The sequence below is a fragment of the Salvelinus fontinalis genome, chromosome 33, assembly GCF_029448725.1.
Source record: "Salvelinus fontinalis isolate EN_2023a chromosome 33, ASM2944872v1, whole genome shotgun sequence".
NCBI classification, from domain to species: domain Eukaryota; kingdom Metazoa; phylum Chordata; class Actinopteri; order Salmoniformes; family Salmonidae; genus Salvelinus; species Salvelinus fontinalis.
In genome coordinates, this window is record NC_074697.1 from 45,887,286 (window position 1) to 45,954,504 (window position 67,219).

The 67,219-nt window shown below is 43.3% G+C and overlaps 3 protein-coding genes across 3 annotated transcripts in view; 1 reads left to right on the forward strand and 2 right to left on the reverse strand.

Moving 5' to 3' along the window:
- Positions 1 to 8,878, reverse strand: part of LOC129832381 (rho GTPase-activating protein 35-like) — a 104,121-nt gene extending 95,243 nt beyond the window's left edge. Inside the window, exon 1 of the mRNA XM_055896403.1 lies at positions 8,207 to 8,878. The gene's annotated coding sequence lies outside the window, so the exon portion shown is untranslated. The remainder of the gene's footprint in view (positions 1 to 8,206) is intronic.
- Positions 8,879 to 16,719: 7,841 nt separating this feature from the next.
- On the forward strand, positions 16,720 to 23,219 carry LOC129832383 (AP-2 complex subunit sigma). Its single transcript, XM_055896405.1, has 5 exons — positions 16,720 to 16,888; positions 17,860 to 18,009; positions 18,378 to 18,491; positions 20,972 to 21,031; positions 21,696 to 23,219. Exons 1-5 carry the CDS (start codon positions 16,886 to 16,888, stop codon positions 21,795 to 21,797), a joined length of 429 nt encoding a protein of 142 aa, XP_055752380.1. The 5' UTR covers positions 16,720 to 16,885; the 3' UTR covers positions 21,798 to 23,219.
- A 377-nt stretch (positions 23,220 to 23,596) lies between these two features.
- Positions 23,597 to 36,929, reverse strand: LOC129832382 (ras-related protein Rab-4B-like). Its single transcript, XM_055896404.1, has 8 exons — positions 36,712 to 36,929; positions 29,099 to 29,179; positions 28,120 to 28,234; positions 27,935 to 27,997; positions 26,668 to 26,822; positions 26,367 to 26,462; positions 26,023 to 26,194; positions 23,597 to 25,933 (listed from the first exon to the last, which is right to left on the reverse strand). Exons 1-7 carry the CDS (start codon positions 36,725 to 36,727, stop codon positions 26,079 to 26,081), a joined length of 642 nt encoding a protein of 213 aa, XP_055752379.1. The 5' UTR covers positions 36,728 to 36,929; the 3' UTR covers positions 23,597 to 25,933; positions 26,023 to 26,078.
- Positions 36,930 to 67,219: the final 30,290 nt, after the last annotated feature.

Sequence of the window (67,219 nt, forward strand, 5' to 3'; positions counted from 1 at the left end):
CCGGGCCGGGTTTTGTGAAGTCAATGAGTGAGGTGAAAATGAACAACTAGGGAAGAATTTCTCTAAATCTAAAGGCACAATCTAGATTCAAGCCAATATTTTTAAGTAGTTGAGCATGTTATTACTCCAACCTCATGAAAGTGACAAGCCATGACGTCGCCTACAACTGTGATCTGGATTTCTATTGGAGAAACCGTTTCTGCCCATCTTCACATGTACGGTCTTTGTTTAAGTGCAGTGTGCATTGTGCTGCACTTACCAGCCCATTCGTTTCATATGAAGTGTGTGTGTGACTGCCTTGTTCAGTTAACAAGCTAACGTTATGACAATATTTCTTCAACTAAGCAACGTTTCTTAACTTGCATAAGGGCCTCCCGAGTGGTAGCGCACTGCATCGCAATGCTAGAGGCGTCACTACAGACCCGGGTTTGATCCCAGGCTGTGTCACATCTGGCCGTGATCGGGAGTCCCACAGGGCGACTCAATTTTTACTAGTATGTTTTAAGACACCCCCCCCCCACCCACACACACACACATTTACATTACATTTAAGTCATTTAGCAGACGCTCTTATCCAGAGCGACTTACAAGTACATACATTCATACTCTTTTTGTACTGGCCCCCCGTGGGGTCACATCTGTGTGACCAGAAATCAAAGCCGTTGCTTATTCCACATTTTTGGGATGGAAAAACATATCTAGGCCTTTATTTCCCCAAAAAGATTGCTTTCATTTGACATGCTCCTATAAAACTTCACATTGGTGCTCATGGGTCATTTTACATGGAAATGACCTTAGGAAACCTTCGTGTTTTATGTCTATCACACTTTGTTTGATAGGAAACCTGTGTGTGCCCCTCTCCTCCCAGTCTGCCTGGGCCAATGGGGAAGTGGTAAAGGGCAACTTACTGGTCACGAGAAATCCCGAAATGGCATCCCACACTAACGCCTTGTGACAAGGTGGTGCCCTTCCACTGTCTTGAACCACTGCTGACACTAATGTAGCACCACGATTCTACGAAGAGATGCGGAGTGCTGGAGGGAGACAGATGGGGGCAGGAGAGAGAGATCGAAAGAAAGAGCTAAGCTCAGAAGAGTGGCTGTTTAAGGCCTCTAGTCATCTGTGGGCTCTTTTCCCTCCTCTCCTGGCAGCTTATCAGTCGGTGATTAAACCTGTCACCTTTAATTAGAATATGGTGGAAGTGGAACAGCGCGCTCTCTCTGTGCTGCAGGTGTAGCGACGTACCAGACAGTTAGAATAAAAGAACGCTTCCAGCAGTGACAGTACATAAGAGAACCTGGAATCCCTCAGATGCTGGGAACAGATAATACAAATTAAACATCAGTTAAGGTCATGTTCTAGAAGGGTCTATGGATTTCTAATGACTCGGGATCTACTATAAAGCAGGTCTCCCCAAACTCAGAAAGCACATGGGACCGTTCCCCTGTTGATTCTACTAAATCTCAGAAAAGGAGGCCCAATTCTACACCCAAAAGTCCTATTCCAGTGTTTCCCCTTTATTCATTTTGCAGCAGTGGGATAGTTAAATGTTCAGTGTAAACATAAACGACTCAAACCAGATTTAAAATATGTAGAATATATTGGAGCTATATTTTTTTTTTTTTAAGATCTTTTATGCACATGCATGTACACAAACGTGCTCCGGGTTAGCCTGCTAACTCCGTGTGGGTGGAATGTGCGAGTTCCTCTCGCTGAGAGCTCTTCCCATGATCTCGCACTCCACTGTGCTCCTGTGGGTCTCTAGCCTCTCAGAAACAAAGTGCCCCAGATAAAACAGCTGGCTCAGTCACTCACAACCACAGATGGAGGCTCCTGAGCCCCACTAAGACATACTGGAACTGTACTGATATACTCAGAGATATACTTTAGGCCGAATTTGCTGTCAATCAGGCCAAAGAATGCTTCGGAAAAGAGACATTAGAGAACTCCCATTGGATGTCTGGATCTCTGCTCCTGCCCATTGTAGTTCAGAGCCCTCATCTTATTCGCCAGCATTACTCATAGCCTCGGCTGAATGTGCTGAGTAATCCCCTGTGGCCAATAGCCAGACAGCAGGGTTACTGACGGTTGCCATTGATTGCTGATCCCTTAGCACAGAACTGAGGGGGCACATACCAGGAACACAGCCTAAAGGGCCAACTGTGCCTTACATCATTGAACAGCTCACTAAATGTGCATTTCTCTCTGTCAGTCACTTTTTCCCCCTCACTCCAAGTCTCATTCCCTCACTTTTTACTCCTTTCGATTCTCTTTCCTTGTTGACTAAATCCTGCATTCTTCCCTCGTTCCATCACTCCTTTTTTCTCTCTCGCTCTCGTTTCTAATCTCCTTCATTCCCCTTTCTCCCTCTTGCAATTGTATCTTGTCTCGAGGAGCACTGCAGCGAACAGTGGCCCACATCCTGGGCCTCCATCTCCATGGTCACCATTCATCTAAACATCATGGCCCCCTTTTGTCACCCAGGACATGGCGGGCAATTCAAACTGCCCTCACAAAGGCTGATAACCCCTATTCACACAACAGCTCACCCATACCTTTCACTGGAGCGTTCCATTCGCAGTGTTTGTAACGTGGGCATATACGATCTTGGAAATTCAGGGAGGGATGGGGATTTGTGATCGATAAGAGACATTGCATCCTCTTTCTTATTGGATATCCTGTGAAATATTTTACACGCTTATGGGTGTACAAGGATTTCTAGGAAACATTGGGTATATAGGCTTCTGCAGGACAGGACTAGTTATTGATCAACCCCATGAAACCTTGGGATATGTTCCCCTATGCTGCAATGGAATCAGTTTTTCCTCCCCCAACTCTGGCCTTGACCACTCAAAGACAACAGATCAAACTGACTTTGGACCAGCACAAGAACCTGGAGTCCTTTGTAACAAGCTATCGTCATCCATCAAATCAGCAAGTCAACACATGCACACTTTCTAATGGTTCAGATAAAAACCGGCTCTTATTGCCGTTCCCCTGCTTTATACTCTGGTCTCAAACAAGGCAGCCATTCAGAAGCGAGCCACTGTAATCTGGCCAACAAATTCTATAGCTGCTGCCTATAATTAGCTCTCGCTCTATCAAAACACTGGCTTCCACTTTCAATCAAACTTTTCAACATCACTTTTCCTAGTAAGACACGGACGATTTAACAGCTCCCGCTCTGTGAAACATTCCCACGAAATATGGCGTCTCCCTAGGCTGGCGGCAATGTGTGATCTGTGAATGAACAGGTGACAATTTCATTCAGAGGCAAGGTGGTTTGAGAAACCAGAGTGTGTCATCATCACTTAATGAGACGTGGCATGGTTAATGCTGGATAGATTTAAGGGTTTAGTGGCCAATATTTGTATTTATTATGCATTCCCATACATTGGCAGCAGCTAATCTTCCTGGGGTCCAGCCAAAATTAAGGCAGTAATATAGATTTTACAACAGATTTCACAATACATGAATTGTGTGCATTGATTCTGCTGATAGCTGAATTGTGATCAGAACACTACATGATGTTAGTCTTTACCGAAGGCTGGACAATAGATGTTAGACCCATTGATTGGTCATTGTCAGAATCAAAGGGACTGAACGTGCATGGCTGTGTGGGCTAGTAGATGGGGAAATGAGGCTTCAGAACTAGTGGACCTCGTTATTTACAGCATGTATAGTATAAGCCTTGAACATCTTTTACAGGTGTATTGTGATGGTCAGGAGCTGCTAATAAACAGGACAATGGCGAAAGGTGGAGAGGTGCTCTTGCTCCTAGAGAAGCTGAAGACCTCTGGTGCTCCTCTCCCGTAAAACATGTGATGAGGCCTCGTATAAAAAAAACATCACTATCGACCCAAATCAGTACGTCCTGGGACTTGATGTCTATGACATGGCCTGGGCCCTCCGCTGTGTGTGGATGAGGAGGCGGACCAAGGACTCTCGGCACAACCTGCGGCCCAGGGAGGGGCAAGCGCGAGCGGGTACAGGAGAGCGGAGGGCCTGCTGCTCGAGCAAACGGTACAGCTGTTTGTGAGGGACGCGGCTTCCTGGTGAGGTGTGACTGCGCCGCAAAGGGCCCAATCAGGCTGAGACCAGGAAGTCCTGGCTGCTAATACGTTACCCGGGAGCAGAGAGGCAGGCTAGCTGAGCGACGAAACCAAAAGTGGGTTTGTGACCGGTTCAGTGGAAGAGCAACTAGCCAAAAGAGTGCAGTTGAATTCACGGGGATAATGTAGCCTGTGACCCTTCCTCAGAAGAGTAGATCAATAACTGGAAAGAATGTAGAATTTAAATACTGGTAAAGTATTTAGAGTAGTACCATATAGCAGCTCCATGCTATTGGTGGTGTTTGCATACGTCTGACACATGGGTTTGCTGCAGTGTCCAGTGAGAAAGGTCTTTCCTATGAGGTTGATTGAGATCGAAGAAAATGTTCAGTCATCCATTTTCCGATATAGCAGGCCATCATAGAACAACACAGCAGAAGATTATTCTACACGTCCACATTTACTCTATCTGGAGCAGGTTTTGGAATTTGCCTCAAGGAGGAAGTGAAATCCACATACACAACTCTGGCATGAACAATGATCCAGTATTGAGAGCCTGCTACAGTACCTTCTGAAAGTATTCATACACCTTGACATATTCCACTTTTTGTTGTTACAGCCTGAATTCAAAATGGATTCAATTATTTTTTTCCCCCTCACCCATCTACACACAATACCCAATAACAAAGTAAAAACATGTTTTTACACATTTTTACTAAATTATTGAAAATGAAATACACAAATATCTCATTTGCAAAAGTATTCACACCCCTGAGTCAATACATGTTAGAATCCCCTTTGGCAGCGATTACAGCTGCGAGTCTTCCTGGGTAAGTCTCTTAGAGCTGTCCACACCTGGATTGTACCATTTTCCAAGCTCTGTCAAATTGGTTGTTGATCATTGCTAGACAACCATTTTTTATTCTGTACAGGCTTCCTTCTTTTCACTCTGTCATTTAGGTTAGTATTGTGGAGTAACTACAATGTTTGTTGATCCATCCTCAGTTGTCTCCTATCACAGCCATTAAACTCTGTAACTGTTTTACAGTCAGCATTGGAGTCATGGTGAAAACTCTGAGCATTTTCCTTCGGCAACCGAGTTAGAATGGACGCCTGTATCTTTGTAGTGACTGGGTGTACGCATATACCATCCAAAGTGTAATTAATAACGTCACCATGCTCAAAGGGACATTCAATGTCAGCTTTTTTACCCATCTACCAATAGGCGCCCTTCTTTGTGAGTCATTGGAAAATCTCCCTGGTCTTTTTGGTTGAATCTTTGTTTGAAATTGACAAATGTTTTATTTAACTAGGCAAGGACCTAACAGATAATTATATGTGTGAGGTACAGAGACGAGGTAGTCATTCAAAAATCCTGTTAAACACTATTATTGCACAAAGAGCGAGTTCATGCAACTTATGTGACTTGTTAAGGACATTTTCACTCCTGAACGTATTCAGGCTTGCCATAACAAAGGGGTTGAATACTTATTGACTCATAATTACACTTTGACATTAGGGGGTATTTTGTTTTGGACAGTGACAAAATCTAAATTTTATCCATTTTAAATGTAGGCTGTAACAACAAAATGTAGAAAAAGTCAATGAGTGTGAATACTGTCTGAAGGCACTGTAGCTCCTCTGTAGTTCCTCATCCTTTGCAAAACTTTCTCTCCCTCAAATAAAACCTGAACACAGAGGGAGGAATGAGAGCTCAATCCCACTAGCCATCCATCCATCCTTGTGTTCGGAGACTGAGATTCTTGTTTGTAATGAAAAGCACTATATAAAATAAATCTGTTATAATTATTATTCCTGCCCTGGCTCCTCTCCGGGACCCCAGCACAGAGCAGGTCAAACCTTTCCTGCATTCCTTTCTTAGCAGGCACTCCATATCACAGACCCTGGGTGGCGGGAGGTCTACTCAGATCATACTATCTGCAGAAGCAGGGCTGAGAGACAAGGGAGCCTACCAATTCATTACTCAAACGGCCTGGAAGTACTAGGAAGTTGAGAGGCTATAGTGTAAATATGTGTGTGTGTGTGTGTGGGGGGGGGGGGGGGGGGGGGGGTGATCATGTTAGGAAAGTTCTTGACACCCAAGCCAACAGCTTCAGATGGTCTTCATCTGATGCAGCAAGTAATACGTAGGCTGCAGAGGAGGCTGGTGGGAGGAGCTATAGGAGGATGGGCTCATTGTAATGGCTGGAACGGAACAAGTCAAACACGTGGTTCCCATGTTTGATATGTGCTATGTAATCCATTCATTACAATGAGCACATCCTCCTATAGCTCCCCCCATCAGCCTTCACTGGTAGGCTGTGGTTAACAAATCACTCTTTTGATCAGCATTTGTTTTTGTTTTATAGCTGTGAAAATAACTCTCCAAAAGGACAAACTCACCAAACGCACACGTTGTGGTTTGATAAACTTTTGACTACTTGACCTTAGCCGAGGAACGGGCTAATTTCAACTCAATTATCTGTGCTCACCAAATTCCTCTTTTGCGCAGGCCTGTAGAGTGTTACATAGCCATTTGACTAATCCTCGAAACGAAACAAACGAAATCCCATATTAACAAACATTGCTGAAGAACTACAAAAACAGTCAGACTTAACTCGACCTCTGAATGCAAAGAGATTGGTTACAAAACGACAGAAAATCTATAGGTCCTAATAGCCGACAATTCACCAAAATGTGTAAAACTAGACGTGTGTCTAACTACAAGACCGTCTCGAACTTGATAACTGGCAGACATAAATACAACAGTGACAATTGACAGAGTGGAGAACAGAGAAGGCAAACAAACCGTGGCTGTTTGTCAATATGTCAGAGCCTTTACACCGGTAGAGGAAACCGTTCACAAATTCACTGCTCTATGCGCTGAGCGATATTGGATAGCGTAGTACACGATACCACACGCACTCCAACATAGGAGTGGCCACAATGCGGACTTCACTCATTCTCAGCGAAAGCGCAAATGAATGCCTATTTATTAAGGGACATGTCATCCTATCTGTGTAATTACATTATTGGACGAAATACTTGCTTTTTGTAAGACACTTAGGATATCCAATGTTGCATCACAAACAATGATAGGTATGGTGCGCAGTCTGTATGAACATTCCATTTTGAAGTTCAAAATTAATGTTCACTGAAAACAGAAAACGCACGAACTCGAGACATGCAACTTCATAGGATTGGAAATTGTAGACTAAATTAAAATAGGTCATAACACTTCGATGGGTAGGCCATAAAAACGTCCTCCCGAAACCGTTCGGTTTCTGTAGGAAACAAATATCAAAACATGGTGACGGATTAAAAACGTGCCTTGCACTCCAGCTGCCCCTAACTAGTGGGATACTATGGGCCTATTGGCATTGTGCCGTAAGCTTTGAAATAAGACTAACTGCCATATAAATAAAATGTCTATAGGATAGTGTCGCCTATAACCTATTACGCAGTAACTAACGAATATTATGCGTCCATAACTCTTTGACATGGGGCCTTGACCGACACTAGTGCAAAATTATCCCTGAATAGAGGGGAAATGACAGATGATGCAACGTAGCCAACAATAAGACCTGATTTTATTTGTTATTCGTCAAAAAACATTTACACTTTCTCGGCCCATAACATAGGGCTATTGCGCATGGCATGGGGACACTATTTCCAAATTGCTTAAGACATTTTCGCCAATGAATGCTACCTTCTGTCCATTCACATGTAATTGTGAACAAATGAATGAAAAACAATAGAACACTGCCAGTAATTGACATAGATGAAAAACGCGTTGACAATTATATATTCTAAAAGTACACTTATTGTTGAATTGGGCACATTGATTAAGATTAGAAATGTATTTTACGCAAGAGGGTTATTTCTCCCAGAAGAGCTTGGCCTGGCCTGACCAAGCCCCAGTCCACACAGAAAGATTGCAAACCCGTTTGCTACACATTTTTTTCTTGTCTGATCGAGATTCACTTATTACCCCCACTTCACTCCCAACTACCCATTTAAACCTGGAAAATGACTGTTATACGGAACATTGTTTTCCTTGCCACACCACACCATCATAGTCAATTAACGTAAATTGTTTTCATGTTTGAACCGTTTAACATAATAAAAGATTGGCTAAATGAATTGGTACATACCATAGCATTCCTCCCTCTTCTCTCGTTCACTCCTTTCTCTCCAATGTTCTCCTTCGCAACTCGCAAAAACAGCACTCCCAACGCCTCGAGAATTTAACAAAGAGGAAATTCTACTCCACGAACAGTCACATAAATATCTATATTCCCCTTTTGAACACTTGGTATATTTTTTAACCTGAAATCAAGACTCCATTTTCACAAGTAGCCTATTAACTTTTCGGTACCATCTGCATGTGGAGTTCCTCTTCTTGCCTTTGGACACAAAACACCAAAATTATCTCGGAAAATGCAGTAGAACTTCAATTTCTTGTCCCCTGGATGTTCGCTTTAGGAAAGAGGGGCGTTGAAAAGACTTGATTCGTTGTGTTTTCCTCTTGGTTCACCACGTTGTTTTGACCAATTGTTATTTCCTTTGTTGTGTCCAATATACAGATATGCCCATACGCGTACACATTATATGCGGTGTTAGTTGATGCGCAGTGCTTAATTGATAATTACAACCCTAAATGTTGTGTTTCCTACGAGTATCGCTTCACAGACTGCCCAAATGTATGACCGTGTGTAAGTGTATTTTTTTCAGCTTCCCAATAATGGCGGCCCGGCCCTTCTCCCGAATATAGCCTCTCCTCCTCCGTCCTATTCCGAGAGAATAGATAGAGAGCTGTAGTCTCGCCCAGTGGCGCATGGACACAATTACAACACGCACATTATGTTTCTAAATACAATAATTGCTTATATTCTCCTAATAATTAGTGAGTCATCGTAATTCGTTTATATTTTTTGCTGTATTAATAATATACTTAAATAAAAATAAAAAAATTAAAGGGGTCAATCTGCATTTTCTACATACATTTTTGGATTTTTACATTTTTGGATATACCCATTGGTTCTTGAAGAATTTCGCTTATATATATATATAAATGCTTCAGGAGCTCAGTTTAACTGTCAGACCCCATCAGGACGCAAAATATAAGCTTGTTTTACTACAATGTTTGTAAACAAAGTGAATGTTAAACACTATAACTCAAAACGTGGTCAAATTACACCAAGTATACAAAACATTAAGAATACCTGCTCTTTCCTTGACATGATCAGGTGAAAGTGATGATCCTGTATTGATGTCACTTGTTAAATCCACTTCAAACCAGTGTAGATGAAGGGGAGGAGACAGGTTAAAGAAGGATATTTAAACCCTTGAAACGATTGAGGCCTGGATTGTGTATGTGTGCCATTCAGAGGGTGGAAATATTTAAGTGCCTTTGAATGGGGTACAGTAGTAGGTGCCAGGCACACCAGTTTGTGTCAAGAACTGCAATGCTTCTGGGTTTTTCACGCTCAACAGTTTCCCGTGTGTATCAAAAATGGTCCACGACCCAAAGGACATCCAGCCAACTTGACACAACTGTGGGAAGCATTGAAGTCAACAAAGACCAGCCTCCCTGTGGAATGCTTTCGACACCTTGTAGAGTCCATTCCCGATGAATGAAGGCTGTTCTTTGGAGAAACTGGGAGGGAGGGAGGGGGGGTGAAACTCAATATTAGGAAGGTGTTCCTAGTGTTGGCTATACTCTGTGTATAATTTTGATATCATGGACAGTCAGTCCTTGCATCCATAGCTCTGTCTATGAATTGTAGAGTGGTTACATTTCTCCAGCCACATCCCACAGCTTTGGCTCAAAACAGGGTATTGGAAAAAAGCTTTGTTATTGTTTCAACTGCTGATTGCCCCTTTAACTGCACATGCCTTTAATTGGTAGAATAATTAGGAAATTAGGTCAATGCAATTTAGGACAAGAAATTAGATGCAACTTGCAAGAACTGGAAAAACACTTCCAGCAAATTTGTATAAAAAAAATGCATTTTAATAACTCTCCAGGAATTTACCCCAACTCTTGCAGGAGACCACATGTATCCATGTTTGGCAATTATAGATATAAACCATTTTCACAATATCATGTCAGTTATGCATTCCCCACAAAAGTAAACTCTGTTAAACAGCATACTTGTATTGCATTTGATGTATTTGATATAAAATGCAACCGATGTCTAACTTACTAGCTTCACTGACTTCCGTGCATAAATCATGTATGTACGACACTCACAAATCTTACTTCCCAACATGAACTAATCATATATCTGATCCAGCACACAGGGAGAATGGGAAAGAGAATATTATGATTTAGCCATTCAGAAGTTCTATAAACTCAAAAAGGTTATTCCCAGTCCTCTAGACTTACTCATGAACTGGCTGTTCACTGAATTGTTGGAAATAACTTTTTTCACCTGAGAAGAATTCAGTAGTCCTGATTATAACATGTCAGCTTAAATGCTATTGCCTTCACCAAGAGTATACGACTTGACAATATAAAACCACAAACACATGGAAGTTAAAGATCGAGATTCCACAGAGAGAGAAATGATGCACTGCGATACTAAATATGATTGTTGTTCTACAATGCCTGACGAAGACCTAAGGGTGGAAACGTTGTAAATAAATATCACCTGGGAGCATGAGCAGCAGTGCACGACATTTCCCTCTCTGTTCTCCATGAGTTGGCCTACAACTCCAGCACCTGAGGAAAGTACCTGGATGTGCTTATGTTCTTCAGCTTTTGTTCTACAACTCAGATGTTTGGTGGCTTGGGGACTTTGTTACGCATTGAATCTCTCCCTGTGTCTCACACAAACACAGGTGTATTGCAGTTTCACAGGGACCCCCGCAAGATCTGAGAAAGCCCCCCCAACACCTTACAACCTGCAGTCCGAATCAGGCTGTGACTAACTGCTCCTTATGTATTCTTTTGGGTGTTGGATAACTCTCTTTATTGGCAGAACATTGTATAATAATTACTTTGCTAAATAGTCTAAAACACTCCACATACTAACAGATACTCTTGATCTGCGTATTTTAAATGTTTTAGGTGAACATCCTCCATTTAAACAAAGTTGAAAGTACAGCATGCCGAGTCAACAAGCTGCTTGCTGTCCAATCATATTAGTCAGTGAGTTCACGGAAATATTTGCATGACCCCAGTCACACCGAGCAAGACTAGCAGGGGTCAAAGTTGTATTCATAATTTGTCCCCGTTTTTCATTTTCTCCTTCACTACTGAACTACTACTGGGATACTCACTGCGACAAGCTGGCCCAGCTATACCGATCTCTCTGACCAAGACCTTTCTGAACATTGTTTGGTTTTTAACCAGAGTATAAATTGAGGAAATGCTCTGAACTGTTTCATACACTCCTATTCATTTAAAGCCACAACAGCCTTGGAAAACCCCATTGGAAAACAAGACAGCAAAGCAGTCTAACGAGAGAAAGAAGCTGCCTTGCTTCTACTTGGTTTCCCCCTTTACTCGCTCTATCCCATCTCAACTCGCTCTGCAGCTGAAATATTTCTGGGTCCCAGGGGCACACACATTCCTCCCACTCACAGTTGTGCAATCCCTGACAATCACCACCCTCCCCCTTCGGCCTCCCCGGCCTAACGCACAGCACAGAGGAGCTGTCCAAGCTGTCTGGACAATGTTCTGCAGCGGATCGGCTACCCACCAGACCAGTTAACAAACCCAGGGGCCATGATTTTGCAGAAAACAGCCAAAGGGATGTAACATAAATGTCGGACTCTCCTTTCTGTTATTGCTTGGTGTGGGATTGGGAACAAAAGTGTATTCCTTGCCTTTGGTGTGAAAGTCACAGGCTGTGAAAGACAACGTGTGTTTTGTTGTTTTTGCTGAGATTTAGGGTTGTGCCCCAGTCTTCCTGTATAATGGCCTATGTTACACCCTGCAAATAGGCCTTGTGGTTGAAGGCATGATGTCCGAGTGTTTGTAATGTACGTTTCATTTGGGCTGTGGAAAAATGTAAAAGTAGCATGGTTTCTTTCCTCTGGGGTTTAATACGGTGAACAGAAATCAATGATAATGGAATAGGTCAAAATTCTATGAGACATCTTGATTATGGGAGTATGGCTAGACGGTACACTGTCCTGCTCTCAGCACACATATAAGCTGCAGGCTAAAGTCAAATCTAGACTTGGTTTCGTCTTTTGTAAATCGCTCTTCTTTCTCCCCAATGGCCAAACTAACCCTTATTCAGATGACCATCCTAACCATTCTAGATTACGGAGACATCATTTATAGATCGACAGGTGAGGGTGCTCTCGAGCGGATTGATGTTCTTTACCATTCTGCCATCAGAATTGCCACTAATCTTCCTCATAGGACACATCACTGCACTCCTCTGTAAACTGGTCATCTCTGTATACCTGTCACAAGACCCACTGGTTGATGCTTATTTATAAAACCCTCTTAAGCCTCACTCCCCTTATCTGAGACATCTACTGCAACCCTCATCCCCCCACATACAACACCCGTTGTCCTAGTCACATTCTGTTAAAAGATCCCCAAAGCACACACATCCCTGGGTCGCTCATCTTTTCAGTTTGCTGCAGCCAGCAACTGAAACGAGCTGCAACAAACACTCAAACTGGACAGTTTTATCTCAATCTCTTAATTCAAAGACTCAGTCATGGACACTCTTACTGACAGTTGTGGCTGCTTTGCGTGATGTATTGTTGTCTCTACCTTCTTGCCCTTTGTGCTGTTGTCAGTGCCCAATAATGTTTGTTCCATATTTTGTGCTGCTACCATGTTGTTGTCATGTTGTGTTGCGCTCATGCTGTGTTGTCATGTGTTGCTGCCTTGTTATGTTGTGGTCTTAGGTATCTTTATGTAGTGTTGTCTCTCGTCGTGATGTGTGTTTTGCCCTTATCTACAGTTGAAGTCGGAAGTTTACATACGACTTAGCCAAATACATTTAAACTCAGTTTCACAATTTCTGACATTTAATCCTAGTAAAAATTCCCTGTATTCAGTCAGTTAGGATCGCCACTTTATTTTAAGAATGTGAAATGTCAGAATAATAGTAGAGAATGATTTATTTCAGCTTTTATTTCTTTCATCACATTCCCAGTGGGTCAGAAGTTTACATACAATCAATTAGTATTTGGTAGCATTGCCTTTAAATTGTTTAACTTCGGTCAAATGTTTCGGGTAGCCTTCCACAAGTTTCCCACAAAAAGTTGGCTGAATTTTGTCTCATTCCTCCTGACAGAGCTGGTGTAACGGAGTCAGGTTTGTAGGCCTCCTTGCTCGCACACGCTTTTTCAGTTCTGCCCACGAATTTTCTTTAGAATTGAGGTCAGGGCTTTGTGATGGCCACTCCAATACCTTGACTTTGTTATCCTTAAGCCATTTTGCAACAACTTGGGAAATATGCTTGGGGTCATTGTCCATTTGGAAAAACCATTTGCGACCAAGCTTTAACTTCCTGACTGATGTCTTGAGACGTTGCTTCAATATAAACACAATTTTCCTACCTCATGATGCCATCTATTTTGTGAAGTGCACAAGTTCCTCCTGCAGAAATGCATCCCCACAACATGATGCTGCCACACCCGTGCTTCACGGGTGGGATGGTGTTGTTCGGCTTGCAAGCATCCCCCTTTTTCCTTCAAACATAACAATGGTCATTATGGCCAAACAGTTCTATTTTTGTTTCATCAGACCAGAGGACATTTCTCCAAAAAGTCTGATCTTTGTCCGTATGTGCAGTTGCAAACTGTAGTCTGGCTTTTTTATGGCGGTTTTGGATCAGTGGCTTCTCCTTGCAGAGCGGCCTTTCAGGTTATGTCTATATAGGACTCATTTTACTGTGGATATAGATTATTTTGTACTTTTTTCCTCCAGCATCTTCACAAGGTCCTTTGCACTTGTTCTGGGATTGATTTGCACTTTTCGGCACCAAAGTACGTTCGTCTCCTTCCTGAGCGGTATGCCGGCTGTGTGGTCCCATGGTGTTTATACTTGCATACTATTGTTTGTACAGATGAACGTGGTACCTTCAGGCATTTGGAAATTGCTCCCAAGGATGAACGAGACTTGTGGGGGTCTACAATCTTTTTTCAGAGGTCTTGGCTGATTTCTTTTGATTTTCCCATGATGTCAAGCAAAGCGGCACTGAGTTTGAAGGTAGGCCTTGAAATACATCCACAGGTACACCTCCAATTGACTCAAATGATGTCAATTAGCCTATCAGAAGCTTCTAAAGCAATGACATGATTTTCTGGAATTTTCCAAGCTGTTTAAAGGCACAGTCAACATAGTGTATGTAAACTTCTGACCCACTGGATTTGTGATACAGTGAATTATAAGTGAAATAATCTGTCTGTAAACAATTGTTGGAAAAATGACTTGTGTCATGCACAAAGTAGATGTCCTAACCGACTTGCCAAAACTATAGTTTGTTTACAAGAAATTTGTGGAGTGGTTGAAAAATGAGTTTTAATGACTCTAACCTAAGTATATGTAAACTTCATATATACAATTATTTTATTATATATATATTTTATTTATTTATCCCAGACCTTTTGGTAGGCCGTCAGTGTAAATAAGAATTTGTTTTTAGGTAAAATATCTGGCTCTTTTTTTCCTTTTCATAATCAAGCACAGTTGTGTGTTGTAGCCTATGTTTATTTTAGATAATTGGATTCCTCATAGCAACTCACAAAAACCATAGCACTTTACTTAACTAGGCAAGTCAGTTAAGAACAAATTCTTATTTACCCTGGGCCAATGGTGTGTCCCAATCAGCCTGGATTCGAACCAGTGACGCCTCTTGCACTGAGATGCAGTGCCTTAGACAGCTGCGCCACTCGGGAGCCCCTACTTAGCTTTAAGTGATACTTTATCAACATACTTGAAGTGATGTCAACAAAATGTATTAAGCGTGCATTCGTAAATTCACTCTGGCTATCTACTCTCATTTCAGAGCGCTCTCGTCTGTGTGCCAGAACGCAGAATTATTGATGAATTTAGGAACGCTCAACACCAGTTGAACAACCAGTTGAACATGGCCGGTGTCAGTAAACGTCAGCCAATAAAAAGCGTAATTAAATTGTTGCCAGCAGCAGTTAGTCACCAACGCTCTGGATAACATGAAAACAGCCTAACCAGCTCTGTTGGGGCGAATAAAATGGTCACAGTGAGGTGTTCTCTCATTTGTGTCTGGAAGTAGCTAGCCAACGTTAGCCAGTTAGCTTGGGTGCCGTTGTGAGGTCAGAACGCTCTGATCAACCCTACTCCTCGACCAGTTCGTCCAGTGTGCGCTCTGAACACCCCGAATTTACGAACGCCCAGAACACACTCTGGCACTCCAGATTGAATTTAGGAACACATCCTAAGTGATCATGCCAGAGAAGCCGGTATTTGGAGGATATATTGGCAAGGGTGTTGTTAGGCCCGAGACGAAGAAACGTGCCAATATATCTTCCAAACACTGGCTTCGAGGGCATTATTACTTTTACACAAAGGGGTTACCAACATAATACAAAAGGGTTACCAACATATTCAAATAATGATTGCAATATTTCCATTAAAAACGTTATTTTGACGAATTTATTAATACTATTTAATCCTTCCACAATATATAGTCCCGACACAAATCAAAGGTTGCTACCCAAGCCAGCTGGTCGTTCGTTCTGTTGGTTCGGTTGCCAGAGAAGTCTCTTTGTTCTGCATCTATGGATACGACCCAGTCGTTCATTCTGAATGTTCCATTGCAATACTGTCTGGCAACGTTAACCCTTGCTTGTTAGCTAGCCAACTAAGGCTAATTTACGGTCACGGCAAAAAGTGCAGCAAAGTAGCCACATTTGTTTAAGCTCTTTTTTTAGTGACATTTATTTGGATACATCCATAACAATGAGCGAATGAGGCGTGATTTCGCCTGGCATAGAAAATGTGCTCAATCGTCAGGATACTATTGTTCAGAGGAGCACGCCAACAACACAGCTAACACAATCACTTCAAACTGAAGCTTGAACGACTGCAAAGGACCTGCACTTCGTTTAGTTGTACCTTTTTTCAATGTATATTTATTTGTTTATATCCATAAAAACGATGCCAGCTGAGAAACGCTGCCTGCTTAAATCCCGAAACGTCATTACTGTGTTGCAAATGTCGGAGACAGACTGCAAGGTTTATACAAATCTCCCCTGTTGAAAACGAATGTTAGTCTAAAAGGAATGTGAGATCATGTCTAGATGCTTTTAATAGTGGAGATCAAGTTCATAAATAACCTGGCTGGGCTGATGAGACAGTGGATTGCACAGTCAAATGGAACAGAGTAAATAGGCAATTTAAATGTCAGTTTTAGCCGGCGCTAACTTGTGGAATAGACCGGCGGGAATGCGGTTGTAACCTATCAGAATTCAGGAACTGATTTACCCGTTATATAATGTGCACTTGCACTTTCCCCTTCTGACTTTTTTTTTTGTTGACATGTTTGGCCAAACCTGAGCCAAATATTCATGTGACTGGACCTCACGAATCTGCAGTTGACACAAGAAGCCGGAGAGGGGTGCATGCTGGTTCTTGTAGGGATATATAATTATCTTAACTTTTAAGTCTGACGATTTTACTGGTCAAATAAAACTAAATTTCCCGCAATGCCTTGCGCCTTTAGCTTTTCCTGTACTTCCTGCTCGGTAAGATAGCGGGCAATCGGTCGTCAAAACAATCCTGTCATTTGGAGAATTTATGTAAAATCAAATATAAGTCACCAGGCTAAGGGAATTCCTATTTGTTTTAAAACAACTGACTCAAAGAAAAGACAATGGTATGTTTGCAATTGGGTACATTTTGTGGCCAATTACTTTGCTCTAACGTTAGCATAGCCGCTAGCTAGCCAATGTCGTTCGCCAATCTCCTGTGAAATGTATGAGAAGCCTATAAAGATAACGTTATATATTCGAATTAAACAAACCTAACTAAATTAATCGATTAACTACATCAGACTCCCGACTTTTTTTTTTACGAATAACTGCCTGGCTTGCATTTGTCAGTAACGTTAGACTAGTTAGCCACCTAGCTAGTTAACATAGCTAGCTATATATCTTGACCTGAAAGGGTGTGGCTAGCTAACGTTAGATTACTAACTAACGTTAGGTGTTGTAAAGGAATGCGAATCTGTCTGCACACTTAACCAATCCATGCTCAGAAATGCACTGTTATTGGTGTTTGTTATAGTTATAGGTGAAACTGATGATGCATGGGTGGTGAGAACATCCAGTGAATCAATCAAATAAAATATTATGTCACATGCCCCGAATGCAACAGGTGTAGTAGACCTTACCGTGAAATGCTTAACGTTACTTACCCATAGTTAGATCAGAGAAGCCATATTCAAGACAAGGCTAGCGAGCGTTCAATGTTTCTTAATGTTCAACTGGAAATGAAGTGTGTAGAACTTTGACTCTCTGACAAGAAGAACGGGAAAATCAAGTTCTATTAGCTACATTACATTCAGGCCTAGTCTAGCTTGGCTATATGCTGAGTTCCGAATGTTGTGATGTAGCTAGTTAAGTTACTATAGCAGGGCTCTATAACCCTGTTCTTGGAGAACTACAGTCCTGTAGGTTTTCACTCAACCCTAATCTAGCACACTGGTTGATAAGCGGAACAAAGTTAGTTACAACTGGGGTTGGAGCAAAAACCTTACAGGAGGGTAGCTCTCCAGGAACAGGGTTGGAGACCCCTGTACTAGACTGCATTCTTCATTTTCTCTCCTCCCTTGCTCCTGTCATACAGATCCGCTTCATCCTGATTCAGAACCGAGCAGGGAAGACCCGACTGGCCAAGTGGTACATGCAGTTTGATGACGACGAGAAACAGAAGCTGATTGAGGAAGTGCACGCTGTGGTGACTGTCCGTGATGCCAAGCACACCAACTTTGTGGAGGTATGGCAGAAGGATTTACTCGATGCCATGTCTGTGCGTTGGAGTCTGTGTGTGCCCTAATGTAGGCTATTTGTTTTCTGGCAATTGTATTCATTGTCACTATCTGGCCATTCTAGCAAGGCTGGAAGCTACCTGGTACTGTAACTCAAGGTCTACAGCTGCATTTGGCGTACTGTTTACTTGGCTTTACAATGACATGGGCCTAAATTGTAGCATACATTGTGACACTGAAGAGGCGGTGGATAATAGGCTATATTTTCCACTGATATACTGTAACTCTAATTGGTTAACCAAGTTGAATTCGATATGCTATTAATTATTCTTAAATGAAAAGCACATATTGAGACAATTGTCTGTCTTGTCTTCAGTTCAGGAACTTCAAGATCATCTATAGGCGCTATGCTGGTCTGTACTTCTGTATCTGTGTGGATGTGACAGACAACAACCTGGCATACCTGGAGGGCATTCACAACTTTGTGGAGGTATGATAAGACATTAACTCACACGTATACTGTTTATTATGATGACACACAATGCGGAGCTGTTTCATGTCAATGACATTTGGCTGGTTATGTGAAGGAATGTGGGCTAATCAAATCTCCACATTCATAGCTGAATGATTAGGCATGCTTTATTGGTGAATTATTGTATCGATGTGCTCCTACAGCTCTTTAGAATATAGGGTGTGTTCATAAATTCAATCTGGAGTACGCTTTAGGCGTTTGTAAATTCTGAGCGTTTTGTCAGATTGTCTGTTTGTAAATTCTGAGCGTTTTGTCAGATTGTCTGTTTGTAAATTCTGAGCGTTTCGCTCTTGGAGTGTTCAGGAAGCACAGTGGCCGAGGAGTAGGGTTGATCTGAGCCTTCTGACCTCACAACAGCAGTCAAGCACCCAAGCTAACTGGCTATCGTTGGCTAGCATGCTAGCTACTTCCGATCATAAATGCGAGAACACCTCACTCTGACCATTTTACTCACCCTAGCCGAGCTGGTTATCCAGAGCGTTGGTGACTGTAACTGTGCTGCTGGCAACAATTATTTAATTACGCTTTTTTTGCCAACGTTTACTGACACTGGCCACATTCAACGGGTGTTGAGTGTTCCTATATTCATCAGTTATACTGCACTCTTGTACACTCAGACGTGAGTGCTCTGAAATCGGTGTAGATAGCCAGAGCAAATGTACGAACACACCTATAGAGTACCACAGTATGAGTCATAATACCCATAAAACCTAGCGGTCCAACAGGGCAATAGTTCCAATCGTTTTCCCACCATTTTTCCCATAGTGGATTTTAGAAACGCAGTATTGTTTTTCCTTGGGAATAGTGTTTAATACACAGGTTGACAATAAATGTGGCTCAATTCAGTTTTTTTAGAGTCCCTGCAATAAGAGCTACGATGCTAATGTTCTCTGGGTGTCACTGAGTAGACTGATACCCCATGTCATTGATCAACAATCCATAGGTAAGGCTGTACAGTGAAATAAGTATGTCCCAATGCAATTCTAAAGTATAATACATCCAGTGTGATTAACAGATTTTTGTCAAATTAACATAGTCTTTTGTTGATTTTATATAACATACCAACCTTGTTTAGCATGATCTATTCAATTATGGCATAATTCTACTATTTGTATTAATTTGCATCACTGTCAATGACATACTTTTATTTTGAACGCTAACCAAAGTCCACTATTGTGGCTAATCCTTGTGGCTAGCTTCACATAGATGGGTCCGACCACCATTAATCAAATAACCCTCGTTTATAAGACCGATCTTATTTTAGATGATGATACCTAGCTGTATAGTTAGCTAGTTAGTGAATCAGATTATGTTGTTTTGCATCCATGAGCTAGCTAGCTTTTTTTATGACCAGCACTGTAGGTGCGCGAGACAACTTTACCAGCATCATAGCATACGTATCAATGAATCAAATACGGGTGTTGGTGTAATCAATGTGTAATAACTACGTAAAAAAATGTATGAACGCGTTAAATTATGTGACTTGCAGTCATATTCAGGTCCTGATTGGTCAACAAGCTTGTGTTTGTGTGTGTGTAACCTTTTTATTTAACGAGGCAAGTCAGTTAAGAACAAATTCTTATTTACAATGATGGCTTCCCCCGGCCAAAACCGGACCACGCTGGGCCAATTATGCGCTGCCCTATGGGACTCCCATTCACGGCCGGATGTGATACAGCCTGGATTTGAACCAGGGACTGTAGTGATGCCTCTTGCACTGAGATGCAGTGCCTTAAACCGGTGTGTGTGTGTGAACTATTTAACTGTACTAGCGGCCTTAAGCATTATAAAATGTTTAATTTCGGTATCGGGTTTTTTTTGCAAGGGAAAATATCGGATATCGGTATTGGCTAAAAATGTCATATCGGTGCATTATTCATTTGAAGTGTTTCTACAATCCCCTATGGAAAGAAATGCATGGTGGAAAAATTGGAACCATTTCCCTGTTTGACCGCTAGGTCTTATGGGTATTATGACACCTCGACTGTGGGGCTCTATTTTCTATGCATTCTTACCCAGTGTAATACGCCCCATATAGAGTCTGACTCGACGCAAAAGTAAGACCAGAACACCAAAGTGGGGGAAGGACAAATCTCTCTGGTGGTGTTCGTTCATATTCCCAAAAAGCATTGCCTGAGTGGCTTTCCTCCCAGGTCGAGGGGAAATGGCGGAACAGCTCGCACTGTGCTCCCTGTCCGAGGGGCAGGCGGAATGTGGCCGTGAAGGAAAACAGCTGAGATTCCTGACACTCGGGTTCAAGAGCACCGCGACCTGGAATGCTGGACTTCCTCAGGCCCTTAAATAATTCCCTATATAGGCTAGTGCACTACTTCAGACCACAGCCTTGTACTATGGATTACACTGTATCCTAGCTATGAATTAGACTAAATAGTTCATGTAACAAAACCTGACCCCCATGTCATCTTTTCCCCCTTTAGGTGTTGAATGAGTATTTCCACAATGTGTGCGAGTTGGACCTGGTGTTCAACTTCTACAAGGTAAGAGTAAAAGTGTTGATGAATTTTAAAACCACAAACACTCTGTGCTAAGAGGAACAACAGAAAGGAGCGGAAAAACCCGGGGGAGGTGAAAAGATACAATTTTAATGTATTTTCTTTCATTGCAATGGGGAGGTGCTATGGCAACGAGGATGGGATGCGTAATTACAACAATCAGTCAACTAGGCTCATCCACATCAATTTGGTGGGGGTTGGTTTTCCTCTGCCAGAAATGTTAAGCAATTAAGACTCCTCTGATGACTGCCCTTTAAGCAGTTATCGTGTCAATTACGTGAGGCATTTCTGAATATTCGCCCACTCGCTGAACCTTAAAGAAGCGCAGCCCACGCTAAAAGTTGCTGCGCTCTGTGATGTCTTCGGATTCACGAATAAAACAGAAAGTGCCAGAAAGCGACATGATGGCAAACAGCTTGCCTCAACATCAACCCCCTCTCTATTAGATCTAGTGCCACAGCAGCAAGGCCTACGCACTGCTAGAAAGGCTCATTTACATAATGGGGTGGAGATGAATCTGCAGGATCTATACAGTTCTCCCAACTCTTGTTTTTTTTAAAAAGCTGTGTGCGCACAGGGAATTTGACCAGTGCAGTAGGCTGACCTCTGACCTAACCTGCCTCTACCTATCCTGTGTGTTCTGTCCCAGGTGTACACGGTGGTGGATGAGATGTTCCTGGCGGGGGAGATCAGAGAGACGAGCCAGACCAAGGTCCTCAAGCAGCTGCTAATGCTCCAGTCCCTCGAGTAGCCAACAGGGCAGCCATCTTGACCAGTCCATCACCCACCCACCATCGTCACTCTGGAAAGGACCCCCTCTCATTTGCCATCTTCCACCCCTTACAGAAACCAGGGGCTTATTCACGAGGGTGCAGTCACAGAACGTTCAGATAGAAATGCATGGTGTAGAACAGACATCGTTTTCGGTCATGCAGAATCGGAATCGAGTCGGCTCTACACATTACATTTCGATCCGCAACAATGAGAAAGTTTCAACCTCTTATGCCCCAGAAAGGCTGTATTTTGGTGCTGCAGATATGGCCCTTATCATTTAATTTCTTAACCACCAGTTCAAGTAAAATCATCTGGATGAGTATATTTGCAGCACTGAAAATACATGTTCTCTCTATGCCCTGTCTCAAGCTGGAGGCTGCACTTACGGCAGTTAGATTAAGGTTTCCAGTTATTCACCTGTACATCCCACCATCAAACCTATACTAGTGGAGAGAGAGGATGACAAGGACAACAACTGTTCTGGCAACCCCAGTGTCACTACAGTAGCTAAAAAAAATAAAAAAAATCAGAAAACCCTTGTAAACTGCCTGTGATATCCCTGTCTTGTCTGGGAGAATCACAGTTTGAGCTGAGTGACTAAACCACCGCTACAAATGCCCATTGAAGCCATTGACCTCTCGCGGTGGTTCACGGTTCAATGGAGTGCACTTTAAGTGTGCCGTTGAGAGGTCTGGTAATGGCAACCTGTGCAGGGTTGTAGCTACTCTCTGTGATATTAAATAACTGTCAGTATCATGTCAGGTTGTATATCAGACAATGCGTCTCCACTCCACATATGGTGCTTGTTAGTCACATCCAGATATGTTCAACTTTAAATACACACAAATACTTTAAGGGAAATTATACAGTGATATATATTTTAAGTAAAGCAGTACTGTGAAGTTTGTTTTGTATGGTGTACATATATACAGTGTATCTTATGCATAATAGTGTGAAACCATTGTCTTTTCCAGGCCTTTCCCCAGCTTCTCCTGCCTGTCTCGTTGTCAGTGTTTTAATACACAGATCTGAATTGGGGGAAATTCCATTAATATTCCTTGGTCAGCTCATTCGTATGACAAATGGTCTTTCCAACAACCAGAGGCCAAATGATATGACCAAAAATCTAGAGGCACTTGTCTAGTAGGTCTGTGACAACACCGCCTTGTAACTCGTCTGTCATTGTAACCATGTCCAGTCTTGCACCTCCCAACACATCACAGGTTTCACATGTTACTATTATGGTTTGTTAGTTTTTTTAAATTTGGATTTAGTGCGATGTACTGCTTCCCCTTTCCTGTCTGAGATTGTTGAAAGATGGTCTCCTGTTGCTATACTACCAGTCAGTGTATATATATATAAAAATAAATCAAAGTACTAAATAAAATGTTAAAACCTGTGCTTTTTATACTGTGAATGTGTGACGAACATCAGATGAAGTACTGAAATTGGAAAACATATCATTTGTGATTTAGTGCCATCTAGTGGTATTAATCCACCCTAGCCTTCACATTTTGGAATCCGCCCTCTGAGGTCATTCTTGCAGCCTCCCAGTGATCTATAAAATCAATCAATATATCCACTTCAGTGACATTAATGCACTCTGCCTGTTACTCCATTGACCCACAAACAGAAATTCAAACAATTAGACAAAGCTTTAACCATATGAAGTCTCCCGATACACTAACCCTACTCTCGCTGTGAGGTCTGTGGTAGATATGCAACCAGGTTGACAATGAATGCACACACACATGATCTGTAATAAATCTAATTCACCAGAGTTAAAAAGCTGTGTTTATTTAGAATACATCTTAAAATGAACAAGCGACCCTTCCCTGCCAAAAACAAATCCAATACACAAACTGAAAATGTATTTACAGCATAGATTATTCAGATGTATGGTAGTACCTAAAATTATTTAATCACATTGGTTACTAAGCAACAACTGAGATTCTGCTCCGTTTCGAGTCGAAATGACAGACAGAAGTTAATCACATGACCATTAGCCTATTACTAAGTGCTTACGATGCATTCAATAGAATACACAAGACATTGAGGCCAAGGTAAAATGGTCTTAGGGTCAAGCAGCAGGGAGTGCATCACTACTGTTGTGAGACATGACTGACTGATTTCAGTCTGTGGTCCGCACATTCACGGGCTCACGAAGTCACAGTAATTGTCAAATGTTACATCACCCCTACAACGGCAGCAGGAAGCTACAAATAACGAGTCAAAAAAATTGAGAGTGAATCATTTTGACACAACCCAAGGGAGACTAGAACAGGAGGTTTGGGTCAGTCAGTCGATACCGGGAGAGAAAGGACAAAATCTCAGTTGTTCTTTAGTGAGGAATGATTACCTCTCCAATTGCTCTTTTATTACAGTATATATTTCAATTTGTACAATTCTATAGATACAGTATATCAACAAAACAATCTCACGTGAAAGTGCACTTGCAGAGGAGGAAAAAAAGTAACAAAGCAGACTTTAAAAAAAATAATTGTTTACACAAAATGGGACCAGTCTTTCTCGGGTTGATGATGTCACAGTGGCATTTTGATAGCCATCTTCTCAAGGCTTCTTCAGTGTAACAGATAAACTGCTCTTAGTGGAGTCCAAACAGCAGCATTGCTTAGGAATTAGGTACGGGTGCATAAGGGCCTGAAATTAGGTTAGGGCCTGAAATCCTAAATGTTTGTTTTTCATAACCTGATGCTATATGACAGTCAGAAAATGATAGGTTGAAGAGGCAAAATATAAAAACAAGAAGTGCAGTTGAATGCTACAGAGTGCAGCCTGGCTCTGTAACCTGAATATTTCCCACTAGTGACACTGAAACCAGTCTAGCTTCCTGTGACAGGTCTTTACATGCAAACTCAGAGCAGCAGAGAAATAAAGAGGGCAGAGATGGGGTTACATTCTCAGAGATAACCTCCCCACCCCCAGGGCGCGATAGAGCCTGAGATTGAGACAGAGAGTGTAACCCTTAAATGGCAAAGGCAAGCAGTGACATTAGATATGCAGCTGATAAATGGGGAACAACAAGTGGTCATTGGGGTCCTTTGGAAAACCATAAGAGAAGACTGAACTGAACCCTTACTCATCCTTGTGCTATGGACATGACCCGCAGGCCTTTGAGTGCCTTATGGAGTGAATCGATTTCCCTTTGGGAGGTGCTAGTAGTGACAAAAAAAAATATTGTGTGGGTGAGGTGTTGAGGGGACTGTAATACATCCACAACGTCAAGCATTTCTCTACTCCACTTGATAAATTGCATTAATTGAAATCAAACCTTGGACAAGTTGTCCGTTTGATTCTAATCTATGCCATTTATACCCAAAGTCAAGTTACATGTGGTAACATTTAGACCGGGGGAATCAGTGACATGTGTACATCTGAAGCCAGGAGAACAATCAGGGGAAAAGGTTGGACAATAATTGAGGAAGCATTCGCAACTGACCCAACAACCTGCTCATGCTTGGGTGTTGGTGGTAAACGGCTCTTTTCGGGTTGCAGAGTAGTCAAGTTTGGGTTTGGGAGACTTAGGTTTGCCTGGTTATCAGAAGGTAAATAGCAGGCTTGATGAGAAGTACTGTTCAGTGCAAACAAAGGTTAAATTCAGCTTATAAAAAACAGAAATATAATAATAATGAGTGATGTGTAAAACACAAGAACTTGTCGAACAACCTGATAGTGCAGTCTAACAGGCTGCGTATGAATGAGGAAGTTGACCATGTGTGTTTTGCAATTCATCCTTCATGAACTTTCAGTTACAGGTGGTGTGTGTACTGTCTCTGTCTGTGCGTGTGCGTGCGTGCGCGTGCTGATAAAAACAACAAAAGGGTAAAAACGGGACATACCCTACACACAACCCCTGACCCTGACAGTCATGCCAGATATTGACTGCCTTATGTTCCCAGCACAGTTCACACCACAGGGTCTCCCGGCCTAGGACCCAGGGGCCCGGGTAATCTCCCTTGGCAGGAAGTATAGACTCTTACCAATAAGTCAGGGGTCGCAGGTCATCTCCATGGCGGCTGGTCCAAGTATGCTGTAAGTGTGTAAGAGGTTGCAGAAGGGAGAGGGGTCCTGCACCTCCCAAAACACCTACAGCTGAGAGAGATAGAAATGTTTATATATATTTGTATCAATTATTCTCTAAAGCTACATTTAATCGAAGCAGAGCATGGCAGTCTACTGACCTTTAGGGGGCGTCCTGTGAGTGTGGGGTTGAAGGGTGAGGGTGAGGGTCCGGCCCCTAGCAGTTACACTGCTGCTTGATCTGTGCGGTGGTACCTCTGGGCTGTCTCAGCTGCCTCAGGGAAGAATCTCCATACTGGATACCTGAACCCATTCGCTCTGGGTCCAACTCACCTGACACACATATACGAAGAAGGACACACACACGCGCACAGTGTAAACAACATGAGCAAACACACAGACATCCACACTCAACATATGATTGTATGAAAAAAAATCAAACAGATACACCGTTTTAGCACACACACACATATCTCATAAGTAAACACATGTACTGTTTGTTTACCTGACTCCATCTTGTTGAGGATGGTGCGGGCAGTTTTGAGGAAGGCCTCCTCCACGTTCTCCCCTGTCAGAGCGCTGGTCTCCAGGAACATCAGCTCTGTAACGGTCAACACAGTCAGTAAAATCGATACTCCCTCCCTAGGAAAACTAATACAGGCCTAAAAGCTGGTGGAAACTATCTTACAATAGAGAGTTGCCGAAAAGGGGAGCGATGAAGTGAGGACAGGAAGGGGGAGAGACTTGTTGTGGAATGAGGGAGGGAAACGGCCTGAGTAGGGGTGAGGAGTGAGACGGACAGTTACCGTTCTCCTGTGCGAAGCGGGACGCCTCGAGGAAGGTGACCTCTCGGTCCGCGTCCAGGTCCTTCTTATTCCCACACAGGATGATGACGATGTTGGGGCTGGCCAGCGTCCGTGCGTCTGTCAGCCAGTTGGTCAGGGCGTTGTACGTCTCCCGGCTAGAGGACAGAGACACGCCAGACAGACACGCCAGACAGATACAGACGAGGGGAAAGCTGAGTTTAATCACATGAAGCGCTTCATTAGGACAGGAATGTTCAGTAGGATGGGATGGTACTTTTGAAAAATCAGTGTATTGAATTGTGTGTTCCTTACAACATAAGAGGTGAAGTTACAAGAAGCACTTGGAGGTAGAGATGATAGACTTTGAGAATATTAGCAGTTTTCAAACGTACAAATTTTCAATATATACCTCTATGGGCTAATGTTCTTTTTGCTCCGAATGAGAAAGGAAGTACAGAAAATCATCCCTGCCGTTCCCCTCTTCAAGGACAGATGGAGTCTGATTACCAGCTCCCACCTCCTAGAAACTTTTTTTGGGGGGGTGAAATCACCCGTCACCATGGTTACCGCATGCTGGTGTCCATGGCAACGTGAGAACAGTGAGCAGAAGGGGTCAGACTAATGTCCCACAGCTGCAGTGAGGCGGCTGAACCATGACGTCAGCATAGAGCTAAGCGATGACGACCCCTCTGCCTCGGTGTAGCTCTCACACCACACCACACGCTTTTCGGTCTCCTCTCTTCCTAGTCCTTTGACCTGAACACGGCTCCCTCTTCTCTCCCACACTTTGCTTCCATCTCCCTCCCTCTCCAACATATTCTCTCCCCCTCCCTGCTCTCTCTATTCCACACTCCCGTCCTTCTCTCTCTCGCTCAGTTGACACTGTCTAATGGAGTTTTGCTTTCCGGGCTGCTGCCGCCTGCCTGGAGACACCGCTTTATTACGGCCCTGTCACTCTGCATCACACACTTTATTAGAGCTCTGTCACCTAACATTACACCATTCACTCCATCTTGATGATGCAACAGGCATGGCACCTCTGGGCTGACTAAATGAAAACTCTTGGCTTGGTGCTGCCATTCACACGTCCATCTCTGACTCCGTGTGTCTCCGTGCTCCTGACCGACTCTCCATGGGCTTGTTGAAATTCAACATCTCTATTCGGTCTCTCTGTGCTCTGTTGCCGACTCCCACGTCCTCTGCGTGTGTACGAGCGACCAGTGAAACCAACGCGCTTTTCTCACGGGTCCATCATTGGGTCACCTACCTTGTAATGTCATAGACAAGCAGCGCCCCTGCCGCTCCACGGTAGTAGCTGCGAGTCACAGACCTGGGGGAGGGCAGACAGACAGCACCGTTAACCAATCACAGAACCAGAATACAATCCGTCAACCAATGAGAGCACGGGTCAGAGGTAACGGCACCTCTGAGTAACCAATGGGAGGTCATTACCTGAAGCGCTCCTGTCCAGCTGTGTCCCAGATCTGTAGTTTAACCGTCTTACCCCCGACGTTGACCACCCTGGAACCAAACTCAACCCCGATAGTGTGGTTGGAGTCCTGCTTGACTGCACAGCCAGAGACAGACCATTAGAGAAGCCACAACCATCACTGTACTGTTTGTCTCCTATATCATTTATTCAAATATGTCGGTTTTTCCAGATGGCTGGTTTGTGAAAGACAAACACCTAATAGTGTGACTGCCTAGTTATGAGGCTTAAGTTGCCAAGACTTCACAGAAACATTTCCTGGTTAATTCCCAGAGTCACAGTGCTGATCTACATTGTGCTGGTGCGTTGTGCTTGTTTAAAGACCTAGAACAGTTAGCTTCAGAAGCCTCTTCAGAAACCTCATCAGAAGCCTCTTCAGAAGCCTCTTCAGAAGCCTCTTCAGAAGCCTCTTCAGAAACCTCTTCAGAAACCTCTTCAGAAGCCTCTTCAGAAGCCTCATCAGCATATCAGAGGGTTGGTGAGCTACTGCCTCTCTCAGGTCCAGAGATTAACACAGTCAAAGCCCTTCTCCCACACTACTGACAGCACTGGGAGTTAGAGGTCTTTATCTCATCTACACATCTCTGTGTGTGTGTGTGTGTGTGTGTGTGTGTGTGTGTGTGTGTGTGTGTGTGTGTGTGTGTGTGTGTGTGTGTGTGTGTGTGTGTGTGTGTGGACATGCATTCGGAAAGTATTTCGGACTCCTAGACTTTTTCCACATTTTGTTGAGGGGGAAAAAACGATTTAACCCATTTTAGAATAAGGCTGCAACGTCACAAAATGTGAAGTCAAGGGGTTTGAATCCTTTCCAAATGGACTGTACGTATGTGCGGGTCAGTGTGCAGAGATGCACGTAACGTTTCTATATTATTGGGCATAAACAATGCATGTGGGTGTTGTTTATTTGCAGGACAAGGGGAGACCAGCATTGGCACTACTTACACTTGGTCTCAATGAACTGGTGCAGGAGGCAAGATTTCCCTGTCCCAGCACTGCCAATCACCAGGAACTTAAACAGGAAGTCTGAAATGAGAGAGAGCGGGGACAGAAATCAATACAACACCAGAGGCTCAAACTGTTGAGACCAATCCTTAAGTCTCCCTATGACCGTGATCTGCTCCCTGTCAACAGAGTAGCCAACGGTCCCAAATTAGCTGGCTAATCACTACCTTGTGTGTGAGTGTGATGGCAAGTAAACATTGATGCTAATTTGCTAAGCGACGAGCTAAAGGAGGATGGGGTAAGAGACTTCTAAAATGAACAATGAGAGAGGTTGTGTTGTCAACCACTGACAGGCGTGGTCCCATAGGTCATCGCTCCTCACTTTGAGAGAGATTGAGTTGTATCATCCTGTCGGTCTCCTCAGGCTTTGGAACTAACCCCGATTTACCTCAATGAAAAAAAACAAGCTTATCTGTTTGGTGTGGCTTGTCTCAGGGTGTACGCAATAGATAGCATCAGTGATAGTCTCAACGTCAACAGTGAAGAGGCGACTCTGAGATGCTGGCCGTCTAGGCAGAGTTCCTCTGTCCAGTGTCTGTGTTCTTTTGTCCATCTTAATCTTTTATTGGCCAGTCTGAGATATGGCTTTTTCTTTGCAACTCTGCCTAGAAGGCCAGCATCCTGAAGTCACCTCTTCACTGTTGACGTTGAGACTGGTGTTTTGTGGGTACTATTTAATAAAGCTGCCAGTTGAGGACTTGTGAGGCATCCTATTTCTCAAACTCGACACTCTAATGTACGTGTCCTCTTGATCAGTTGTGCACCGGGGCCTCCCACTCCTCTTTCTATTCTGGTTAGAGACAGTTTGCGCTGTTCTATGAAGGGAGTAGTACACAGCATTGTACAAGATTTTCCGTTTCTTGGCAGTTTCTCACATGGAATAGCCTTCATTTCTCAGAACAAGAATAGACTGGTGAGTTTCAGAAGAAAGTTATTATTTTCTGGCCATTTTGAGACTGTAATCGAACTGACAAATGCTGATGCTCCAGATACTCAACTAGTCTAAAGGCAAGTTTTATTGCTTCTTTATTCAGGACAACATTTTTCAGCTGTGCTAACATAATTGTAAAAGGGTTTTCTAATGATCAATTAGCCTTTTAAAATGACAAACTTGGATTAGCTAACACAATGTGCCATTGGAACACAGGAGTGATGGTTGCTGATAATCGGCCTCTGTACGCCTATGTAGACATACAGTTGAAGTCAGAAGTTTACATACACTTAGGTTGGAGTCATTAAAACTCGTTTTTCAACCACAACCACACATTTCTAGTTAACAAACTATAGTTTTGGCAAGTCGGTTAGGATATCTACTTTGTGCATGACACAAGTCATTTGTCCAACAATTGTTTACAGACAGATTATTTCACTGTATCACAATTCCAGTGGGTCAGAAGTTTACATACACCAAGTTGACTGTGCCTTTAAACAGCTTGGAAAATTCCAGAAAATGGTGTCATGGCTTTAGAAGCTTCTGATAAATGATGTCAAGCAAAGAGGCACTGAGTTTGAAGGTAGGCCTTGAAATATATCCACAGGTACACCTCCAATTGACTCAAATGATGTCAATTAGCCTGAGTCAATTGGAGGTGTACCTGTGGATATATTTCGAGGCCTACCTTCAAACTCAGTGCCTCTTTGCTTGACATCATGGGAAAATCAAAAGAAATCTGCCAAGACCCCAGAAAAAAAAATTGGAGACCTCCACAAGTCTGGTTCATCCTTGGGAGCAATTTCCAAATGCCTGAAGGTACCACGTTCATCTGTACAAACAATAGTACGCAAGTATAAACACCACGGGACCACGCAGCCATCATACCGGTCAGGAAGGAGAAGCCTTCTGCCTCCTAGAGATGAACGTACCTTGGTGCGAAAAGTGCAAATCAATCCCAGAACAACAGCTAAGGACCTTGTGAAGATGCTGAGGAAACAGGTACAAAAGTATCCATATCCACAGTAAAACGAGTCCTATATCGACATAACCTGAAAGGCCGCTCATCAAGGAAGAAGCCACTGCTCCAAAACCGCCATAAAAAAGCCAGACTATGGTTTGCAACTGCACATGGGAACAAAGATCGTACTTTTTGGAGAAATATCCTCTGGTCTAATGAAACACAAATGGAACTGTTTAGCAATAATGACCATCATTATGTTTGGAGGAAAAAGGGGGAGGCTTGCAAGCCAAAGAACACCATCCCAACCATGAAGCACAGGGTGGCAGCATCATGTTGTGGGAGTGTTTTGCTGCAGGAGGGACTGGTGCACTTCACAAATAGATGGCATCATGAGGTAGGAAAATTATGAAAATTATGTGGATATATTGAAGCAACATCTCAAGACATCATTCAGGAAGTTAAAGCTTGGACACAAATGGGACTTCCAAATGGACAATGACCCCAAGCATACTTCCAAAGTTGTGGCAAAATGGCTTAAGGACAACAATGTCAAGATATTGGAGTGGCTATCACAAAGCCCTGACCTCAATCCCATAGAAAATTTGTGGGCAGAGCTGAAAAAGTGTGTGCGAGCAAGGAGGCCTACAAACCTGACTCAGTTACACCAGCTCTGTCAGGGGGAATGGGCTACCCGAAAAGTTTGACCCAAGTTACACAATTTAAAGGCAATGCTACCAAGTATTAATTGAGTGTATGTAAACTTCTGACCCACTGGGAATGTGATGAAAGAAATAAAAGCTGAAATAAATCATTCTCTCTATTTTAAGAATGTGAAATGTCAGAATAATAGTAAAGTGGTGATCCTAACTGACCTAAGACAATTTTCACTAGGATTAAATGTCAGGATTTGTGAAAAACTGAGTTTAAATGCATTTGGCTAAGGTGTATGTAAACTTCCGACTTCAACTGAACATACTGTATATATATATATATATATATATATATTTTTTTTTTTGCTGGTGACACTGTCAGTGATTCTTTTTTTTAAATTCAAGGCACAGCTCACCAGCATGGCTACTGTATCCCAGTATTCTGCAGCGATACGCCATCCCATCTGGTTTGCACTCAGTGGGACTATCATTTGTTTTTCAACAGGACAATGACCCAACACACCTCCAGGCTGTGTAAGGGCTATTTGACCAAGAAGGAGAGTGATGGAGTGCTGCATCAGATGACCTGGCCTCCACTATCACCCAACCTGAACCCAAATGAGATGGTTTGGGATGAGTTGGACCGCAGAATGAAGAAAAAGCAGCCTACATGTGCTCAGCATATGTCTAAACTCCTTCAAGAAAAGCATTCCAGGTGAAGCTGGTTGAGAGAATGCCAAGACTGTGCAAAGCTGTCATCAAAATAAAGGGTGGTTACCTTGAAGAACCTAAAAAATATTTTGATTTGTTTAATACTTTTTTGGTTACTACATGATCCCATGTGTTATTTCATAGTTTTGATGTCTTCACTATATTCTACCATGTAGAAAACAGTAAAAATAAAGAAAACCCCTTGAATGAGGAGGTGTCTCCAAACTTTGACTGGTAGTGTATATATTTTTTTTTAATGACTTTTGAGAACTAACAACCACCGAAATAACTACACAGTCAGGGAGAATCTAAAATTCCTAAAATATCTTTGCCTGGGGCCAAGTGATAGCATAAGAACACAACATAAGCCATGGCAAAATATGTAGAATTGCAGAACAATAGCTATAACTGCACATTTTCTCTTAGCCCCATAACAAAGTGTGTAGATCTGTAGGAAATTAGCTTTTCAAAAAAAGAGCCACATTTGGCCTGCGGCAATTGGCCACGCCCACTACCCCTCCGCTAACTTTGCCACCGCTGCTGAAAAAGATCCTCGGGGAAACGCTGAGCTGGCTACATGACGGCAAGTGTACAGGAATGGAGGCAGTCTATTCACAAACACTCCATGCATACCCGACCGGCCCGAGTACATCTGCACAATATAGATGGGTTACACTGGGCAGCTGCAAAGTTCTGGTGATGTGCTGGACCGGGTCTGGTACTTGACCCATCCTACGCACATGACCATCTGGCTGAGGCCCTGATGTGTGGGACAGAGAGCGGTCCAAAGATGGTCTTTGTGCTGTGACCACAGATAGGGCAATGTCCATTTGCATGCGCAGCCCAGGGTTCCACCAAGCCATACAAGGAACAATGGGGAATTGAAGCAGGAGAGGCTGGCTGTGTGTGGAAAGGGGCAGCAGTGGTATAGAGTGCAGCATCCACAAGCCTCTCACACACACACACACACACACACACACACACACACACACACACACACACACACACACACACACACACACACACACACACACACACACGAGTGAGTCAGGCTGCAGGAGAAACACACAGGGGGCATGGCCCCTCACTGAGTTTCAAGCAGAGTTATTTCAATTACATTTCCAACTCTGTCAGTGCCAAACTTTTCTCCTCAACTTTCTGACTGATTTGCAGATTGGATGCTATTTACCACTCTGCTGCTAGTAAGCTAATCAGCTTGGCTACATGTGCCAAAGCAGGCCAGTCAAATACAGAATCAATATGGCAACTGGAGTAAATTACTGATGAAAGGAAAGAGCAGGGGATGAGATTGATCTTTTGTTCTTCTGTGACATTTAAAACACAGTTCTACTGCAGCCAGCTCTTCTCCAACCCATAAATCAACCATGGCCTATGTATACTAGTGTGTGTTTGTGTGTGTTGTTTACTCAACCAACATAACCTTGAGGCCACATTCATAGCAAGGTAGGCACCCACTAGAGGCCTTATCACACCTTGTTTTCTGTCTCTCAGCGGCCACACTAATCAATGACAACCTGTGTGCGAATGTGACGGATGGAAAAAGCCCGTCTAGGAGTAGTTGAGTCATATTGCATTTACACCATAATAACAACAAGTATTTTGTTGTGTATAAGCGATAGTAAACAGTGGGTAGGTTTTGGCAGGAATAAGAGCATGACCTCACACACACCTGTTCTAGTCTGCCCTTCAGTCCACCTGCTCTGAATCAGACCCCTGTGTTACCTCTGGAGCCAAGCCATATAATCTCTTACAGTGCTGGGCTTCATCCGTGTGTGTGTGTGTGTGTGTGTGTGTGTGTGTGTGTGTGTGTGTGTGTGTGTGTGTGTGTGTGTGTGTGTGTGTGTGTGTGTGTGTGTGTGTGTGTGTGTGTGTGTGTGTGTGTGTGTGTGTGTACATACATACACGCACTAAGTCAGCCTCTCACCTAACCGAGAGACCGTGTGATGTGTTTTGTGTAAAGTACATTCCTACTGTACTTTACATGCCAAAGTGAATTAGTGAATGCAGCTTATGTTACAGTCTGCTTTGTGTAGTCACGTGGCTCCCATGTGACACTGGTGTTCTGCTCTCCTTTATCCCCTTCTAGTACTTAGGGAAAAAAAGCCAATCAGGAAATCAATGAAGACTATTACAGCTGTCGTCTATATAACAGCGTAGAGCACTCCACTTCTAAATGTTGACCTGCTGGTGTAGCATTTCAGAGAGACGGAAACAGAAGAGAGCAAGGAAAGACTACATAATTATCGAGCGAGGGGGACAGATGGAGCGAGATGTGTCAGCAGGGGGTCGAGCAAGCTGCAACAGGAAAGAGAAGAGTACGCATGGTGTGCTGTAGCAAAAACAAATCCATTCACCACAGCCACACCATAAGAAAATGAATAGGCCTGGCTACAGTAAAACAACACTTACCTACCACTGGACACAATGTCCAAAGCATGTATACAAAGTGCAAATGAATATTTAAGGATAAAGATTCCAAGAGAGTGGTCAAAGGAAGATAAAACTGCAATTTCTCCATTGGTGAGAATAAAAAGATTGGTTTGTTACTAACAAGATTGGATTAATGTGGAATAGAATTAACAGAATCCCCATTCTACATTAAGAGTCAAGCTAGCATACATGCCCCCCGCACATACACAGCTCATGTAAACATGCACGCACACGACAAAAGATGTTTGTTTTGGGATTTCTACAGTTCTGAAAACCAGTCAGGCTTTTAAACCTTTTAAGAATGAGCGTTTACATGCACACAAATAATTTGATATTAAACTGATTGTCAGTAGGCAGATTATGCAATAGTAATGTAAACGCCTAACTCTGCTTATCTTAAATCGGTGTAAGGTCAAAATCGAAGTAAGCATACACCGATTAAAACACCTGGTTTTCTGAACAATCGTTCAAATTATTAGGACATATAAACACTTTAATCTGTGTTCCAGCAGTGTATTTGATCTGAGCATCTGCTAGCCCCAGCTGAGCAAGCCTCCCTCTTTAGCGCAAGTGAAGTGTGTTTGGAACAACTTAATGTAGGTGTCTTAGAAGTAGTTTTTACACACAAACTGTATATGTCCGAACTCAGAATCAAGTATGTTTCCCAAAAATAACATGGTAGAACATTTATTTTGATTGCCAATTTTCTGCATTTATCAGAGTGATTTCCATGTAAAACAGGAATATTAGGGAAATCGTTCGTTCTTCTTGCAAAACAAGTAAATGTTTTAATCGAACTAGCTACTATATTAAAATCGGACTGATCATGTAATTCCAGATAAGATCTCATCTGAACTGAAGAGAAATGTTACAAGCTAGTGATGAGGATGCTGTTATCTGGCCCCTGGGGCTGTGGTGTCAATGCAACTGCATCAGATCAGGCTTTCCAACCCTGTTCCTGGAGAGCTAACCTCCAGTAAGTTTTCACTTCAACCCCAGTTGTAACTAACCTGATTAAGTTTATCAACCAGCTAATTATTATAATCAGGTACACTAGATTAAGGTTTGGAGTGAAAACCTACAGGATTTGAACTCTCCAGAAATATGGTTGACTAGCCCTGCGATAAATACATGACAGGTCGTTAGCAAAAGGCAACACCGCATAACTTGACATGTTAGCTAACCCCACCACTTCCAACTTTTACATGCCAAGGACACATGGCTAACTAGCTAAATCTGAATGGGGTCGGTTAAATTAAGCCAAACGACTGCAAATAAAGCTTCTAGTGATTACTACGCTTATTACCGTAAACTAGCCACCCAAGTTCGCTATGCCAATTTTTTGATGGCAACATTTCAACATAAGTTACTTGACCAACTTCACAACTCCCTCTGCGAGTCCCAACCAATACAAAGACTCCAGATGTTGTGTCCAAAAGCTACTTCTTGGCCCTTTTAGGAAGCACACCACGCTTCTGTCTACACGACTCAGTGTTGATTTCAAGACACCTAGTGGAAATGACGGTGCTGAATGCATCTACAAACAAGCGGCATGACCCAAGCAGGTACAGCAGATGTTATACACGTAACGTTAGCAAGCTAGCTCAGAGACGGATGAGGAAGCGAGACAGCCCACTCGCTGTTTTTTTCTGGGTTAATGAAAGTCAACGAACTAAGTAGACGAGCTCCAGCTGCTATTCCATTTGTGTCTATGGGAGACCCACCCCGTTAGGTACACCGGAACGGATAATTTTTGTTCAACGATAAACAGCCTGAGCGAACTATCTTCATTTATCCACCATCTTTGGCTAACTAGCTAGCTAGCTAGCAGGCTAACTAAACGTACCGTATGTTTCAGACATGTCGGCCCACGCTTTAAAAACGATGGACTTAGACGGATTTTCTTAGTTGGTGTCTTCGTACCGTATGTGAAGGATGTTGTGTTGTTTTTTCGTGTTTTCTAAAGTAGCAATTACACCTCCCTTTAGATTTCTGACTTCGCCACACCGTTTCCCTTTCCTCCTCCAACAACACAACTACGCACCTACGTTATGACGTGCAAATGTACACGTCATTACGTGATTTTGAAGGGCATAATCCATAAATTTGGGAATTTGAATATTTAATTTAATAGGATCTCTATAGCATAATCAGAGTAGTCTCGTAAATCATTTCACTCCTTGTCATGGTAAACCGTTTCTTTATTTTGGTGAGTAACGAAAGTTTATTGAATCCAGTCTCTTAACGAATTGGTCAAGAATTTTGTCTATGGACAGCAATTATTCTTAGTGATTCAGAATGCTTTGAACATTAAATGAAAACTCAAAATTCAACGACTTTGTTACTTTGAGATTTTTCGGGATAAAATGTAAAATATGCTAATATTTTTTTTCACATTTTTTAGGTGGTTTGACACTTTATTCAGACCGTAGTGCAATTAGATGGGGAGACAGGCACATGGGAAAAACAGTGGGAAGGCCAGTGGGAATGCTCTGCACAGGAAATACTCATATTAATGGTTGATGTTAGTGGGTAACCAAATCATAGATTGCATTTCCTTGTCCATAGACTGCTTTCAAGGTAAGGACACAAACATTTTGCAATTTTGGTGAACTTTCTCGTTAAAATAGGACTGGAAGAAAACCCTCATTGCTCTCCAGGAGGGTTGTCCACCCCTGATCTATGTTTCCCAATGTGTGTTTGAAAATGTTCTTGAAATAAGAATTAATTTCTCAATCCCCCAACCTTAAAAAAAATGATCAAATGAATATCAGTATTCAGGTGGTATATGCCAACTAGTTGAAGATCCTTTCCATCATCTTACTCTACATAGACACAATATATGATGTGTTTATGAGTTGAGTCCCCCCCTACCATCTCTGCCTAGCATGTGCACAGTACTAAAATGGCCCGGAGCAATGAATATCTAAAGTTATTTGTAGGACTTCCATGAATGGCTGCAACAACAAAGAAATAGCCTCATATATTTCATTTCAAAGACACAAGTAGGCATATCAGACATTGTTAAAATTGTGAAGATGTGGAATAATAAAATACTGTAAGTGTGGTAAATAACAGTAGTGTTCTTGCAGACTCACCACACAAATGACCCTTTATTTTAGCCCTTTGTTAAGAATGAGAATTGTTCAACTGATCAGACTAAATAAAGTCAATTGATAATAAAATATCCTGATGACAAATTTGCCCCTACACCCAAACCAAATAGTTGTTATATTAGAATCAAATGTACACTTTTGGGTTCACAATGTGTTTTGCAAATGATTTTCATAATTACAAATTAGGTCACCCTACCAAACTTCCCTGCAAAAACAGACAGTAGGTCTGTCTGCTCCCTTTTGATTGTCACATCCTAAATGCCAATCACAAAACGAGGGGACAAGGGCCGGCACTCCCATTAGGCAAGATTAGGCGGTCGACTATGGCGACATTTTGGAAAATGGCAGCTACCCTCCGGCGCCCCTTATTGGCTACTTCACAGTCGGTGGCGCCCCAGCCGCCAGCTCATAGCTGCAGTTTGCCCCCTCCCCCATTCCCGCTTCTCCCGAAGTTCATTCCCACTATCCTTGGTAGCTATGTGTTTATTTTTATGGGATTATTCAACTGTGAAACATTAATACAAATAAATGTGTCAATTAAACTATTGTATTGTTTTTTAATGTTTGTGCGTGACAAAGACGATTAGTGATTAAGGCAGTAGCCTAACCTATCCTGTTTAGATCAGTAAGTAAGGCTGTAGCCGAACATAGCCTGTTAACGTTAGCAAGCTACTAGAGGAAATCATTTCTGCTAAAAGTAAGCTATAGAGATCTGAAATTTTCTACCATGTCTAAGAGACAAAAACTATCAGGAAGCAAATCTTTTTTTAAAACGAAAGAGAAAAGAGCCACAATCTCTAAACCAAAGAGATTTGCTGCATGCAGCAATGTGCAATGTTCATCAGCCAGTGTGGAGAACAACATGCCTCCTAAGACAGGCCGTTCAGTTGCTGAGATGGATGAGCCCCCGTTCAATGATTCTAGCAGCAAAGAGGACTAAACAGAGGAGTCCGAGCCATCCACTTCCACCGATGATGACAGCTTTCTGGGTGGACAATAGGTGTGGCCTAGCCACACCTCCGAACAATGCCAGCAGTCACCCTACTATCTGGGAGCTGGACTCAGATTAGCCACCCTGGCTCTTCTCCAGGTACGTCGACAGCGGCGGACAAACATCTGGGCCGAGGGTACGCTGACCTCCTGCTCTTGTTCAGGGAAGAGTGGAGGCTGATACCCCATGGAGCACTCGAAAGGGGAGAGTCGCACGGCAGAACTGGGAAGAGTGTTCCCGGGCATACTCCACCCAGACCAGTTGACGGCTCCAGGTAGTGGGGTTAGTTGAGACCAGGCAAGGTGGTCTCCATGTCTTGGTTGGCTTGTTCCGACTGACCGTTAGTTTGGGGATGGAATCCGGATGACAGGCTGGCCGACGACCCAATAAAGGTGCAGAATGCCTTCCAGAACTGAGACGAGAACTGACGACCCCGATCGGAGACCATGTCTACCAGGAGTCCATGGATCCAGAAGACATGCTGCACCATAAGCTGGGCCGTCTCCTTGGCAGAAGGTAGTTTGGGGAGAGGGATAAAATGGGCGGCCTTGGAGAACTGGTCGACTACCGTCAGAATGACAGTGTTGCCGTCAGACGGGGGGAGCCCAGTGACAAAGTCCAGAGATGTGAGACCAGGGACGATGAGGAACCGGTAGTGGCTGCAGGAGGCCAGAAGGAGCTTGCCGTGGAGTCTTGTTTTGAGTACACACAGTGCATGTGGTGACGAAGGCAGAGATGTCAGGGACCATTGTGGGCCACCAGAAAAGTTGTTGAAGGAAGGCTAGTGTACGACGGGACCCTGGATGACAGGTCAGCCTGGAGGAATAAGCCCATTCCAGGACCGGACTGGGTTAGGGACAAACAGCCCCCTTCAGGTTCAGGCTGGGAGTGTTGCGCCTCGCAAATCAGGTTCTCAATACCCCAATCCACAGTGGCAGCAAGGCATGAGGTAGGGAGAATGGTTTCAGAAGTCGAGGGTGTGCCAGAGGAACTGTATAGGCGGGAGAGAGCATCAGGCTTCACATTTTTAGACCCTGGACGGTAGGAAATGGTAAAGTTGAATCTGGTAAACAGGAGGGCCCACCGGGCCTGCCTTGAGTTGAGGCGCTTGGCTGAACGGAGATATTCCAAGTTATGGTCGGTCCAGGCCAGGAATGGCTGTTCTGCTCCTTCCAGCCAGTGCCTCCACTCCTCCAACGTCAGGAATTCTCGGTTGCCAACATTGTAGTTCCTCTCAGCAGGATTGAGACGATGGGACAGGAAGGCACAAGGATGAAGCTTCTGGTCCTGGGCAGGTCGCTAGGACAGGATGGCCCCCACTCCAACATCCGAAGCACCCACTTCCACCACAAATTGACGCGAGGGGTCCGGATGGATGCTGTTGTGAACCGATGCTTCAGGTCCACAAAGGCTTTGTCGACAGCTGGAGACCATTTGAACGGTACCTTGGGGGAGGTGAGTGCCGAGAGGGGGGCACCAGGATGCAGTGGCGGTAGAAGTTTGCAAACCCAAGAAACCGTTGCAACTGCACCCTGGACGTTGGTTGAGTCAATCCACCACTGCTTTCACCTTTCCAGGATCCATCTGAACATTGCCCTCAGCGATGACATATCCCAGAAAGGTGATAGAAGAGTGGTGGCACTCACACTTCTCGACTTGCACGAACAATTGGTTCTCCAGGAGGCGCTGAAGGACCTGTCTGACATGGAGTACAGGTTCTTGGGCAGATCGGGAAAGAAAAACAGAATGTCGTCCAGGTAGACGAACACAAACCGGTTTAGCATGTCCCAAAGCACATCATTGACCAAAGCCTGGAAGACAGCGGGGCTGTTGGTGGCATGACCTGGCATGACCTGGCACTCATAATGTCCACTGGCTGTGTTGAAGGCTGTCTTCCACTCATCCCCCTCGCATTTCCGAACCAGGTGGTAGGCATTCCGAAGGTCCAATTTGGAAAACATGGTAGCCCCCTGGAGAAGTTCAAACGCCAAGGAGAGGTAGGGGGTAATGATTTTTGACAGTGATATCGTTAAGTCCCCAGTAGTCAGTGCACGGGCGCAGGGTCTTGTCCTTCTTCTCCACAAAGAAAAACCCTGTGCCGGCATGAGATGCAGAATGACGGACGTCCCCAGTGGCCAGAGACTCTTCTATGTACTAGCAATGGTCTCTGGTCCGGACAAAGAGTACAACCGACCCCAAGGTGGTGTAGTGCCTGGGAGAAGATCAATGGCACAATCATAAGGATGGTGCGGGGGAAGGGAAGTAGCACATGCCTTGCTAAACACTTCCAGGAGGTCATGGTATTCCGTGGGGATAACAGAGACATCCACAGTCTTGCTAACCTCCTGAGGAAGATGACTAGGAGAAGGCTGTGCTGCTTGAAGGCAGTGGGAATGGCAAAAAGGACTCCAACCCAGGATGGAGCTTGTGGTCCAGTCAATCACAGGATTGTGCTTTTGGAGCCAGGAAAATCTCAAAACAACCGGAACAAGTGAAGATGCAATGAGGAGGAATTGTATGGTCTCACTGTGGTTACCAGAAACCTGTAGTTGAACGAGCACAGTACTATGGGTGACTTCCCCTATGGAGCGGCCATCCAGTGCCAGTGCCCTAGCATCCATGGGGGCAAAGAGAGGCTGAGAGGGAATACCAAGCTCCGAAACAATTGTGGCATCCATAAGATTCTCATCAGCCCCAGAGTCAATGAGCACTCAGAGAGACTTAGATTGGTCTCCCCACAGCACAAGCACAAAAAAGGTTGTGCGGGTGATGGGAATTAGGGAACTCCAGGTCTGACTCACCATAGTACTGGTACCCACTATGGACAAGGGTTTCCTAATAGGACAGGTAAAATGTCCTGCCCCTCCACAGTACAGACAACAGTTATTATTCATCCTCTGTGAGCGCTCCCAAACTGATAGCCTAGTTCTCCCCAACTGCATAGACTCAAGAGCAGCTACGTCATCCTTTACCTCCTCAGATTATCCGTGCAGAAAAGTATCGAAAAGAGACTCCAGATTCCAGGCACTCTCGGTGGCCAACGTGCGAAAGTCCACCGCGTAGTCTGCCACACTACGGGACTTTTGACGTAAGTCAAGCAGTTTGTTTGCTGGCCGCCTTTCTCCCGGATACCGGAGACTCAAACTTCTCACCTCTGAAAGTAGTCCAGAGTCAGGCAGGGGTCAAAACGGGGAAGACTATCAAAAAGAGAATAGCAAAAGGAGAACGGGGAAAACACAATGGTTGCCTTGACAAACATACAAGACGAATTGGCACAGCGAGACAGGAAATAAATTGATAAATACACTGGGGAAAATAAGGGACACCTGGAGGGGGTGGAGACAATCACAAGGACAGGTGAAACAGATCAGGGCGTGACACTCCAAGAAGCAGTGCATGCTTTTGCTTTCAGGAAGGCCAGGCGAGTCAACTTGTCTTTGAAAAGGTAAGCGTTGATCATAAATTCGCAATAATTCTATCACTGAGTACTTTGTAAGATTACTTAATTATCTATCGCCTGTTTGTTATGTAATGTTTAGACTTAAATAGACTACATCCTAATCTCTCTCTCTCTCTCTCTCTCTCTCTCTCTCTCTCTCTCTCTCTCTCTCTCTCTCTCTCTCTCTCTCTCTCTCTCTCTCTCTCTCTCTCTCTCTCTCTCTCTCTCTCTCTCTCTCTCTCTGATTATTTGATTTCAGGATCATGGACAGCTACTGAGAGAAAACATCGCTGACTGTAATGCAGCACCACAGCAGCGAAAGAGGCCACTCTAGGCGGGCCACGAAATGCTGAAACTGATGTTCGACAATCAAATTCGATATGCAAATAAACAAAATTCGTTAAGGCTGGGTCATTGGGCTCCCGAGTGGCGCAGTGGTCTAATGCACTGCATCTCAGTGCATAGAGGTGTCACTGCAGTCCCTGGTTCGAATTCAGGCTGTATCACATCCGGCCGTGATTGGGAGTCCCGTAGGGTGGCGCACAATTGGCCCAGCGTCGTCTGGGTTTTGCCGGGGTAGGCTGTCATTGTAAATAAGAATTTGTTCTTAACTGACTTGGCTGGTTAAATACATGTTTTTTTTTTTTTAAATACATTGACATAAAGCTTATTTGACACTGCTCCAGCGAAACGAGGCCCGCCATGCATTTATGAAAGCACTTGTTTCCAAAGCTCAAATGATCTTACTCTGTTTTACAGTTCTACAGGAATATTAAAATACATTATGTTCTATAAAAGTGTTATTTTTATTGTAATTGTAACAATAATGGGATCGTACCATGTGTGATAACAGGTGGGATATTATTAGTAAGAAACTTGTTTTCCTACTATAGGCACTAGGTTGCATGGTGATTGCAACATTGTAACTCTCCGATGCAGTGGTTAAAGTAAAATTCCTTTTTGCCCGGTGAGGGACCTCCTATATGTGGACGCACGCACTAAACATTTTTATAGGCCTAATCATAAAATTACATCTATAATTGGATCCTTTGTCATATAGAATTGGAGTCTATTTCTTCCTTTTCAAAAACGTGGTTGTCCTACCTGTTTGACAAACACAATTATTCTATCCATAGATGTTGGTTGAACCAAATCGTCCAGTACTGTCACATTTTTCTGCTTTGGTAGGCGTCTGTCTGAGTGGAAAGGTCACTTTTGAAAGTGCCATGCTTAAATTCATAAGGATGTCTAAGATTTTATTATTTGCAAACAGCTGTTGCAAACAAGACACTGGTTTGACGTTGGAGAAATATGGTAAGAATGTCTATTTCTCTGTCCATTCTTCCCTGAAACTTCTGCTTCATTATCCACCTTTCTTTTGAGACATTTTCAGACAAATGTCATGTTGATTGCAAGCTGTTTTTCCCCAATCAACGCACACAGAAATATAAAAACACATTTAATAGCGACATTGGTGATTTCATCAATGTAATCAGATTTGAAATATTAGGCTATGTTATTGACATTGAACGGATTATGTAGCCTACTAACCAGATGTGTTAAAAAACAAATGTTTAATTTGTGGCACAGGCATATGGATTGGGCTGCTATTGTAGCTGAGAAAAAAATTGGCCCAAGGCCAAACCTATTGCCGACCCCTTCCTATAGTTTTATATAGATTGGTGTTTGTTTTTTGTCTTGCAGCTTGCTTTTTGTTTTGCCTAAGGCGGCAGAACATCCAGGTCCGGCCCTGGGGGGGCAAACGCAAGTGTGGCTTGAATCTACTTTAGTACATGCTGTCAAAAGTCTACATTCTGCAATTTGGACGGAAGAAAAAGCCACCTAATTTTGTTGACAAAATTGTACATAAAACAGCGCTACCGTGCTGCTCTTTTACAGTTTTATTAACTCAGCGGAGAACGTTACATCTCTCCATTCAGCGCCACTCTAATCTTGAGGTGCGTTTCATTAAAACGCGCATCCAATCCTCTTGGTCCCTTACATAACTAGACCAATCATATGCTTCAATGTGCCGCGGTTTACACCGCTATGGAAGGATAGGACAATGATACAGGTTCCAGTCGCAGATGCTCCGATTTCATAACGATTTGAATTAGCCTACAGTTGAAAAGTTCACAATGGATTTATAAAAATAAAAGCAGTACTTTTTAATGCTTGAGATATGAGGTGTGCCGTGTGAGTGTTAGAAGAGAGTTGAATGCGTGTGTCTCACGGCCAATGCGTGAGCGTTGGCAGCTCTGCATTGCATTTAGTTGCAATAGCTGGCCACGCGATGGCAGGCACAGATAAGGGTTTGTGCCTGAAGTATATGGAGCTAGATCTGAGAATTATTAGACCAAACATTGACAGGCCTACGACAAGAAAACATGAAATTACATTAAATATAACATGATGATATGACATTAAACCTGAATTAATACAACTGTTTAAGTTTAATGATAATATTTTTGGCATAGAATATAAACTGCTCAATGTTTTCTTTAGTTTCCCTTTATTTAACTAGGCAGGTCAGTTAAGAACAAATTCTTAGTTTCAATGACAGCCTAGGAACAGCGGGTTAACTGCCTTGTTCAGAGGCAGAACGACAGATTTGTACCTTGTCAGCGCAGGGATTCGATCTGGCAACCTTTCAGTTACTAGTCCAACACTCTAACCATTTGGCTACCTATCTATATCTAGCTGAGAAGCTATTCTCTAGCATTGTCATTATGTGACCAGTCTGTATAGTGTTCCATAGGTTTGTGGTTAAGTGTGTTTATGTACTGTCTTTTAGTCTTTCTGTTACCTTTATTTTACCAGGAAGTCTGGTTGTGTGTTAGGAGGGGGGTTGGGTGTGTGGACTTGCAGGGCCTGGCAACAAGTTGACTCTTCCTCTCTTTTGAAAAAGTTGAACAAAGCAGTGTCTTTTGAGCTTTTGATGAAGAATGGCTGCATTCTCATTCATCACCTTGCCGTACTGTCTAGCACACACACGTGCGCACACACAATTCTTGTACAGCTAACCTTGTGGGGGGTCACAATTCAGTCCCATTCAAAATCCTTATTTCCCTAACCCCTAACCCTAAACCTAACCCTAACCCGTACCCTTACCCTTACCTTAACCCTAACCCTAATGCTAACCTTAACTCAAACCCCAACCTTAACCCTAAACCTAACCCCAGCTCCTAATCCGAAAACTAACCCTAGGTCCTAACCCTAACCCTTAGGTTCAGTGTGTCAAATCGGAGGGGCCTGTTGTCCGGACCTCTGGCAGTCTCTATGGGGGTGCCACAGGGTTGAATCCTCGGGCCGACTCTCTTCTCTGTATACATCAATGATGTTGCTCTTGCTGCTTGTGATTCTCTGATCCATCTCTACGCAGACGACACCATTCTGTATACCTCTGCCCCTTCTTTGGACATTGTGTTAACTAACCTCCAGACGAGCTTCAATGCCATACAACTCTCCTTCCATGGCCTCCAACTGCTCTTAAATGCAAGCAAAACTAAATGCATGCTCTTCAACCGATCGCTGCCCACACCTACCCACCCGTCCAGCATCACTACTCTGGACGGTTCTGACTTAGAATATGTTGACAACTACAAATATCTAGGTGCCTGGTTAGACTGTAAACTCTCCTTCCAGACTCACATTAAGCATCTCCAATCCAAAATTAAATCTAGAATCGGCTTCCTGTTTCGCAACAAAGCATCCTTCACTCATGCTGCCAAACATACCCTCGTAAAACTGACTATCCTACCGAACCTTGACTTTGGCGATGTCATTTACAAAATAGCCTTCAACACTCTACTCAGCAAATTGGATGCAGTCTATCACAGTGCCATCCGTTTTGTCACCAAAACCCCATGTACTACCCACCACTGCGACCTGTATGCTCTCATTGGTTGGCGCTCACTTCATATCCTTCGCCAAACCCACTAGCTCCAGGTCATCTATAAGTTTTTGCTAGGTAAAGCCCCGCCTTATCTCAGCTCACTGGTCACCATAGCATCACCCACCCGCAGCATGCGCTCCAGCAGGTATAAATCACTGGTAACTCCCAAAGCCAATTCCTCCTTCGGCCGCCTTTCCTTCCAGTTCTCTGCTGCCAATGACTGGAACGAACTGCAAAAATCACTGAAGCTGGAGACTCATAATTTCGCCACTATGGCCTATTCATTGCCTCACCCCATTTATCCTACCTCATTTGCACACACTGTATGCAAACTTTCTCTATTGTATTATTGACTGTATGTTTGTTTATTCCATGTGTAACTCTGTTGTTTGTGTCGCACTGCTTTGCTTTATCTCGGCCAGGTCGCAGTTGTAAATGAGAAGATTTTCTCAATTAGCCTACCTGGTTAAATAAAGGTGAAAAAAAATATATATATATATAAAAAAACGTAATTCTAACCATAACACTAATTCTAACCTTAACCTTACAACCCCTAGAAATGGCATTTGACCTCATGGGGACTAACAAAATGTCCCCAGTTGGTCAAATTTTGGTTTGTTTACTATTCTTCTGGAGACACACACACACACACACACACACACACACACACACACACACACACACACACACACACACACACACACACACACACACACACACAAAGCACAGAATGGAGGGGAGGACCGCCCAAGGACAACAGGTGATAAATGATAGAGCCCTCCACAACCCCTATTTCCCCTGGTTCCTCCCTGCCTTTGTTCTGCCCTGTCAGATTCCCCCTCAACCTCCCCAGCCCTGTTAAAAAGGCCTTTTCACTGACATTAAAGAGAGAAGGAAGCACAAGGCACAACGTCGTGTGGGGGCACGGATGTTTTCTTAAGGTGGTCTCTACTCGACTACGCACCGTCTGAGGTGTGGGGGGAGGGAAAAAATGTATGTTTTTCCTTCTGTGGAAAACCCTCTGGAGCTCTACTGCACATCCTGTCTCTTATCTTCTCTCCTCCTATCCCTGTTCTCCTATCTCAATGCTGTCTCCAGGGCCCGACCATTTAAAACAATGTTTTTTTTTAAATGTTCTGAGAATGAAAGTGAAATTTTAGCATGTTCTGGGAATTTAAATGTTTAGGTTGCAGGAAGGTTTTGAGAACATTTGACTTTAAACCTGGGAGGTTTTATTAACGTTCTGAGAAAGTAATTTATTTGATCATAGATTATTTGAAGGTAATTAAATAACATTCTGAGAACATGTTTCAATAAGACTTTTAATAACATTGCTAGCTTAGGGTAACTGTTTGTAACTCTAAGCACAGGTACAACACATTTACATTCATTTGCCTAAGCATTCATTAATCATGCAAACACACATTTCTTTTTTATTGTGGCACGGCATCAGTGAGAGTCAAACCTTTGATCTTCTGTCCTCTATCCATGGAATTAGTCCACTGCGCCACCAGGATGGAGCTAGTATGCCAGGTTTTTTTGTACTCATACAAACTGTTTATCTATTCAGACACCATTTCAAAGTAAACAAGCGCTCATTAAGATCAGGTGGGGCCAATTAGGAGGTGCGGCCAATACACCTGAACACACTTAACAAGATAGAGAATAGCAAGAGTTTTGTTGACGCTGAGAACAGAATGTATATGTTTTTCAATAACATTCTTAGAACGTTCTTTAAACATTACTCATGTTTTCTTGTGTTTTTTTAATGGAAAGTTATCTTAATGTTTCGAGAACAGGACTATAAATAGAACCACGAGGAAACCTGCAGAAAACGTTATGCTGAAGTACTGAAATTCCCACAGAAATACGTTGTTCTTTAATGTTCTCTGAACGTTCTGAGAACACAGTACCTTGGGTGCTTGGGTAAAATCACTGTGAAAGCCAAGCCAAGCCAATAAGAAAGCCATATTGCAACCTTGTGATATTTGTTTTGTTTGCTCTATAACCCATTCGTTCATACGCCCCTGTGATATGCAGTAAGGCCATGACAACAAAAAGGCAACAGTCACACAGTGGCAGAATATGCTTAGTTTAATACTCTGAAAACAAACCTAAAGATAATAAAAACAATTTAGTCCAATCAGTGTTGCTAAATACCATGTGGCTGTCCATGATACTGATTTCTGTCTTTGCGTGTGTGTGTCTGTGCGTGCGTTAAACTTCAATCGTCTCAGGCCAGTAGCACAATATATTAATTTATGGCTAGATCAGAATCGCCGTCATAATCATTGGCCTGTACAGAGAATTAAGTCAAAACCACAAGTCCAAATCCCCATCTCCATCCATGGTTTAGGAAAGGGACGGTTTAGCAAGCTAGCTACTGCAGGACATCAACACAAGTACACCAGAAACAGTGTCTGACAATGATGACGTTTTGCTTAGGATGTGATTTGATTGTGTGAAGCCAAATCCAAACTGGCCTCCTTTGGGGTTTTTTATGCTGCACCAGGACAACCCACAGTTGAGCTCAGCTCAACACTGATTATCTAATTATTATTATTAAAATTATCAAGGGAGGCCAAATGCTTGCTGGCATCAATTAATTAAATGCTACAGCGGCAACATGTCATTCTCTTTTGTTCCAGACAGTGTTACGTTCCCCAGTTTCTGTGTTTTGTATTTGAGTGTGTGTTTCAGGAGATGGCTTCCTGAAGTACTCCCCAACCAGCTGATTGGTCAACCCCAGGCTAATTGGTGATTGGAGCTGACCCCGCCCCCTCGTCAAGAAGCAGCTGACTCTAATCACCATTGCCACCTGAAGATAAAAGCCAGTGTTCTGCCCCAAGAGTTTTGGAGAGAGAGGAGAGAGATGAGAGAGAGAAAAGATTGAGAGGAGAGAGATGAGAGAGATGAGATAAGGAGTAGAGATTTGGAGATTGAGAGAGAGAAAAATTAGATTGTGATATAGTGTGGGTTGTGTATCAGAAAGTGTTGTATGTACTGTTGTTGGTAGCAGTTTTTCTATGTCCTGTGTTTGAGTGTTTGTGAAATCATTAATAATTACTCTGTTTCATTTGTTCCCAGGGGGGAAGGAGAAGGCACTTTGGGAGTGCTTAGGCAAGAGGCCCGCGGGCATACATATACCCGTAGTATATTTACTGTCTAGACACACTAGGTAAGACCTGGGCGGACCACCCCCTGTATTTTGGTTAGGGCACCAGGCGGTGTTAAGTTAGGTAAGTTAAGTGGGTAGGCAGGTTAGATAGGAGAGGGGGAACTTTGATATTTACTTTCTTTGCTTTGGTTCTGTCCAGCCCCTTTTCCCCATATTACCGTGTAAGAAAATAAATTCTAGTAAACGGTAAATTCTGCTTTTGTGTCATCCTTACTCGCACCTACAGTCCATACCTCTTGCACTTCAGAGAGTTGAGTTGTAGCAGGGAGTTGCGTTCCCTCTTCTCAGAGGCGTGCGTAACATAATGGGGGCTCATCCGGGATGATGCACTTCGTTTTGAAGGCCCATTATGTTACGCACGCCTCTGAGAAGAGGGAACGCAACTCCCTGCTACAACTCAACTCTCTGAAGTGCAAGAGGTATGGACTGTAGGTGCGAGTAAGGATGACACAAAAGCAGAATTTACCGTTTACTAGAATTTATTTTCTTACACGGTAATATGGGGAAAAGGGGCTGGACGGAACCAAAGCAAAGAAAGTAAATATCAATGTTCCCCCTCTCCTATCTAACCTGCCTACCCACTTAACTTACTTAACTTAACACCGCCTGGTGCCCTAACCAAAATACAGGGGGTGGTCCGCCCAGGTCTTACCTAGTGTGTCTAGACAGTAAATATACTACGGGTATATGTATGCCCGCGGGCCTCTTGCCTAAGCACTCCCAAAGTGCCTTCTCCTTCCCCCCTGGGAACAAATGAAACAGAGTAATTATTAATGATTTCACAAACACTCAAACACAGGACATAGAAAAACTGCTACCAACAACAGTACATACAACACTTTCTGATACACAACCCACACTATATCACAATCTAATTTTTCTCTCTCTCAATCTCCAAATCTCTACTCCTTATCTCATCTCTCTCCTCTCAATCTTTTCTCTCTCTCATCTCTCTCTCCAAAACTCTTGGGGCAGAACACTGGCTTTTATCTTCAGGTGGCAATGGTGATTAGAGTCAGCTGCTTCTTGACGAGGGGGCGGGGTCAGCTCCAATCACCAATTAGCCTGGGGTTGACCAATCAGCTGGTTGGGGAGTACTTCAGGAAGCCATCTCCTGAAACACACACTCAAATACAAAACACAGAAACTGGGGAACGTAACAACAGCATCAGATACATGGGCTACACATACTGAGACAGCAGTGTACTGTTTCCCTCGCTCAGATGATTTCTCCAATGAGATTCAGCCAATTATGAAAACACAGAGAGGCGAAAGATTAATGATTTTTATAATTGTTTATTTTATTGGTCAAACATTTGGGGAAGCCTGGCTTCCCTTGGCATCCACGAATACACACCACTGTGAAAACATGACTTTAAATAGAACCACGAGGAAACCTGTAGGAAGTGTTATGCAGAAGTATTGAAATTCCCACAGAAGAACATTGTTTCTTAACATTCAAAGAAAAATTTGAGAACATTACTTTAAATAGAAACACGTGGAAACCTGGTGGAAATGTTTTGCTGAAGTATGGAAAAATGTTGTTCCTTAACGTTCTCTGAACTATGAGAACATTCCCAATGTCAAACCAGTTGGAGAACATTCATAGAACATTACCAAACATTCCATAAAATTTAACCATGTTTGAAATTTTAGGAAACGTTCTGTAATGAAATACCAAAATAATGTTCTTTTGTGAAGTTCCTTAAATGTGCTGACTATGTTCCAAAGCCAAGCAACTATCCTGCACCATTCCCAGAATGTTGTGGGAAGGCTGTATGCAAAATAACCATAGGACGACGATGCTCTCACCAAGCTCTAAGAAACATATGGTTCTCAGAACGTTATGTAATAGCTGGGTATGGTTCTTAGAACATTATGTGCTAGTTGGTTATAGTCTCAGAACATTATGTGCTAGCTGGGTATGGTTCTCAGAACATTGTGTGCTAGCTGGGTATAGTTCTCAGAACATTATGTGCTAGCTGAGTATGGTTCTCAGAACATTATGTGCTAGCTGGGTATGGTTCTCAGAACATTGTGTGCTAGCAGGGTATAGTTCTCAGAACATTATGTGCTAGCTGAGTATGGTTCTCAGAACATTATGTGCTAGCTGGGTATGGTTCGCAGAACATTGTGTGCTAGCTGGGTATGGTTCTCAGAACATTGTGTGCTAGCTGGTTATAGTTCTCAGAACATTATGTGCTAGCTGGGTATGGTTTGCAGAACATTGTGAGCTAGCTGGGTATGGTTCGCAGAACATTGTGTGCTAGCTGGGTATGGTTCTCAGAACATTGTGTGCTAGCAGGGTATAGTTCTCAGAACATTATGTGCTAGCTGGGTATGGTTCTCAGAACATTGTGTGCTAGCAGGGTATAGTTCTCAGAACAGTATGTGCTAGCTGGGTATGGTTCTCAGAACATTATGTGCTAGCTGGTTATGGTTCTCAGGACATTATGTGCTAGCTGGGTATGGTTCTCAGAGCATTGTGTGCAAGCTGGGTATGGTTCTCAGAACATTGTGTGCTAGCTGGGTATGGTTCTCAGGACATTATGTGCTAGCTGGGTATGGTTCTCAGAGCATTGTGTGCTAGTTGGTTATAGTTCTCAGAACATTATGTGCTAGCTGGTTATGGTTCTCAGAACATTATGTGCTAGCTGGTTATGGTTCTCAGGACATTATGTGCTAGCTGGTTATGGTTCTCAGGACATTATGTGCTAGCTGGGTATGGTTCTCAGAGCATTGTGTGCAAGCTGGGTATGGTTCTCAGAACATTGTGTGCTAGCTGGGTATGGTTCTCAGGACATTATGTGCTAGCTGGGTATGGTTCTCAGAGCATTGTGTGCTAGTTGGTTATAGTTCTCAGAACATTATGTGCTAGCTGGTTATGGTTCTCAGAACATTATGTGCTAGCTGGTTATGGTTCTCAGGACATTATGTGCTAGCTGGGTATGGTTCTCAGAGCATTGTGTGCTAGCTGGGTATGGTTCTCAGAACATTATGTGCTAGCTGGTTATGGTTCTCAGAACATTATGTGCTAGCTGGTTATGGTTCTCAGGACATTATGTGCTAGCTGGGTATGGTTTGCAGAACATTGTGTGCTAGCTGGGTATGGTTCTCAGAACATTGTGTGCTAGCTGGTTATAGTTCTCAGAACATTATGTGCTAGCTGAAAGGCCCCCTTCAGGCTCAGACAATCACACAAGATCCATGGTGTTAACAACAATGAGTCATTTTCCGCTGTAGAACCACAGTGAATCACCCCAGGTGAGCGGCACAGAGTACTTGGCAGACATGGCTATAAACAACAAGGTATACATTTCATTAGTCATCCCAGCAACACAGTGAAACACCTGCTGTTTATAGAGAGACAAAGTGGTTGTGGAATAAATAGCTGTGGTGATATGTGCTTTGTATATGTACACATATTGTACATATTGTATGTACTCTATATTGAAAGCATTGTCAAAGCTCTGAGCTCTCTGGAGGCCTGTGTGGAAAGGAACAGAAGGACTGAAATCGAACGTATTTTCTGTCAGAGTAGTGAGTGGAGACACCATTAGGGGTGAGAGAATAGAGCTGCTCTGAGTTGCCCTGAAGGGGTGTATTTACCAAGCCTTCTGCTTGTGTAACACTGCAGGTCAGTGTGGCGCATGCCACAGCATCTAATAGCCTGTCTACTCCACTAGCTTCATCCACAGAGGAGGCCACGGAGGAGCATAGAAATGCGAGGTGAGGAAAATGACACCTCAACAAAGACAAATATCTTTGAAGAAGAAATGTCGCAAAATAAAGAGCGCGCAAGCAGGCTTGAAAGTCATTCCGTGGGTCACTGTAAATTGGAGAGTCATTTGGAATGTACTGTGAATCGGCTGTCATCCATTTCAAGTTCCCTTTTTCTATAAGCCTACCATTTCACCACTGAGGGGTTAAAACTTGAAAGGCTTTGGGCCTTAGCTTCCACGTCACCTCTCTTTCTTATGTACAGAGCTTATCACCACTTTATAAAAGGTCTCCTTTAGAAAATGGATTCCTTATCTCCTTTATCTCAATAAGACTTCCTGTTTAAATAAAGGTGTAAAAGAAGATTAGAGGTGGTTTATGCTTGAAGTCTGCGGTAGGAAGCTCTGCACTGCCAGAGCTGCACGTGGGACCCTGCTGTAGCAACAAGATCAGAATAGGATCAGAATAGGTACGGATCTGGTTATGCCCCCATACTGATACCCCCCATTGATGCTTACATTCTCACAAGAGAGTCTGACTTTTGATTGGAGGGCCTGGCACCTGGTTTGAGAAGGTTGTTTTCTGTTGGACACGCTGCTATCTGGCATCTGATTGGAGGAGCTGGTTTGAGAAACTAGCTTCTACTTTGAGAATCTGACTTTTGGAGAGAAGGTCACAACAGGAAGAAACTATGCTGTTGATGCAAGGGTTCCAAAATAGGACCGAGGCATCAGAACCTACCCGGAGATCTATTATATTTATTCAACAGGAAAAGCCATGATGTTTATTTTGCCACCCTTGAATGCCTGGACTTTTATCTATTCCTTAGATTTATTTGTATTTTTATGTGTTTTTGGGGGGCTGTTAATGGTCCACTGAATAGCACTTCTTTATAGATGATAATCCACTGAATATGTAGACGTGTGTTTAAGTTGAAAATAACAATACTACAAGAAGAAAGGAACACACGAGGCATGGTAATTTACAACGTAAACAGTAGGTGTTGTTGCTGGCTCTCGGTCTCACCTGAAGTTCCTGCTTCCCTTCTGGTTCAGTAAGATTAGTGATCCTAGGCCATGGCCGGCGATGGGTCCAAGGTGGCATTGATGTGAGGGTTAAGGTGGCACCATAGGACAGTGGTGTGAAGGGTACAAAGGGGTAAAGACAACACACAAAGCAAATGGCTAATTTGAGAGGGTAAGTGTACCTTAATAGCCCACGTACCTATTAAGCTCACTTCCATCTTTGGATTCAAATAAAAATAACAAAAACAAACATTTTCCGGTGATGAGGCGACCCTCCGATAAACACATTTTTCAGATAGTTTTAGTACCTTCTCGGATAAGTGATCATACTTTATGTAAAATTAAGAGATGAATGTGCTAACATGATAGCATAGCCAATTGAAAATCTGGGTTTTTCATGCTAGGAGTCACACCTGCATGTCAAAGTCACACAGTGGCAACATAACTTGGTGAACTACAACAAGATAACATACAGTATTTCAGGCATTCACGGCTTACATCTTTGAATGCATTTTGTCTTATTGTCCTGTTAAATTGTTAAACATAGATGCCATTTTTGTAAATTTGACATTTCTCTCAGGTGGGCTTAAATAAAAGGGTACAGTAGCGCAAAAATCACACCCTCTATACAGAATGTAAATGTCAAAAATACATATGGTTCAATATGATCAATAATATTGTAGTCTATAGTGTATATTTATATCCCAAATTTGTGTTTGTTTATTAAAAATGAAACAGAAATAATATCTGATTTACATACCCCCTTAGTCAATACATGTTAGAATGACCTTTTGCAGCGATTACAGCTGTGAGTCTTTTGGGGTAAGTCTTTAAGAGCTTTGCATACCAGGATTGTTCAATATTTGCACATTATTCTTTTTTCATATTCTTCAAACTCTGTCAAGTTGGTGGTAGATCATTGCTAGACAGCCATTTTCAAGTCTTGCCATAGATTTTCAAGCCGATTTCATTCAAAACTGTAACTAGGCCACTCAGAAGCAACCATGTCATCTTGGTAAGCAACTACATTGTATATTTGGTCTTGTGTTTTAGGTTATTGTCCTGCTGAAAGGTGAATTTGTCTCCCAGTGTCTGTTGGAAAGCAGACTGAACCAGGTTTTCCTCTAGGATTTTGCCTGTGCTTAGCTCTATTCCATTTATTTTTTAACCTAAAAAAAAAACTTAGTTCTTGCCAATGACAAGCATACCCATAACATGATGCAGCCACCACCCTGCTTGAAAATATGAAGAATTGTACTCAGTGATGTGTTGAATTTACCCCAAACATAACACTTTGTATTCAGGACAAAAAGTTAATTTTTTTGCCACATTTTTTGCAGTTATACTCTAGTGCCTTATTGCAAACAGGATGCATGTTTTAGAATATTTTCATTCTGTACAGGCTTTTATTCTGTTATTTAGGTTAGTATTTTGGAGTTACTACAATGTTGTTGATCCATCCTCAGTTGTCTCCTATCACAACCAATAAACACTTTAACTGTTTAAAAGTAATCCATGGCCTCATGATGAAATCCCTGATCGGTTTCCATCCTTTCTGGCAATTGAGTTAGGAAGGACGCCTGTATCTTTGTAGTGACTGGGTGTATTGATACACCATCCAAAGTGTAATTAATACTGTAACTTCACCATGCTCAAAGCCATATATATATTTTTTACCCATCTACCACTAGGTGCCCTTCTTTGCGAGGCATCGGAAAACTTCCCTGGTCCTTGTGGTTGAATCTGTGTTTGAAATTCACTGCTCGACTGAGGGACCTTACAGCTAATTGTATGTGTGGGGTACAGAGATGATAGTCATTCAAAAAACATGTTAAACACTATTATTGCACACAGAGTGAGTCCATGCAACTTATTTTGTGACTTGTTAAGCACATTTTTACTCCTGAACTTATTTGCGCTTGCCATAACCAAGGGGTTGAATACTTATTGACTCAAGACATTTCAGCTTTTCATTTTTTTCCCACTTTGACATTATGGGGTGTTGTGTGTAGGCCAGTGACACACATTCTCAATATATATCCATTTTAAATTCAGGCTGGAACACAACAAAATGTAAACAAAGTCAAGGGTTGTGAATACTTTTTGAAGGCACTGTATGATCCTATTAAGCTCGGTTTGCATTGAAACACATGGGGATAGTGTGTTGATATGTCTAATATTCAATGAACCTGAGCATAAATGTTTTGTTTTTAAGTTGATTAAAACACACAAAAACTACAGTTGTGCGTATTAGGCATGTAGCCATGATGCCTTTAACAAGTTTAGAAACCATTTGGAACAATTAGAAACTCCTGAACTCTCTCCAAGATGTTTGGAGTGGACAGATCGTCATTGATGCAGATAGGGAATAATTCGATCAGGGATGAATGATATCAGGGATAGAAGACCTTCAAGTGGTGGACAAAAATGCAAACAAACGAGAGAGAAGATGACTATTGGACGACTGACTTCTCATGCATTTTGGGTCAGGGATTTGTCATATTTGTTGTCCTTCATTCATGCAGGAGATTAAAACAAACATTGTCCACTACGTGTGCCTTTTATAATCCAACAGTAGAGGGGGAGATATGAAACTGTCTTCAGACAGGCTTTAGGAAGACAAGTTGAACTAATTAACAAGAATAGCAGTACAGAAAATGTGAATCAGCTTTCAGATAATTCGTTGAAAGTTGTGTGTGTTATGGTCTTTGTGCGTGGCGTCTTATCGACAGAGGGCCGGGGGGGGGGGGGGGGGGGGGGGGTAGGTTTGTGTACTAACCAAGTAATAACACACCTGATTGAACTAATCATGTCTTGATTGAAGTCTCTGTTTAGTTGATAAGTTGAAGCAGGTGTTTACTGGTTGGCAGAGTGCTACTTTCATGATGAATAGTAATCATCAGTTTATTTTAATAACTTTAAGGGAGATTATTAAAATCATTTGTACGTTTTAACGTTTGGAAATGAGTTAAAATAGACTGTTTAATAGGTGGGATTATTTGGAACACCCAAGGGTGTTCAGTACACATTCAGTACACATTCAGTACACATTCAGTACACATTCAGTACACATTCAGTACCCAGTAAGCCTAGTCTGGACTTTTCACATATTTTATCACATATTTGGATGTCTTACAATTTAAAAAAAAAGTTCAATCATAAAACGTCACATGAGAGATTCATCTTCCATTTTATCTCCACTTTTCTTACAAGGAAGTACGGCAGTATATGTTAGTAATATCTCAATTTAGATTTTGGTGGGCTTAATAGGGGACTGAAATTGACTTAAACGAGAAAAGGTAGAGAAACATAATCTGTCACAAAAAGTTGTTGCTCTCTTTTGCTAACCAACAATTCAAGACATTTAAAGTGGAACTGCATCCGCTGAGTTCATTTTTTGGCTTGCTCCTCAAGAAATGCTGGCGGCCATGACAGAAGCCAAACATGAGTTGGTTTGGGGGTGTGGTTCCTTGCCACCACCAAGACAAACTCACCTTGCCAGTAGCTGCTTCTCCAAACTCCATCACAACAACAACAACAAAAAACCTGCAGGTTGAGTTCAGTAACTACAGGCAGATGTATGGTGAGATGCCGGAGGAAGCTTGGAAATGTCAGTAACCTACAGAGTTACGAGAAGAATGCAATTGCAGCATTTATGTAGATATTCTAAAGTACGTGTTTTGATAACTTTGAAATGTATCAGGTCCATGTAGAATAATCAACCCTTTACATAATACCATAGCAGCAGTGTTTTGCTAATATAACAATGTGAACCTTTCGTCTTTCATTGTCATTCCCAGCGGATACAGACACTGTGACTATCAACATTTTGTCTGGTGGTAATGGGGCTACCTTGACAAACATGTCAGAGTGGTCATACCTTCCTGCAGAATACACAGGGTTTTTCCTCTCCCAATATTGACTGATACCATTCAATTCAATAATTCAAAGTAAACGTTGTGTCTCATACAAATCTGAATGCAGAGTGCCAGGTCTCTCTCAGTCTGGATTTGTTTCAGTGAACACGTACACACATAGTCACTGTTCTATTCACCAAAGGCAGTTAGGATAGGTCATATCCGACACACAAACAGGTACTATGTTGAAGTTTGAACAGGTCAGATAAAGCCTATGGTCTCCAGTCCGTCTGTGGAAATAGGCATTGTTTGTTTCACAATTGGGTTCTCAGCCACTCAGAAGTGGCTTACCTTCTGTATTTGTATAAATGATGAGCTTGTGAAAACTGTTGCTGTTGACAGGTGAAGTTTGCTGGCCGGATACTTGCCAACATATGGCTGACTGTTCCATTCATAGGAATGCTCACAGCGAGGGCTTGTCTGCATGATGCTTAAAAGGGCCCCCTTACTGGTCTTTTCTATGTTGCATGTTCGGATTCAAACTGGACAGCTCTCGAACAACTGCAGCAGGCAATCTTATGAGGCGGCGTTGACTGGGAGAGTCTGTGACACTTCACAACCAAAATGACTCTACTAGTTGCGTCTGCTTGGCTGGGGAATTAGCCTACTATTTATTATCAAGCGGGTTATTTTTGAATACAACTTTTCACATAACACACATCATTACCTGTCATTGTTGATGAAGCCACCTGTGTCATCATGAGGGCCTGTCCTTGACATAGGATTCGAGGGAGACTGGCAACAATGGAGGAGGTGTCACAAGGGTAGTTATGTCGCATTACACAGTTATATTCTGAGGTCTTGCCTGACAAGCTGTGAAAATAGCAGGTGAACAGTGAATAAAACGATTTTTGGCGGTCGCTAAACCATTGCAATCACATTGCTGGACATGTAATAAAATCCAACTTTGCTCCTTCTGGTAGGTCCCGGAATCCATTCATCACCAGGGGATCACTCTGGCACCCAACTGTACACTTTGTCTAAAATAAAAAAAACACGGTCAACAACTATCATCATACCTCAAATATAAACATAGCTCGAGAAAGAACGTAATCTTGTTTGGAAGCTAATTCTATGCTTCATAGATATAGACTGACTGGCTCCAGATTGGATTAGACTCAGACCGGTGACGCCCTTACACTACGCAACCAACTGTGACATGTTCTGCTATGGTCCTGGGTTGGTTTGAGTTTGTTGCTGTAGTCAGACATGAGTTAGCTAGTACCACCATAGCTGCATCCAATTTGTGCCCTAGATATGGGTTGCACCTCGAAGGCTAATGTGACTGTTTCATCTAAATTACTCTAACTTAGAGTGACATGGAAATACCATGACATTGCTAACTTAGGAAAATAAATACACTGAACAAAAATATCAATGCAACATGCGACAATTTCAAAGATTTTACTGAGTTACAGTTTATAGAAGGAAATCAGTCAATTGCAATACATTCAATAGGGCCTAATCTATGGATTTCACATGACTGGGCAGGGGGGCAGCCATGGGAGGGCCTGGGAGGGCATAGGCCCACCCACTTGGAATCCAGGTCCACCCACTGGGGAGTCATGCCCAGTCAATCAGAATGAGGTTTATCCCCACAAAAGGGCTTTTTACAGACATAAATATTCCTCAGCACTCCCCCTCCACAGATGATCCTGCAGGTGAAAAAGCCGGATGTGGAGGTCCTGGCTGGCGTGGCTACACGTGGTCTGCAGTTGTGAGGCTGGTTGGATGTACTGCCAAATTCTCGAAGAAGACATTGGAGGCGGCTTATGGTAGAGAAATTAACATGAAATTCTCTGGCAACAGCTCTGTTGGACATTCCTGCAGTCAGCATTCCAATTGCACACTCCCTCAAAACTTGAGACATCTGTGGCATTGTATTGTGTGACAAAACTGCATATTTTAGAGTGGTCTTTAATTGTCCCCAGCACAAGGTGCAGCTGTGTAATGATCATGCTGTTTATTCAGCATTCTTGATATGCCACACCTGTCCAGGTGGATGGATTATCGTGGCAAAGGAGAAATGCTCGAAAAACAGGGATGCAAACAAATTTGTGCATAAAAATTGAGAGAAATTATATTTTTGTGCGTATGGACAATTTCTGGGATCTTTTGTTTCAGCTCATGAAAAATGGGACCAACACTTTACGTGTTGCGTTTATATTTTTGTTCAGTATAGTAGGAAACAACTTTGCCATATTAGGATGTCGTCAAATTTATTTTAGAGAGATGGCAATGTTTTTTTCTTTTAATTATCATTATTATATATATTTTTTTTAAGTGGTAGATCAGCTTTAATATTGCAGATAGGTTGTAGCTTCCATCAATGTAATTGTCTGCATCACTTCCAATCGCCCATATATTTTTTGCAAATATATATATGTATACACTACCGTTCAAAAGTTTTGGGTCACTTAGAAATGTCTTTGTTTTTTAAAGGAAAAAAGCAAACAATTTTGTCCATTAAAATAACATCAAATTTATCAGAAATGCAGTGTAGTCATTGTTAATGTTGTAAATGACTATTGTAGCTGGAAACGGAAGATTTTTTATGGAATATCTACATAGGCGTACAGAGGCCCGGTATTACCAACCATCACTCCTTTGTTCCAATGGCACATTGTTTTAGCTAATCCAAGTTTATAATTTTAAAAGGCTAACTGATCATTAGAAAACACTTTTGCAATTATGTTAGCACAGCTGAAAACTGTTGTTCTGATTAAAGATGCAATAAAGCTGTCCTTCTTTAGACTAGTTGAGTATCTGAAGCATCTGAAGCATAGCCTGCGGCTATGGAACCCTGACCTGTTCACCGGACGTGCTACCTGTCCCAGACCTGCTGTTTTCAACTCTCTAGAGACCGCAGGAGCGGTAGAGATACTCTTAATGATCGGCTATGAAAAGCCAACTGACATTTACTCCTGAGGGGCTGACTTGCTGCACCCTCGACAACTACTGTGATTATTATTATTTGACCATGCTGGTCATTTATGAACATTTGAACATCTTGGCCATGTTCTGTTACAATCACCCAGCACAGCCAGAAGAGGACTGGCCACCTCTCATAGCCTGGTTCCTCTCTAGGTTTCTTCCTAGGTTTTGGCCTTTCTAGGGAGTTTCTCCTAGCCACTGTGCTTCTACACCTGCATTGCTTGCTGTTTGGGGTTTTAGGCTGGGTTTCTGTACAGCACTTTGAGATATCAGCTGATGTACGAAGGGCTATATAAATACATTTGATTTGATTTGATCAGCATTTGTGGGTTCGATTACAGGCCAGAAATGGCCAGAAACAAAGAACTTTCTTCTGAAACTCGTCAGTCTATTCTTGTTCTGAGAAATTAAGGCTATTCCATGTGAGAAATTGCCAAGAAACTGAAGATCTCGTACAACACTGTGTACTACTCCCTTCACAGAACAGAGCAAACTGTCTCTAACCAGAATAGAAAGAGGAGTGGGAGAACCCGGTGCACAACTGAGAAAGAGGACAAGTACATTAGTGTGTCTAGTTTTAGAAACAGACACCTCACAAGTCCTCAACTGGCAGCTTCATTAAATAGTACCTGCAAAACACAAGTCTCAACATCAACAGTGAAGAGGTGACTCAGGGATGCTGGCATTCTAGGCAGAGTTGGAATGAAAAAGCCATATCTCAGACTGGCCAATAAAAATAAAAGATTAAGATTGGCAAAAGAACACAGACACTGGACAGAGGAACTCTGCCTAGAAGGCCAGTATCCCGGAGTCGCCTATTCACTGTTGACGTTGACTGGTGTTTTGGGTTGGGTTAAATGCGGAAGACACATTTCAGTTAAAGACATTCAGTTGTAAAACTGACTAGGTATCTCCCCTTTCCCCAGACTATGGTCTAGTTACCGGGATACTCACCACCACTGGGGACCAACGAACTCCAACCACCTATTGCGCATGATATAGGATCCTTCGGCAGGGCATGCAAACCATAGTTGTTGACTGTGCATCCTGCTGGAAGCATGCATTGCATGGTCAGTCCGTAGAGTGTATGGCTATCAGTCTCAAACAGTCGCGATCCTTTGAATGCGTTGGTTGGAGGCGGTGAAATAACGGAGGCCCAATCAATGAAGGGATGACGAAGCGGGCGGAGGTGCGATTTGCACGTGGAGCTTAATCCAAACCCAACCTTCATTTACTTGTTGTGAGGCACTGAGGTTACGAACTCAGTTTTAGACAAGACTGACTTAATGACAGAAATGATCCTGTTTACACTTTGTAGTCAATTTCGATACTATAATAAATGTTTCTGACTCGTATTGATGCCACATAGACCATTTTCAAAGGGATTAGTTGATTTTTAGGGGCAGTCGCTCATTAACAATTCTCAGAGCATTGACATTTTCAAGAAACGTGTAAATGTATACAATATGGCAGCTTTGGGACATTAACAGGTTCTGCAGTGGGTTTCAGTAATTGCTGATCCCATATGGATCTATTGAAACGTAGGGGGAAGCAGCCCCGACCCCCTCTCACAACCGCCCAAAGCCATGGTAACACTGTGAGTGGATGTAAGAGTACTAAGCAGGGCCTGCATGCTTAAACGCCACACACGTTTCTCAGATCTCTGGTGAGTTGGCTGGGTTACCCTGGGAACCTGGGGCTGCGGGGAAGGAGGGAGGCTGAGGTGAGCGGGTTAAGGGTATGGACAGGCCAGGCCATGTCTAGTGGAAAGAATCCACTGGCCCCTTCAGTCCCAGGTCACTATCTGATCCTCAGTATCCTCCTATCTGACCAGGGATGAGTTACAGCCTGTAAACTCACCCTTCTCCGCCTCCTCTTTTTCCTATTTTCATACTGTCACATCACACCCTGGGGAAAGGATAGGGAGTGAGGGGGGTGGTGGAACCAGTCATTTTAGCTGTTGAAGTGTTTTGGTAACACCAACTTTACACTGATTGCAATGTGTTTGTGTTCTTAAAGAAAGAGAACGATTTAGAGGTAAAAGGGACAGAGACATAGAATAATCTTTGTTTGGGGTGCCTTGGCAGACATAATATGAACACTAATGTATACGCTGAGTCTATTTGTGCTAAGTCTGTAAAATAACATGCTTTGTGGTCAACATAAAGAGAGAGGAAGGAGGAATAGAGAATTCTTAGGGACAGGAAAAGGAACGATGAGGGAAAAGTGATGACAGCTACATCCTGAAAGAAAAGACAATGTCAGTTGTATTGTTTTATGTTCCAGTTGTTAGGTTTCCACAATCTGCATTGCCTACTATAGCGTTACGTCGTAAGCAAACAGAGAACACAGTGGTATAATTATCCGGAGACCACACAGAAGGAGCATAGCCACTGTCATTAGCCACCACCATAGTTAGCATCAATGGTCTGTGTGCTGTTTTTCTAACCTTAAAGAACCTTTAAGAAGAAACAAACTGCAGGATAGCTGAAGCACATTATTTCTCAATTCATATTCCCACATGATAGGGTTGGCATGAAGCACCGTTGCGTTCGTCATTGCACATTGCAAGCCAGTCGTACAGTAGGGATCAAGAACGATAAGCACCATAAAAAGCACCATGAATAGCAAAATGTTTTTAAAAAATGTGACTAACATAAATGTAAAAATGTGTCCCTGAACAAAGGGTGCGTCAAAATCAAAAGTAACAGTCAGTATCTGGTGTGGCCACCAGCTGCATTAAGTACTGCAGTGCATCTCCTCCTCATGGACTGCACCAGATTTGACAGTTCTTGCTGTGAAATGTTACCCCACTCTTCCACCAAGGCACCTGCAAGTTCCCGGACATTTCTGGAGGAAATGGTCCTAGCCCTCACCCTCCGATCCAACAGGTCCCTGTCGTGCTCAATGGGATTGAGATCCGGGCTCTTCGCTGGCCATGGCAGAACACTGACATTCCTGTCTTGCAGAAAATCACACACAGAACGAGCAGTATGGCTGGTGGCATTGTATGCTGGAGGGTCATGTCAGGATGAGCCTGCAGGAAGGGTACCACATGAGGGAGGAGGATGTCTTTCCTGTAACGCACAGCACTGAGATTGCCTGCAATGACAACAAGCTCAGTCTGATGTTGCTGTGACACACCGCCCCAGACCATGACGGACCTTCCACCTCCAAATTGATCCCGCTCCAGAGTACAGGCCTCGGTGTAACGCTCATTCCTTCGACGATAAGCGCGAATCCGACCATCACCCCTGGTGAGACAAAACCACGACTCGTCAGTGAAGAGCACTTTTTGCCAGTCCTGTCTGGTCCAGCGACGGTGGGTTTGTGCCCATAGGCGATGTTGTTACCGGTGATGTCTGGTGAGGACCTGCCTTACAACAGGCCTACAAACCCTCAATCCAGCCTCTCAGCCTATTGTGGACAGTCTGAGCACTGATGGAGGGATTGTGTGTTCCTGGTGTAAATCAGGCAATTGTTGTTGCCATCCTGTATCTGTCCCGCAGGTGTGATGTTCAGATGTACCGATCCTGTGCAGGTGTTGTTACACGTGGTCTGCCACTGCGAGGACGATCAGCTGTCCGCCCTCTCTCCCTGTAGCGCTTTCTTAGGCGTCTCACAGTACGTACATTGCAATTTATTGCCCTGGCGACATCTGCAGTCCTCATGCCTCCTTGCAGCATGGCTAAGGCACGTTCACGCAGATGAGCAGGGACCCTGGGCATCTTTCTTTTGGTGTTTTTCAGTCAGTAGAAAGGCCTGTTTAGTGTCCGAAGTTTTCATTACTGTGACCTTAATTGCCTACCGTCTTTAAGCTGTTAGTGTCTTAACGACCGTTCAACAGGTGCATGTTCATTAATTATTTATGGTTCATTGAACAAGAACGGAATACAGTGTTTAAACCCTTTACAATGAAGATCTGTCAAGTTATTTGGATTTTTACGAATGATCTTTGAAAGACAGGGTCCTGAAAAAGGGACGTTTGTATGTATCTAGAGTGCATGTGTAACAGTATGTGCTCTGGTGTGTGTGTGCATGTCCTAGAAACCTAGAGCGTCTGTGAGAGAAAACAGTCATCCCCTAAGGATGATGTCAGTGCCATGAGGGATGACTTCACCGACCACAGAGTCCACGTGTCCACAAGCAGGTCATGCATCTGCACACTCACTCACCATGAAGACACCCGCTCTGGGGAATTACCTACCTCACCATGAAGACACCCGCTCTGGGGAGTTACCTACCTCACCATGAAGACACCCGCTCTGGGGAGTTACCTACCTCACCATGAAGACACCCGCTCTGGGGAAATGCCTACCTCACCATGAAGACACCCGCTCTGGGGAATTACCTACCTCACCATGAAGACACCCGCTCTGGGGAGTTACCTACCTCACCATGAAGACACCCGCTCTGGGGAGTTACCTACCTCACCATGAAGACACCCGCTTTGGGGAGTTACCTACCTCACCATGAAGACACCCGCTCTGGGGAGTTACCTACCACACCATGAAGACACCCGCTCTGGGGAGTTACCTACCTCACCATGAAGACACCCGCTCTGGGGAGTTACCTACCTCACCATGAAGACACCCGCTCTGGGGAGTTACCTACCTCACCATGAAGACACCCGCTCTGGGGAGTTACCTACCTCACCATGAAGACACCCGCTCTGGGGAGTTACCTACCTCACCATGAAGACACCCGCTCTGGGGAATTACCTACCTCACCATGAAGACACCCGCTCTGGGGAATTACCTACCTCACCATGAAGACACCCGCTCTGGGGAGTTACCTACCTCACCATGAAGACACCCGCTCTGGGGAGTTACCTACCTCACCATGAAGACACCCGCTCTGGGGAATTACCTACCTCACCATGAAGACACCCGCTCTGGGGAGTTACCTACCTCACCATGAAGACACCCGCTCTGGGTAGTTACCTACCTCACCATGAAGACACCCGCTCTGGGGAATTACCTACCTCACCATGAAGACACCCGCTCTGGGGAGTTACCTACCTCACCATGAAGACACCCGCTCTGGGGAATTACCTACCTCACCATGAAGACACCCGCTCTGGGGAGTTACCTACCTCACCATAAAGACACCCGCTCTGGGGAATTACCTACCTCACCATGAAGACACCCGCTCTGGGGAATTGCCTACCTCACCATGAAGACACCCGCTCTGGGGAATTGCCTACCTCACCATTAAGACACCCGCTCTGGGGAGTTACCTACCTCACCAGGAAGACACCCGCTCTGGGGAATTACCTACCTCAGCGTGGCATCATAACTATTTAAAGCAGGGCTCTCCAACCCTGTTCCTGGAGAGCTGTAGGTTTTCACTCAAACCCTAATCTAGCGCATTTGATTCTAATAATTAGCTGGTTGTTAAGCAAGTTATTTTTGAATTTTTTATTTAACCTTAATTTAACTAGGCAAGTTAGTTAAGAACAAATTCTTATTTGCAATGACGGCCTACACCGGCCAAACCCGGATGACGGTGGGCTAATTATGTGCCGCCCTATGGAACTCCCAATCACGGCCGGTTGTAATACAGCCTGGATTCGAACCAGGGTGTCTGTAGGGATGCCTTTAGCACTGAGATGCAGTGCCTTAGACTGCTGCGCCACTTGGGGGGCCCAACCTGGGTGAAAGCAAAAACCTACATTTACATTTTAGTAGACACTCTTATCCAGAGCATTCCCCCATGGGAATCGAACCCACAACCCTGGTGGTAAACAGGCCGCTGCTCTACCAACTGAGCCGCACGGGACCTACATGAGGGTAGCTCTCCAGGAACATGGTCGGAGAGCCCTGATCTAAAGAATGCTAAAGGGAGCTTGACAACTCGACAGATGCAAAGACGTCATCTCCAACAAACTGATACCACTCTTCTCATAGCCATACAAAGCTAATCTCACAGTGACATGAGGCTGTGGACTGATCCTTAAAGATAACTGCTGAAGGGATCAAATGTTTCCTTATGCTGCTTTTACTGCTACACTTCTCCCCGTACTAGTCCTGAGGTGCGTGCCCTCAGCCAGGTGCCACCAGTGCCGGTACCACGCACCAGGTATAGAGTACGCTTTGAGAGTTCAGTGTGCCCTGTCCCTGCTCCACGCACTAGTAGG

Excerpts from the sequence above, each read along its gene's own strand:
- LOC129832382 (XM_055896404.1), bottom strand. Across the intron at positions 26,463-26,667 it reads CCGCTTCGCACAGGAGAACG|AGCTGATGTTCCTGGAGACC; the intron begins GTAACTGTCCGT and ends TGACCGTTACAG. Across the intron at positions 26,195-26,366 it reads CCTCAACAAGATGGAGTCAG|GTGAGTTGGACCCAGAGCGA; the intron begins GTAAACAAACAG and ends TATGTGTGTCAG.
- LOC129832383 (XM_055896405.1), top strand. Across the intron at positions 18,010-18,377 it reads AGCACACCAACTTTGTGGAG|TTCAGGAACTTCAAGATCAT; the intron begins GTATGGCAGAAG and ends TCTTGTCTTCAG. Across the intron at positions 21,032-21,695 it reads TGGTGTTCAACTTCTACAAG|GTGTACACGGTGGTGGATGA; the intron begins GTAAGAGTAAAA and ends GTTCTGTCCCAG.